We start from the raw sequence: 72,089 nt of genomic DNA, 5'->3' as shown, positions 1-72,089 counted from the left end.
TGGGATTCAGCTCCACACAAAACCTTTAAAACTTGCAGATCTCGCCACATCTCTTGTGTTATCAGCAAATCACCTGAAATGCAACAAACAATGCAAAGTCGTGTCTGAAGGTCATATGAAGTTACAATGTAAAATAAAGTAATATCCGTACCATTATATGCTCTGTCAGGGTACAGGAGTTCTCCTTCTGATAGTTGTGCATTCAAACGGTACTTCCTTCGCGGAGGCCATATCACAGAAGAGTACCAGGGACCATTGTAAGTGTCCCTATGAAATATCATTCGTGAATTGTTCTCCTCTATTCGGAACCCTCTGATGGGCCTTGATTGAAAAGGGCACTTCTTCAGGCAGAATGATTCTATGTACATAGTCCAGTCTCGGACTATCGAATAGTCAAATTCATTAACTCGAAATGGTGTTGGTTTTGATCGTGTACTCCTGGTTACGTTGCTCAAGTCTTCAGCTATTTCAATTCGTGATTTTGAATTTATTAGTCCCATGTTTTTGTTAATTCAAGGTAGGAATGACACCGAATCGGGAATGTGACACGAACAGATCTGAACCTCATTTCATACACCATGTGATGGAGATAACTTTTCAAGGTGTAATTCTTGTTTTGGCCATTGCACGAGTCAGTTCAAGATGATTAATATAAGCAGATAATTCGACCTCAAAATAGTGGTCCAAAAGGGATACTACTTATTTAGCACCTTTTCTAGCTGTAACTTCTGTGTACGTGTAGAAAACTGATTTAGAATCCGAGAACCGGTGAATATTGAATGAGTAGAATGCCACCTGGCGCTTGTAGTAAACTGTGTTAGACGAGATGTTCGGCAAAGGAAGATTCTTCCGGTAGTCCATCGCTATGCTCTCGTCCTCTTCCGACTTCCGACTTCCTGCTTCGGATTTTGGATTTGCATTTTCGATGATAAAAAATATGTGCTTTTAAAAGGTGTACTTTCTTCTTGACTTCTAAACATTTCACTTTCCTTTCAATTTCGGCTTTCCTGTCCACCTGTGCCACTGACAGGTTGTTGAATTTTGCACTTAATGTTTTTAATTTTACTTCGTACTCGTGGCAGGTACTGCATGTGTCCGATCTAGGGTAGTCAAACGATGTATTAAATTCAGTAGAAAATATAGTTCTATAGGTTCCGTAACTCACCCGATTCGCACTGAACATCTCGCAATCCTTTTCATACATTTGCCTTATAATTGTACCTAAGGTATCCTAGACAATATAACTCCGTTGAAGTCTAGAGCCATTAGGTGCATAGGCTTAAGGTATAGTGTGGAACTACCTTGTTGCAGTAGTTCTATTAGTCTGTCATATTGCCGAATACTTTTCAAAATGCCATCTATCAACGTAACTCCAACATACAGTTTACATTATTGTTTCTAACCATCTGTTTTATATTAATAATCATCGAGTGTACCAGCTATTAACACAATTCTCAATACTTATCTCAAGTTACTCCTTCTAATTTTGTATATACTACTGCATGTATCACAAATTGAAACGGTTACAATAAATTATACTCTCTCCCTAATCTATGGTTTTCGAGATTAAGGGAGACGGGTATCTTTGACTTTGACATTTTCTTTATGTTAAGATCATCAGGAAGGTAAACCTTAGACGTTTTCTCTGCTGAGTAGTGGCTTTGCCGGCTCTTGAAGGACTTGTTATGCTCGCAAATTCTATCATGAATGTCCGCTCGAAGCTTATGTGGTCGATTTCTGTGTTTCCCTCTGCCATCCTTATGTGTTAACAAATACATTTTCAAAGAGCGTTGAACAGTTTGCAATCTTTTTCTTATTCCGTGAGTGGATAAGAAGGGTTTCTGACATACCAAAACATCAGCAACGTTTGCATCTTCGTCAGTTCTCCTTATTCTGTAGCATCGTAGCTTTGTGCTTCATCCTCATTCTTCCTAATCCTTCGTCGTGTTATCCACTGGACTGTAATCAGGCCCGCCAGGTGTATTCCAGTCGCCCAACGCATTAAAAATCACCAATAATACTCTGTATGTCACAAGTTTGTAACTTACTGAAACACTTCTTTTTGCAGCTGCATTCCTCACCAGTTTCATAACTCTGAGCTCTTAATTTCTTTGAAGCATCACTGACACGTCCATACTTCTTTCTCTTCCTGGGTTTATCACACACTCAGTTACTTTGTCACACACCATTTCGATTCAACAGTCAACCAATAAATGACGCATTGCTACCGTAAGAGATTGTTGAAGACAATGCTCTATTAACAATCGGCAAAGGATTTATAATGAAAACTTGTTTCCCTCCAAACTAAGCACAAGGAACAAAGTATGAGTGTAATCCGTGGCCCCCTTCTTTCATTGTTCACAATGGACTTGCCCCCTTTATTTCCCCCTGTCCAAGGAATCTCCTAGCAATTGCAAGAAAACTATGAGCCTTCTTCCCCTGTGTCATAGCGAGCATGAAACTACTCAGCGTCTAGTATGTTATGGAAGCAAAACGTGACAATCGACAAAAATTGGGCATTCCCCCTTATTCTTCTGGGGTCTTCATATCGATTTTCATTAAATTCTGTTCAGCCATTTTCTCGTGGTTCGACATTGATATGGACTTAGCAAAGAAATAAAACCGACAAAAATCGAAATCCATGAATATCTGTTGTCATAGTGGGTACGGTAAAAATGTATAAGACAAATGATCGGAATTTTAATTCTATATAACGTTGGTTAAGCAGTATTTATCGATAGGACCACTAATAACATTAAACTAAATTTTAGATCTTCCCCTTTATTACTATTTACCCCCACGGTACTTAACGCCCTTGAAAGAGCCTTGGCCTGCCCGCGACCGCTGCTCAGCCCGAAGGCCTGCAGATTACATGGGTCGTGTGGTCAGCACGACGCATCCCCTCGGCCGTTATTCTGGGCTTTCGAGATCCGGGCCGCCATCTCACCGTCAGATAGTTCTTCAATTCTAATCACGTAGGCTGAGTGGGCCTCGAACCAGCCCTCAGGTCGAGAGAAAATCACTGACCTGGCCGGAAATCGAACCCTACAACACGGGGCCGGCATATTACTATTTCACTCGGCGTAAATAAAATTATCTATAGCCTAGATTGTAGTGCCTCCTTCCCTGACTTTACATAGTGATTTTCATTAAATTCCCTTCAGCCGTTTTCTCGTGATGCCCATACATACATACATACATACATACATACATACATACATACATACATACATACATACATACATACATACATACATTACATACATACAGAGCTGACGGAAAATTAAGAAGTGCATATCCTCCTTAGTAGCGTCCGTGACTCAGACGGCAGCGCGCCGGCCTCTTACCGCTGGGTTACGTGATTCAAATCCCGGTCACTCCATGTGAGATTTGTGCTGGAGAAAGCGGAGGCGGGACAGGTATTCCCCCGAGTACTCCGGTTTTCCTCGTCATCTTTCATTCAGGCAACGCTCTCCAATATCATTATTATTATTCAGGTGCATTTTTGGCAGTCTAACAATGTAATCTATGCAGCACGGCTGATTTAGCGTCATTCTTGTAGATTTTGCCTTCGTTTCTTATTGATCTTTTGGAGCTGAAGACAAACATGACAGGGATCACCGTTATTTTTAACCCGGCAATGAAAGCACAAGACTAGGAAGGTGGCCAGTGAGTAAGAAATCCTGCCGGCATTTTATAAGGCAACACAGACGCTAAAAAACCGACATAGGACCAAGCGGAATGCCAGGAGGAAAAAAAATCAAAGGAATTAACGCCACACCCACAGAAAGCAATCTAAATAAACAATATCACTAAGTAGCGAACAGAGCAAAGTTCTGTTATTGACCTGAAGAATTCCAGCAGCATTCCAAGCTGGCGCCGGTTGTCTCGTGCTATGCGCGATGCTCATTGGAAACAGTTCACAGTGAATGAAAACCTGACGAAAAGCGAATCACCTTGTTTTTATCTACTTATATCACCAAGACGTGATCAGAATAAGTCGATGAGAACATGGGCTTGAGCTGATCTACTACGACAGCATGGTCAATGGCTGCATGTTCCAAACTGAGCTCCCATCTGGTCCTTGTTCAAAATAACGAATATTCTTCCTTCAAGAAGTATATTTTCCAGTTTCTCTTTATAGCCGCGGAAGCGTATAGTTCCAGCGTGACCTGATAACAGTCTGTCATCGTAAATTCATGGTTCATAATAATAATAATAATAATAATAATAACAATAATAATAATAATAATAATAATAATAATAATAATAATAATAATAATAATCACATTAAAGCTATTTCGTTTGGATATTGCTAGCCTGGTCGGCATAAAACTCCAAGAATAAGAGCCGAGAGTATTCGTCGCACTGACCTTGCTTCGCCTCGTAATCTGCAGGGCTTCTGCTGTCTGAGGAGCGGTTGCTTGGTAGGCCAGGACCTATCAGAGCTGTAAGGCCATGGTTTTTCTTTATTGCTAGCCTGGAGCAGTCCTTTTATGGCAGTCCCTCTGACAAAGGTGGCCGGCGTTTGCCTTGTATACATGTTTGTGTGGTGGAGGATAGAGCTCTGTGTGGTGCATGAGTTTTAGTGATGTGCCGATTCGAATATTTCAACTCGTTTAACTTGAGTCAAACATGTATTCGAGTCAACTCGAGTGACTTTCTGTTGTAACTCGAGTAAAGAAATCGCCGCATGTCCAGATGAATCATGGCCGACTGCGATAAGACCTCACTTGCTAACGCGCTCCCGAGTTAGAGACACGAACTCGCCCGAATCCTCCCGGGTGAGATCGAATGCTTTCTGTTCAATGACTCACGGATTTTTAATAAATGCTAGGAAGGGAACTGAAATTCAACTATACAGTATTAATTCAATTATAAAAATAATAGTTGTTTACTTTTGCATCCCATCTCATTCACAAGACCTAGCGATGGTTGCCAGCTCGAGTTGGCAGAGTTTCCGAACACGATTTACGTGAGTTGACGAAGTATTCAACTCGTCATTTGCTACATGAGGGCAAAGATACGAAATGTCCCGAATAGTCCCGAGTTCGGCGGAGTGTTTTCTGTTCTTTGATCGGTTCCTATCCTAAGCAAGAAACCAGTAACAGTCTTAACTTTATTTTTACAAATTATTAACTTTTTTCCCTTTACCTTTAGTGAAATGTGTTACAGAATTAGTTTCTTTACAGAGAGTAGAGACTATTATTTGGTTTACGTTTGAGAAGAACTCACTATTTCTGTTCTCTTGTTTATTAATGTTCTCTTCAGCTGCAAACCAGTGATAAATTAACAAGTATGTGATTTCTGGTAGAAAATACATTACTTTGCTAGTATAAATACAATTGTCTTAGTTTTCATGCCTCAAATGTGCAACTCCCACAGTCATAACATAGATTCGAGTAACCTCTGCGCACACAGAAAGCACTCGGATTCCTCTTCTACGAGACATAACGATGGTCTCGGCGTCTCGGTCTCGCTCCCCTTGCCCGACTCGTCATTTCGAGTTTCCTTACTCGCTTCTTTCATGAGATATTGCGATTGTCTTGCTCTCCCTGCCCTAGCCGGTCGACTCATCAACTCGAATCCAAACTCGTGTTGGTAATGTTTCCGAATAAGAGTGACTCGAGTTGACGAAGTATTCGACTCGACACATCGCTAAACTTGGGAACGGTGCAAATATCGTGTCACCAAGCTTAAGAAGTTAGCTCCCTAAGATTAAAATTCCGAAGCTGCCAGGAATCGAAGCGAGGACCTCGTCAACCGAAGACCAAGACGTTGACCACTTAGCCATGAAGCCGGATATGATGATGATGGATTACTTACTGAATAGTACCAGAACATGTTGCTTTTGTCATTGTTTGGGTCATCGGTCCAAAGACTGGTTTGATGGAGCTCTCCATGCCACCTGCTTCTGTAGTGATCTTTTCATTTCTGTGTAACTACTGCCTCCTACACCTACTCTGATCTGTTCGTCATATTCATACCTTGGTCTACTATTACCGTTCTTACCACCTACACTTCCTTAACAAGCTAACTGAACAAGTTCTGGGTGTCTTAGGATGTGCGCTATTTTTCTTATTATTATTTTCCTTCTTCTGGTCTAATTTAGCCAAATCCTTCTCCTCTCAGCAATCATATTCACCATTTCTTCTCTCGTGATCCGACATTGCTTTTTACATCGAGTTCTTAGCTGTAATTCTTATATTTTTACAGTTCTGATTATTATTACTCGTATTTCGTTTCTGATTAATAATGCTTTCTTAAATTCAAAGTAATAGGCTAACGAAACTTCATTCAGAGTTCACTGGTTTTCCCACTACCCATTTGCTTATTAAAATTATATTAGTTTATACATACATACATACATACATGCATTATCATTATAGACTGTTATGCATTTCAGCGTTCAGTCTGCAAGCCTCTGTGAATTTACTAAACGTTGCCACAATCCACGATTTGCAACTAGTGTTGTGGCCTCATTTAGTTCTATACATCTTATCTTTAAATCGTTAGAAACTGAGTCTAACCATCGTCGTCTTGGTCTACCTCTACTTTTCTTACCCTCCATAGCAGAGTCCTTATTCTCCTAGGTAACCTATCCTCTTCCATTCGCCTCACATGACCCCACCACCGAAGCCGGTTTATGCGTACAGCTTCATCCATCGAGTTCATTCCTAAATTAGCCTTTAACTCCTCATCCTGAGTACCCTCCTGCCATTGTTCCCACCTGTTTGTACCTGCAGTCATTCTTGCTACTTTCATGTCTGTTACTTCTAATTTATGAATAAGATATCCTGAGTCCACCCAGCTTTCGCTCCCGTAAAGCAAAGTTGGTCTGAAAACAAACCGATGTAAAGATAGTTTCGTCTGGGAGCTGACTTCCTTCTTACAGAATACTGTTGATCGCAACTGCGAGCTCACTGCATTAGCTTTACGACACCTTGATTCAATCTCACTTACTATATTACCATCTTGGGAGAACACACAACCTAAATACTTGAAATTATCGACCTGTTCTAGCTTTGTATCACCAATCTGACATTCAATTCTGTTGAATTTCATACCTACTGACATCAATTTAGTCTTCGAGAGGCTAATTTTCATACCATACTCATTGCACCTATTTTCAAGTTCCAAGATATTAGACTGCAGGCTTTCGGCACAATCTGCCATTAAGACCAAGTCGTCAGCATAGGCCAGACTGCTTACTACATTTCCACCTAACCGAATCCCTCCCTGCCATTTTATACATTTCAGCAGATGATCCATGTAAACTACGAACAGCAAAGGTGAAAGATTACAGCCATGTCTAACCCCTGTAAGTACCCTGAACCAAGAACTCATTCTACCATCAATTCTCACTGAAGCCCAATTGTCAACATAAATGCCTTTGATTGATTTTAATAATCTACCTTTAATTCCATAGTCCCCCAGTATGGTGAACAACTTTTCCCTCGGTACCCTGTCATATGCTTTCTCTAGATCTACGAAACATAAACGCAACTGCCTATTCCTCTCGTAGCATTTTTCAATTACCTGGCGCATACTGAAAATCTGATCCTGATAGCCTCTCTGTGGTCTGAAACCACACTGGTTTTCATCCAACTTCCTCTCAACGCCTGATCGCACCCTCCCTGCCAAGATGCCAGTGAATACTTTGCCTGATATACTAATCAATGAGATACCTCGATAGTTGTTGCAATCCTTCCTGTTCCCTTGCTTATAGATAGGTACAATTACTGCTTTTGTCCAATCTGAAGGTACCTTACCAACACTCCATGCTAATTTTACTACTCTATGAAGCCATTTCATCCCTGCCTTCCCACTATACTTCACCATTTCAGGTCTAATTTCATCTATTCCTGCTGCCTTATGACAATGGAGTTTATTTACCATCCTTTCCACTTCCTCTAGCATATATTAGTTGATAAAAGGATTAAATTGTATTTTTTATTCAGCGATCGCATTATCACATTTAATACAAATTTCAGTTCAGAGTTCATAAAATGTACAATTTGATTAATGCTTTGGAATTCGTTACGGCGCTGAATGGACCTCTCTTAAAGGAATCCAACACAGCATTCCGTGGCTGAAATCCGAGAGGCGACGGATGTTTCATATACTTACGTCGATATATCGAGTTCAGAATTTTTTATTTCTTCAAAATTTGGCTTTTGTCCTCATTTCATAATTATAACACTACATCCTACATATAATACTTGAAATGGTAGCCCCAGAGTACAAGGGATTGGGGGAAAACATAAAGCCAATAATTACAGGCCAGTCAGCATCACATTTGTTTTTCATAAGCTGTGGCAAATTATTAATTCTGATTATTATTTAGATACGTTTGCGAAATGACTGGTTTGACAGAATGAATTGCGGATTTAGGAAACGTTATTCCAGTGAGACTCAACTTGTAGCATTTCAGGAAGATGACTTTCTTTTTTGCTATTTGCTTTACGACGCACCGACACAGAAAGGTCTTATGGGGACGATGGGACAGGAACGGCCTAGGAGTGCGAAGGAAGCGGCCGTGGCTTTAATTAAGATACAACCCCAGCATTTGCCTGGTCTGAAAATGTAAACCACGGAAACCCATCTTCAGGGCTGTCGGCAGTGGGATTCGAACGCACTATCTCCCTGATGCGAGCTCACAGCTGCGCGCTCCTAACCGAACGCCAAATCGTCCGGTATTCCTAGGAAGATAGAGCAGATATTTTATATTCAGGAGGTCGTATAGATTATCAGTATTGACCTATCCAAGGCTTTTGATTGGGTAGCTACTCACGAAAATGATGGCTATTGAACTGGGCAAAAGAGTAGTTGCGCGGGTGGCTAAATTTCTAGAAGACAGAACTGAGAGAATTAGGTTAGGTGAAGTGTTATCTGATCCCGTAGTTATTAAGAGAGGGGTCTCGCAGGACGGTATTATTCGACCTTTATGTCTTCTTTTATAATTAATAAGGCTATTTCCGAATTATGTAATACTGTACAGAGTAGTAAATGAGTTGAAGGATTTTGATTGACTGTAGGGCAGCCTAGACAATGTTGTGAGGTGGATCACGGATAATGGTATGATGGTAAATGGGATAAAACTCAAGTTGTAACTTTTACCAAGATAAAAAGTTCTCTCAGTTTTAATTATTGTATTGAAGGGGGTGATCGTACCTCATGGAGAACAGCGTAAGTACCCAGGTGTTATTATACAGAATGAGGACGAAGCACGGAATGGTTCCATGGCTCAAGCCCAATGGGACGGACCTTTTGATTGACGAGTATCAAGCGTGATTCAGGAAATGTCGATCGTGTGCTGAACAGATATGGAATCTGAAAACCACATTAAAGACCCGCAGATTCAACAAAACGATCGTCACCTTCGTCGACTTTAAAAATGCATACGAGTATGTGTTCGACACGCTAGAGGAGTTCAGAGTGGACTGGAAGAGGAGAGAAATGATCTGTGCGACCGTCACGAACACGATGTATTCAGTACGATTATTTTGGTCAGTCTCCGAGCACCGAGCGAGTTGGCCGTGTGGTTAGTGTCGCGCAGCTGTGAGCCTGCATGCGAGAGATAGTGGATTCGAACCCTACTGTCGGCAGCCCTGAAGATGGTTTCCCGTGGTTTCCCATGTTGACACCAGACAAATGCTGGGGCGGCAACTTAATTATGGCCACGGCCACTTCCTTCCCAATCCTCGCCCTTTCATATCGCATCGTCGCCATAGACCCTAAAAAGCTCTTGAGCCTTTGGAAGTACGTAGCGGGCTTGCGACAAGGAGATTGCCTCTTCCCTCTTCTGTTTAACTTTGTATGTCATCAGAGAATGGGCGTTAACGCAGCCGATACACGCACTAGTTCCCCTTTGTGCGAACTATTTCAGAAAGGTCAGAGACTAAAAGAGGCGGAGAAACTTCCTCGAGAGTAGAATTTGGTTCACATCCCGATGTCCGTCCCACATTCATGTCCTGGGAAGCTGAACAAAATACATCGTCGCTGCACCAGCAAAACCTCGCATCGTACAATGCTCTTCCTATCCGTTATTCTCCTTGAGAGTGGTACCTCTAGCCACGTATGGATATGCAGTCCATCAGAACAATTTTCGCTGTGTTCATTTTCGTATGCCAAAGTATGAAGGAAATTGAACTTTACTGTACCGCGCTGTAGACATGCATTTAAGGTTCATTTTCGTTTACGCGTCAGCATAGGAAAACGAACTCAACGAAACTTGTTCTAATGGACTGAATATCCAGCTGTGACTGCGAGGCCTGATCAGTCCTGAGGAGAATAATGAATAGGAAGGGCATTGTGGGATACGAGGTTTCTCCGGTGCAGCCACGATATTAACAAAGGACTTGGAATTGTTGATCACCACGTCCCAACCCCTTGTAAGGAAACTGGGCCGATAATGATGTTTACGTTAATCTCGGGAACAAAAAACTCCTCAGCTATTCTCACAATGTCTAGCGAGCCAGTGATAAAGAATTACTTCTTACTACTTCTTATAATTATTTCGATCCTTAAACATTTTATTTAGCTAATGTGAAATAAATGATCACTTGATGAGAGATGAACTTCGCCACAGAAGGACTTACAAAATGTTTGCCTCGCATATCGTGACACATACATTGTAGACAGCACGATAATAACGCAAGAAAAACATATTTTACTACTTAACGCGACTCGTAAAGTGTGTCATGAATCACGGAATACACTAAAATGGTTTACATAAAAATAACAGTTAAGGGTGAACATCATGCTCTGTTAATTTCTTTGAAAGTGACTTTAACAATTACCATGGCACCACTGAGTCATCGTAAAATATGAGGTACTTTTTCGGAGGACAGCTGCTCGGTAATGAAGTTTACGAGATTGATTTTGAAATATTAAACGTAAACTCAGATAATGCGTGGACCATTTGTAAGCAATGTATATAATGGGTGAGTTGGCCTTGCGGTTAGGGCCGCGCGGCTGTGAGCTTGTATCCGGGAGATAGTGGGTTCAAACCTCACTGTCCGCAGCCCTGAATATGGTTTTCCGCGGTTACCCATTTTCATACCAGAAAAATGTTGCGGCTGTACATTAATTAAGGTCACGGCCGCTTCCTTCCCACTCCTAGGGCTTTCCTGTCCCATCGTCGCCGTTAAACCTACCTGTGCCGGAGCGACGTAAAGCAAATTTAAAAAAAGGAAAAAGAAAGCAATTATGTTTTATTCCCATTCCTGAAACAGAAGATATTTGTTTTCCATCAGCCTAAAGCTCTGTCACCGGCAAGGACTTAATTGTTCGAACAGCGACTAGGATGTCAGCAGTCGGGGACTAGGGAATATAAGAAATTTTCAGTTATGTTTATGAAACAACGGTGGATATCCTGACTTTCTCTTATTCAAACAGTTATTCTTGGCCACATTTAACAGTCATCATTCGCACAGAAATAGATTATAACTAAAATATTAGTTGTGTAACTGTGATCAACTATGATCATGATTATCGTATGATTTATTTTTATGCATCACGGACTGAAGTATTTCGGCAAATCATACACACGCGGTTATACAAGAAATGTGAATATCATATGGAGCAGAGGCAATCAATCAATCAATCAATCAATCAATCAATCAATCAATCAATCAATCAATCAATCAATCAATCAATCAATCAAATCATTTTTTAACAATTTTCTTTACGTCGCACCGACACATGTAGGTCTTATGGCGACGGTAGGACAGGAAAGGCCTAGGAGTGGCCTTATTTAAAATACAGCCCCAGCATTTTCTTGGTGTGAAATTGGGAAACCACAGAAAACCATCTTCAGGGCTGCCGACAGTGGGGTTCGAACCCGCTATATCGCCGATGCAAGCTCACAGTTGTGCGACCTTAACCGCGGGGCACAATCAATTGATGGATCGATCAATCGATCAATCAATCAATCAATCAATCAATCAATCAATCGATCAATCAATCAATCAATCATACTGAGCGAGTTGACGTTTTCCCCTGTATTTCTATTCATTCATTTTCGATATTTCAGCAATTTTAATTTCTGTTAGCGCGTAAGTGGGGAAAGAACAGTAACGTAGTTTTACCTCAAATTCTATTGTATCAGTTAACCTGTAATAATTAGAATACAACTAAGTGTTGTTGATGATTGTTCTTTATTTATTTTACTACATAGAGTACAGTAGTATCTTGCCTGCTATATTCGTGAATATCCATATAAACCTACACAATTTTGATAGAAGTTAACGTAAACTTGAGTTATTTTTAAGGATCTCAATTGCTCTGGGACATCTCAAACTTCTGATATCAACGCGGCATTAACAGTCTCTAGTTACCATACAGATACCTGTAATCTGCAGGTTTACAAACCGTACTAGAGCTAAATTTTGAACTGTCACTACTTTGTAATGGGGATACACAGAATTGGCTTACATTCAACCCTGATAAGATCCAGATCATCACAATAGGCCAGGAGAAAGATTTACGTTGTATTAAACGTGGAAATCTACTTGACGTTGCGTTACCTGACACAAAAGTTGCACAGGGAAGAATAGTAGAAAATATCCGCGTTATGATCGACGAAGGTATCTCGTGAGCAGCGTATGTAAACTGTACCTGTTCGAGAGTGTATCAATTCTTCCATCCGTTGTAAAACGCCAGGAAATTTCTGCCTCTATCAACAAAATAATACAGCCAATACTCGATTAATTCTCTTATTTGACCATCTTATTTGACCACTGTGATATTGTGTACAGCGACCTTAACCCATAGTTAGCCAGTAGACAACAAAAAACCACATAATTCCTACATTCATCTCATTGTCAGTGTGAAACCGTATCGACATAAGTCGACATATTTTAACAAAATGTAAATACAAAACCTGAAAATGAAAAAGAAATCACGTAGCAGTGGAATATCGAAATAATACATAATCCCACCTTCTGTGCCGTGCAATTCAACATTTAAAACTGCATAACCATAGATTTGAATACTTCTGTCCGCCTCTGTATGTCTTCCGCTCATGGCCATCTATCAACGGCTCTCCCATCAATAAATTGAACTATCTGGCTGCGCTTGCTCCATCAGATATCAGAAGGGAAGTGGCTGCGAACAATGAAAGCAGAAAGTCATCTAATATGACCTCTCACACACTCTACGGATATCATCCTGCTGAAAGGAGAATAAAATTGAGAACGGGCTTCCTAACAACTACTCAACCACTGCGAGGAACAGTTACAAAAGCATTAGTTTCTATGGGGAACGAGAGACCTAGTAATTTGTCTGAATGGACGGAACCGAAAGAATCTCTACCTCCCGGCCACACAGAGAACTGGCCAATCTGGAAGTCCCTGAACAGACAGGGATGAAGTTGCAAGAACAAGGCAGAACTTATGTAAGTGGCATTTTCGAACCAAGACAGTTCTGTGTGATTGTGGCGAATTTGTAACAACGCTACATCTCTTATGTTGTCCACCCAGCTGTACAATGAGTGATTTGACTCAAGCTAATTCAAGTGCTCTCGAAGTGGCTAAGTTTTGGCGGGGAACTGTTTGAAGTTACTTGATGAACACATATTTGTATACTTGTGTCCATTTCATGCTTATATTTTTTTATGTTTTATTGTTTCATGTTTTGTACCCTACTTCTGACACGAATAAATAAATAAATAAATAAATAAATAAATAAATAAATAAATAAATAAATAAATAAATAAATAAATAAATAAATAAATAAATAAATAAATAAATAAATAAATAAATAAATAAATAAATAAAATAGTAAAGAAAAATGGAGCTTGCATTCCACCTTACAAAAAACACGTACAGCAAGAAAGCGATCCCTGTTAGGACAAAACTACGCCACTATCAGGCAGTAATTCAACCAGAGTGCTTGTATGCTTCAGAATGCCTGGGATTAACAAACAGGAAAGATATTGAAGAAACTGAGAAGAAGGAAAGAAAGATTTTAAGAAAAATCCTCGGTCCAAAGAAATGTACTGACACATATCGATTACGCAGTAACAAAGAAATATATAAAACATGCAGCAGGATTTCAGATGCCATTAGAAAGCGAAGAGTTAAATTTTTTGGACATATTTCAAGAATGCCTGATGACAGACTTGCCAAGAAAATCTTTAACCACTTCATTAGCCTAATAGGAAAGGCAGCTCTTATGAAAAATGGTTTGTTAACACGAAGAAGGATTTGCAAGAAATGAACATCACACATCAAAACATCCACAATAGAAACACATTCAGAAAAAAGTTACACACATTTAAGGGTTTCCTAGAGCCAGAAACAGCGACCAAGGCGAAACAACAATGGACGGCTGAAAGGAAAGAAGCAACAAGCGGGAGGATGAAGGAGTATTGGCGCCAATGAAAATTTAAATCATGAGGAGTTATTTACGTGGTCGACAGCTGGCCAAAATCGATGAAAGAAGAGGAAGAAGAAATAAATAAATAAATAAATAAATAAATAAATAAATAAATAAATAAATAAATAAATAAATAAATAAATAAATAAATTCCTGTAACTTTATTATAGCATGTCCGTCCTTTCCACGCACAACCCCCCCCCCCCCCCAACACATCTTTTTACTTCCTTTCCGTTTTTACTCACTTTCGTTCTTATTTTGATCTTTTTTTTATTTGTCCTAGTCATTACTTGGCTGTCTTTTTTTGCGTATTTATTCTATAATATTCCTCCTGAACGCCTTTGTTCATTCTCATTTCGCAACACACAGACAAACTGCACTGGAAACATCTCACTTTGAGCTAAGGCGGCATCGTCATTTCCCAAGGGTAAGGTTGGCGCGCAACGGTAAAGTATTTTTAAGTTCAAATCGCCATTGTTAGAAAATTATGATTCCTCTTCTGAAGAAGAGGAACAAAGTATCAATCGAACGTACAGAATTTCCCTTTTGTTTTCTCTGACACGGCAAGAATCCCAGAAGATTAACATGTCTATCAATATGGGCGGTGCAGACATCAAGCTATTTGTACCTTCTTGTTTTGGTCTAGTCGCACCTAATATCTCGTTTTCATGTAATGATTTTCTTGTATTTTATTATTATGTATTTTGGGTTTAAACTTAATTCATTTTGTGTGCTACGGTTCGCATTAAATATCTCCGAAATGTAATGTATGCGTTGTTAATAATAATCAGATTCCATCCCAGGTATGACCCTCCTCACAGCCGAATCGAACAACATTCCAGACCATTCCGGTCCTATACCAATAAAAATTGAGGACTGCCTGTTCATAACGCGCTATTTTCACCCTAAGAAAGTAGTGAAAAATCACAAGGAAACGTATAATAAAAGGCACATGATAGGGTATGTTACTACTTGTAAGGAATTACAAATTTCCTGGTCTGGATTACTCATGGTATTCGATTATATTCAGCTACTGCAATGTGTGTGGACGAAATACTTTTTTAAGAAATGAAATGGAAATAGCACGTTTTGAATAGACACTCCTCATCTGTGCTTTTCATTAAAAATCCCTTTAATGAAAGACACTCTGACACCATTTCAATGGGACACAAAATAAGGACTGTCGGGACAGAAATGAACACTGTTGGTGGTGTTGGTTCTTAGAGAAGCAAGTTTAGTAACTTATGTACAGAAGCTTAAAACAATACCAGTGAAAGGGTTAACACGACGTGATTATCATTTATTTGTCTCCGAATAAATGTTGCGAGGAGTGACTAGAAGAATGACAAAAATTTCGTTCAGTGAATATTAGGACCAAGAATGTTAATACACTCACTTGAAGATACGATAAAATTGCCTCAGTCCGAATAATAACAACTGAAATAATTTCATGACTATCTTTACTGCACTCGGTTTTACGTCGAAATCGGGTACTCAAAGACATAAACCAAAAGTTTTAAAACTCGATAGATATCGGTAACGACTGAACCGTGCAGCACGCTTTCTCCGAGGTGTTGATGTGCTCTCCACGACCACAGTAATAAAGGTAGTAAAGCACTTTATTGGAGCTGTCTTACAGTATATAAAGCGTAGGTTTCTGTCAAATATCACCAGATCCACCATGAAGTCCTTACTACTTCTGCTACTTCCAGCTGTACTGGGTAAGTAAGACAACGAAACAAGTAGATTCTATTTTCAAGATTTTTTCAGTATTCACTCTCATTCGCGAATTCATCGTAGAGATCAGAGACGAATCAGTAACTCATGTTTATAGATCAGATACTAAAAGATTCATTCAGATCAAAAGCTGGTAGAAAAGTTACGAAGAAATGCCGAACATTGATTACTTCATCGAAATAGTAGTATAATCTTAAGTCATACTACTGAGAAAACATCAAGAGTAATCGATTTCATGCATTTTCATGTAAGAAACTACCTATACCCAAATAATAGCAGCAGGTGAGAACATCACCTGTATGAGTATATAATAATAATAATAATAATAATAATAATAATAATAATAATAATAATAATAATAATAATAATAATAATAATAACTGTCTCAATTCCATGCACCTGATTATACATCATCTAAATGAATCAAATTTCAGAATATAAACCGCATTTTCCCACGGGCTGTGTTGTAAATACATACGTTTTCATTATAGAACAAAGATGCTCAGCTGGGCGCCTGTTGAGGCTAGCCCAGTGCGGCCGGGCTGGCGTGACGTAAATGCGGCAGCTTACGTAGCAAGCATACGTTACAGTCAAGTGGGAGACCGAAACACACTTTGCACGAAATCGAGGGAGCATTGACGTTCGATTGTAATTTCGACGCTCTCCTCCATTACTCACCAAGGTGCTGATTGGGATACATTCTTTAAAATAAAATTCTATAATAGCAACAAAAACGGAATTTTTCAAAATATTCCGGTTTGATTTGTACTGCGCTCGATATAAACAGTCTCTTTTATTTTCTTATATTTATTCATTCAAAGAAAGCTGACACATTATAACATTTATGTTACCATCCACAAAGGTACAATGTTCAAGCGTACAAGCTACGATTTACAATTCCTTGCATGGGAATGACTGTATTTTCATTTTAAAAATTCCTGTTGTTCATTGAGCAAAAATTAATATACAACCTGCGACAAAGTTGGGCGAAACTTTGCAGAAGGGTTCCTTTCGGATGGTGTTCAAAAGCCTCCTCACTTTTCGTTGGATGTCAGGAATATCGTCAAATCTCTTTTCTTTTTATTATTATTATTATTAAAGCGTCTTTATTGTGGCGAAGTTAGGGCTCCCGGCCCTTTCTTACACTTAACCACTTCATGTATATACAATGTATATTTTACATAAAATTTAAACATATGAAATCTTTACAACCTAAAGTATAACTAAAGCAACTTAAGTATCACTAACTAAACTAAGGTGAGTAAAGTATAACTAAATTATATACAGGAACACATTGCAATAAACAACCATATTCACTCTCATTCATGCATCCCATTCACACTCAAGAAAGACTGGAAGTGCTTAAAAGATGACGCTGGCAAAGGATTTTAAATTTTGTCTTAGATTTAGCTTCCCTGATGTCATTGGGGAGTTCATTCCACCAGCTCGTGGCGGTGATAGTGAACGATCTATTGTAGGTTGCGGTTCGATGCACAGGAATTTCTAGCGTACAGCCTGACCGGGTATTGAACAGGGAATTTGAGTCATGGGAATAAAAGAAGCCTGGAGGATTGAGATCTGGCAAGCATAGGGGATGTTTCGTTTCATGGTCGTACCTGAGACACCAGGTTTCATCCTCAGTGACGATACAGTTCAAGAAATTTGGTGTCGCATCCACCGTTCCGACAAAATCCTGTGAAGACTCTAAACGTGCCTGCTTCTAATCGTCAGTCAAGTGATGTGGCACAAGACGAGAACACATTTTCCTCTTCCCTAACTCCGGGTAACGATTTGTCACACGGATTCATGGTTAATCTGCAGTTCATCCGCTATCATGCGCACAGTTAATCACCGATCGTTCGTGATTAATGTCCTCACCTTCTCAATGTATTCGTCACTGACGGTGGTCGCCGGTCTTCCGCTACGGGGTTTGTCAGAAACACTTTCCCGGTCTCCTCAAAAACGGGCGAACCACTCGTACACACACTTCAAGGACAGTACTTGATCTTCATAAAGACGTACCAGCATCGCATGCGTTTCTTTCGGTGTCTTGCGAAGCCTAAAACAAAACTTTACATTGATCTTTTGGTCGTTCATATTCCTGTTCGCAGTTTAGAACCACCGCACTAAACACGCACTGTATCAAACAGGTCTTACACGATACACACACGATGCTCAACTGAACAACGTTGGGAGCAGGTGGTCAAAACCGGTAAGCATGAATGGATTGCTAGTGAGTTTATCAGATAATTTAAACCCAAACAACCACAAGCAACCACCGTAACTCCGTATTGTATTAAAACTGTTTCTAAAGCACCTGTTGAAATATAATAGTGAATATTGCAACAATTACTTTGCACAGTGTTGTAGTGTTGTATGACTTTCCCTGTTCACTGAATTTCTTAAAATAGTAGGTATTTAAAATTTAACAGGCGTCCGGTGATAATAGCTAGCCTCCAAATGGCGAGAGTTAATTTCATCACGAGTGAGGACAAAGATATTTACTATCTAAGATTAAAGTACAACAACAACAACAACAACAACAATAACAACGTAAATATATCTATTAGGTTGATGTGCAATATGCCTTCAAATAAATAACCTCATAGACGTTATTCCCAGTAAGCATGACTGGATTGTTAGTGAGTTTATCAGATAATTTAAACCCAAACAACCACAAGCAATCACCGTAACTCCGTATTGTATTCAAACTGTTTCTAAAGCACCTGTTGAAATATAATAGTGAAAACTGTAATTCATTAAGTACATTAAAAAATATTTGAGGTTGGAGGCCTAACTCATTATTGTATCAGGTAAAAAAAATTAAATTGCAATTAATATGATTGTTTTCTTATAACGTAAATTGGAAATGACATGGATTTCTTCCCTCTATCTTTCATTATTTTCTGACTCCATTCCAAAGTCGGGTATCGCAGCAATGATCGGGAGTAGTCACAACGTCACTGTGGTTGAATACTGTACGCTGCGCTCATCGCCTACCAGTCCGCCCACTTACAGTGCTGGTTGCTCGCAGGACGAAATACCCACTGTGTGCACCTCTGTTTTAGAATGCTATGCCTTTCAGAGTTTAGGGGAAGGCGCAAAATTTAACTCTCAAATATTTATATTATTAGTGGTCCTATCGATAAATATTACATAACTAAAGTGATATATAATTAAATTTCCTATCATTTATGTCTTATCAATTTTTACCGTACCGGCTGTGATAACAGAGATATTCATGAAGTCCACATCAACGCCGAGCCACGAGCAAATGGGTAAACAGAATTTAATGAAAATCGATGTACTGGGTTGACGAATAAGAAACTACAGTCTAGGCTGTAAATAATTTTATTCACCGTGGATGAAATGGTAGTTTAGGGGAATGCGCCTAAAATTTAATTTTTAAATACCTGTTGGTCCTATCGATAAGTACTGCATAACAAACAGTTATGGAGAGTACAATTTCAGATCATTAATGTTCTATTCAGTTTTAACGTACCGACTATGGTAAGAGTTGCATTTCAGAGTCGGAAGAAAACTAAATGTGAAAGCATACAATATAGAAAGCTCATAAAACGTATCAACAATAACATTACATTGACCATTGTTTGCTGTGATGTTATTTGTCTCTTATGATGCCACTCATCTCCTATAGACAGGATTACTGCTGCACATCGAATATAACAGCCTGCCTGAATATTGGCGGGAAATTGCCGGGGAATTAGATAAATTTCTTCTTTAGTATGCCTTTCCTGAATGAATGAATAAAAACCTACAACCTGTTTTCCAGTCAGTGACCGGGTTAGGGATGGAATTAATGAAGCCCCCATTTTGCGTCTAGGATAAGAATTGTGCCGGCTACTGAAGCCTGTCGCACTCCTCTGGGGCAATGATTAATGACTAACAGATGAAAGGGTAATGGAGAGTGTTGCTGGAATGAAAGATAACGGGGATAACCGGAGTACACGCAGACAAACCTGATTGCTGGTACAAACAGGTAGGAACAATGACAGGAGAGTACTCGGAATGAGGACATAAAGGCTAAGTTAGGAATGAACTCGATGGATGAAGCTGTACGCATAAACCGGCTTCGGTGGTGGGGTCATGTGAGGCGAATGGAGGAGGATAGGTTACCTAGGAGAATAATGGACTCTGTTATGGAGGGTAAGAGAAGCAGAGCGAGACCAAAACGACGACGGTTAGACTCAGTTTCTAACGATTTAAAGATAAGAGGTATGGAACTAAATGAGACGCAGCACTGGTTGCAAATAGAGGAGTGTGGCGACGTTTAGTAAATTCACAGAGGCTTGCAGACTGAACGCTGATAGGCATAACAGTTTTTAATGATAATGCAGGTATGTATGTATGTTGAAAAATCGATTCGTCACTGCTAATCCCACACTAGCGCGGAAGTCCAGTAAACGCTTCCCATTCACATTACCTCCCATACCCTCCTACATTTACCTATCGCCTTCTCATATCCTTCAGCTATATTTCCAACTTGCACATTAAAATCGCCAATTAGCACAACCTTGTCCTTTCAGTTGACCCTGAGTACGATATCTCGCTGTGTTTCATAAATCTTTGGCAATTTCATCCTCTTTTCCACCCTCATATGGTAAATAGACTCAGATTGTTCTCGTGCTAATTCCTCCAAAAACCAAATCTATCCACATCGTTCGCTCATTTACGTGTCGAACAGAAATTATGTTGCGTGCAATAGTATTCCTCTCCCTACTCCACACTTTGCCCTTCCCTTCTTAACACCCGTCAAGTACACTTTATAATCTCTTCCTCGTTATCCCAACTTACCCAAATAACTTATTATTAATTACAAACACATTGTTACACGTTGTAACTATCCACCTATTTCTATTCGCAGGTAATAATCTAAAACCTTTTTGTCAAGTCAATAATCGCATCCTTGGAGGGGTGAAGGCTGAAAAAAGTGAATTTCCAGGACTGGTAAGTTTTAGATCCTTGGATTATTATCTCCAATCCGTAGTGGTTTCAATGGTGGATGCCAAACAGTTGCATATATTTTTCTATTTCAAATGTGGAGGTTATCCGCAGATGGTCACTGATTACTTAAGAAAATAACAGGAAATTTTACTTTTATGAAAGCCTATAGATTCTTTTAGTTGCGCTGAAGCACGGAATGTGTAAAATTATATTCTTTTTTTTTTTTTTTACACTCCGATATTCCGGAAATAACTGTGATCATCTTTAGTTATTTGTTACTAACAAGACATCTCAGGATGTAGCACTGTATTCTTCTTCTTCTTATCCTTTAGTCTGATAGAAATCTAAACCCAACATTCGTAGATCTTCAGAATTATACTGCTAAAAAGAACGGTGGGTTAGAGCAAATTTCTACTTGTGTGGCACCCAGTGGAGATTCCCTGATAACTTCATTAATGATGTTATCAATTTTCCTCGTATTGTTTTATGTAACGGTCATAGGCAGACATTGTCCGTGGTGTAAACAGAGCAAAATACAATCCGATAACTTTCTTCGTGTAGACAAATGGGGAGTAATCAGAATTGGAATAAGGCGAATCATCACAGAAAAATGGGAAGAAATCCAGAAGAAAACTGAAAATAATAACAAGGATGGCAGCTAAACCATTTCGTTATTAGAAGGATCCTAGAAAAGGAAAATAATATTGGTCTTCATAAACTAGAAGATTCCTTGTATATCCCAGAGACGAAATGGAAATATATCAAAATCTCCCATGGGAATTAAAATTAAAGCGAAGATTCGCTAGAGCACGAAGAGAATAAACTAGTACTAAACCAATAAACGATGACGAAATAAAAAAATAGGTATCATATACTTGATGGAAAGACGGGGAATGGATTTAGTGAATGCAACAATGTATGATGAGAAATTTGGGTTTCGAAATTTTTCCAAATCATTTAAGAAAAGACTAGGTAAACAACAGCAATAGGAAGCCTGCTACCCGGTCTACGAGCCTTCACATTCCAGTATAAACACTACTGAAAACTCGCTGTTCCTTTATTTGTCAGGGTTGCCGACCATAACGTAAACATGAACGGGAAGAATCTTCAACTAATCAGCTAAACTTATGCTACAATGTAGGCCAAGAATAACTGGATTCCAAAAAAAAAAAGAAAAAAAGAAAGGCCTGAGATAAAGAGAAAGGGATGCTGAAAGCACCCAAGCGATTGCCCTATGTTACATAAGAATAAAACCTAATGGGACATGAAGCCCAGACACAGATGATAACCCCATTCTACCTTGTGACTAGGAAGAGAGAATTTCAACCGCCCAAAATTTGAAAATCTTAGTCACAATAAAATTATGAAAATGGAAACGAAGGTCCACACCCGTGCTTGCTTTTAGGATATTACACCCAGTAGGGTGGTTATGTTCACTGCTAGAAAAAACTAAAAAACCTACATGATGGAGAAAATTATGGATTCGTCATTAATATCTGGGTGCTCGGGTTTTCTTGCCCTCACAGTTGTTTTTCGGTTTCAGATAGTAAGTCGAGCGTGAATCAACTTTAGTTGAGAGCTATGCTGGAACATATATACTTTCATCCGTAATCCGTAATCTCGATTATTTCGGACATATTTTTTTCCGCCCCTTCTCACCGCCGTGCCAATGGGGCTGACCTTGGACTTAAATTATATCTGGAGTGTGACTATTCCCCTCCCGGTTACGGCAGTTCATTTCTTTATCCGTTTCCTAGAGCAGGGGGAGTGTGGTGCCAATATCTCCATAACGGTTCTTTTTAGTTCCTTAAAACATGGTTTTTGGGCCCGTAGGGCTTACCGAGTTTCGTTCTTTGCGTCAAGGGGCTTAAAATGAGCTTTGTATCGTCCTAGTACGACAAAATCAACATTTTGCCTATGCTAGCCTAGTATTTTTATATCTCCCCCGTCGCCACCAATCGAATTGTTTTGAAAATAAAATACAGCCAATGCCCCTCAGGAATAATGTATATTTACATTAGTAAAATAATTTTTAGGATCGGTCCAATAGTTTCTGAGATTACACTCCAGATATACACAAACTCACAAAATTCGCACTCTCTATTATATTAGTATAGATCATTATTACTTCGGAGTATACAAAAATATTCATTTACAGGACGAAGAGTGAACACGTCATTAAGGGTAAGGTTCGATAATATTCCAAGTTATTTGAAAACTTTTAAGGATATGTTAGGTAAGTAGTTGATAGGGAATTTGCCACCTGGTCGGAAGCCCTAAATGCAGTTCGGAGGGTCCAGAAAAGTATAGATATTATTTGATAGTTAATATCTTTGGAACAAAATGACATATAGTTGCAATTCTTGCACGGTAGCGTTGTTCATTGTTTTCGCAACAGATGATGGAGGTCACGTGAATGGCACGCAATCTTGGCGCACGTTTTTCAGCAATGACAATGAAGTAAGATTGTCGTTTGAGCAACGCAAGGCCGTACTGAAGTGGTCCTGTAAGTACGAACACATGATGGAGGTACAACGGCACTGGCGTAATGTGTACGGAACTCAGCCACCAACACGTACAATCTGTGGTATTCGGGATAAATTTGAAGCCGACGGCACTGTTCAAGAAGTGCACCACGGGGCCAGCTTCCAACCCTGCTGTGTTACAAAATTTTACTAGGTCACCTTAAAAATCTTTGAATCAGGGTGCACGAGAAAGTGGGGTAAACCGATCAACCGTACGACGAATAATGAAGGCTGCAAAGTGGAAAGTGTACATACTAAGATCGCCGCACGCTGTGAACGAAGACGACCCGGATCGAAGGATGGAATACTGCGAGTGGTTTGAAGACACGGTTCGCGAGGACGAACGGTTTGCAGGGATGGTTATCAGGTCTGACGAGGTGCAAACCAAACTGAATGGTACTGTAAACTGCCACAATTGCGTGTACTGGGCCCTGAATGTCCTCACATTTACGTGGACAAACCTGTCAACCTAACCGGTGTTAATGTATGGTGTGATCTATCATCACGCTGTTTGATTGGCCCATTCTTCTTAGAAGGTACCACAACTGGTAATGAAATGGCGTATGGCTATTAATGCCGGGAGATCCCAGGACGGGTTCGGCTCGCCAGGTGCAGGTCTTTTATTTGACACCCGTAGGCGACCTGCTCGTCGTGATGAGGTTGAAATGATGATGAAGACAACACATACACCCAGCCCCCGTGCCAGGGAAATCAACCAATGGTGGTTAAAATTCCCAACCCTGGCGGGAATCGAACTCGGGACCCTTGTGACCAAAGGCCAGCACGCTAACCATTTAGCCATGGAGCCGGACACCATAACTGATGAGGTGTACCTTCATGTGCTATATCGATATTACCTGCCATCCGAGAGGTGTTTGGAAATGAAAGATGGCGCTCCGCCTCATTACAACAGAGATGTCAGAGTCTACTTGGATGAAAACCTACCTGGACGAGGGTTAGGTCGAAGAGGAGCTGTTCACTACCCATCACGGTCTCCAGACGTTACGCCTCTTGACTTCTACCTATGGGGACCTTGAAAAATGAAGTTTATCAACAGAAGTCAGCCACACTGAACGAGCTACGAGATCCAAGCGTCCTATGCGGCTATCACACCGGCAACACTGACAGCCGTAGTTCGGTCAGCAGCTCAGCGGCATCGACGCTGTTTGGCTGCTGATTGGGGTCACTTGAAACACATAAAATATCCCCTCCCCCCCCGCCACGACCGCAGTGCAAGAATTGTAACGGTATGAAATTTTGTTCCATTAATATTCACTATCAGAGTGCGAGTACATTTTTCTGCCCCCCCCCCCCCCCTGTATTGATGATTCGAAAACTTTATGGAAACCCCAATTAGCAGAATGTCGCAAAACTAATGTGAGTTTGGAGATATAATATGTTTTATACACCTTCAGGGCCTAAGTTTTTGTACCCTTGGGTGAAGAGCTCGGAGTATATAGCTACACGTTCTTCAATGAGGTTACGTAGTACGACCCGAACGTTGAATTTTGGGTGCTTTGGTCATGGCGCGAGCTACATGTAAACAAAATGTAACCGGATTGCAGTGGTTACACGATACACCGTTAAGAAAAGAGGAAAATAAATCAAATTACACGGCACTTTAAAACCTTAACACACAATAAACATCAGACGAACTGCGCCAATACCCACAAATAAATATTAGGTTGGGCAACTTGACGACTATAATAAAGGAACGTGAAGCGGGTCTGGGAAACCTACCAGGGCCATAGAGATACGAAAGTTTCGGGTTTCCAGAAAAATCAACGGTGATCCCTTGATTCAAGATATTACAAATAATACTGTATAACAATACTTCCATTCTTGACGAGACGAATGCAATTTCTCGAATTTCAAAACATTACGAATTGTGTTTCCGATTTTATGTATGGAATTTCTGGTAAAAGGAGTTCGTTTGGATTCCAGTAATGTTTATCTTGTTTCATGACTTTGCCTACGGCGGCATGTGTTCGTCTCCTCTACCGTATTGATGGCAATGCGCATTGTTTCTTCATTTCAGGTATACCTCGAGAAACATTATTGGAATGGTACTAATAAGGGAAGGTCTCAATGTGCAGGATCCATGATCAGCGAACACTGGGTGCTAACAGCAGCACACTGCCTCGTTTCTAAGTATGTTTATTCATTCATTTAATGAATACAACTTGAAGTAACTGGTGTCTATTGAGAGTTCGTATTGTAACATTAATTCTGATTACATTTCTCACTATTTTAGTGATCCTTCTAAGAAATTCCTTTTTGTGCGGGTTTTTCCTACCGAGGGACATCCTTACTTCCTTGATTCTACAGATGTTATTACACACGAGGAATACCAGGACTTCCATAATGACATCGCACTAATTAGGGTGAGTACAAAATATTAGCAATCTAACCACTTGTAAATCCAGTATCTTGTGAATAATCATCCTGGGAGGTAAGGGAGATGCTTACCTAAAATTCGCCTTTTCTAAGGCAAATTCAGAGAGGATTGGTGTGTTGTGATTTTTATTTTCCGTTTTCTGGTTTCTTTGTTCATCAGTGTATAGAATGTTTTGATACCCCTGTTTGTCTCTACGTAAATGATGCTCTATCATCCACTTCCTTGTGCAGAAGTATGCATCACCGTTTCTAGCCTTTGTCATTTCATCGAACTGCATTTCCTCTACGGAACTACTTAACTCCCCGTTGCATATTTCCGCCCTGTACCTTTTGAGCTTGTGGTTCTCAATCTTCCTGCTTTCTTCCCATCATCCTGATAATCCCAAAGATTCTCGGCTAATGCATGCACATTTCTGCAATCAGAATTTAAATGTACAGCGTACCATACCCAAGTGAATTTACCGATCATCATTCGAAGAGAGTTAAAGAATTTATATTTTCATTAAGCATTTTACATATAAAATACATTGCCAAGAAACATATATTATAGATTCTTCATAATACATACTATCATCGTCATCATCATTGTTTACTAAAGCCTCTGATTTGACACTGCAGCCAACTTTCTATACACATTGACAGCATCTCCTCATACGAGCTGAATTCGTGATTATATTAAGGTTATTGATGTATGAAAGTCTTGCTCTCCCTTTTCCCATTTTACCAAAAACCTTCCCTTCCATGATGTTCCATATGATGGTGATGATGATGCTTGTTCTTTAAAGGGGCCTAACATCGAAGGTCATCGGCCCCTAATGTTCCATATGAAAATGTTTAGTCTCATTAAGTGGTCAAACAATTTCACATAATCCAAAGGCAGGCATTTATACAAGTGAAGGATCTGATTAAAATTAATTTTTATTCACCTCCCTTGGCACTGAAGTGTTCGTTTTCTTTCAGTTCAGCTTGTTCGGTTAAATCACATCTCAGTTGCTTCTAGCCCGCCCTTTCCTCGTTTATCCCAGGGTGTATGTTTCGCTCCCTTTGGTTAGTACTGTACACTCACACTATCAATATAAAAGTTTACTGGTTGTTTTGGCAGGAGCTGCAAGGAAGTATGTAAGTGTGCTCCCAAGAAGTCCTACTTCTATGCAGAGACGTGAATATAAGTACCGAATGTACTACAGATGGGTGTAGCTGGCACAGATGTAAACTTTATGGCACCCAAAATGATGATGGACGCCATATTGTACCCTCCCCTACCCAAAGGCACCGACAAAATGTCTACAGGGCGTTGGCGGGTCGAAAGAATAATAAAATAGGCTCTTAACTAAGGAAACCATACAGGCATACAGGGTAGGAGAAACGGGTCATACTTAACTAAAATGAGAACACATTCAAATTAAAACTTTAACTAACAAAACCGGTTTATTCAACCTTAATGATGATGGGGATGACGCATTTATATTCACAGATAAATTACATTAATTGTTTATGATCGTCGTTGTGGATTATTCAATGGATTTTTGTCCTTCGTGATAGAAATGAGTAAGTTTATCGCAGAGCGATATATCGCGACATGAAGCGGACGGAAATATTTACCATAAACACTGAGGCTATAACACATTATTAACAAATAAAACAAACATGCATGCAACAAGTCTGAGCGATCCCTATTCTAATGCACACACAAAAACTAATTCCCGATGAAATACGATAAAAAATATACAAATGTGGAACGAACATCCGGGTTCGAACCAACCCTCGCTGGGATAATTATAGTCACAGCATGACACATAAAACAACATTTTAAAAAATCACACATTGTATGCAATAAATACGTGAGGCACTCCAATCTTCCTTTCAGCATTGTAAACTTCCAGTGCCTGGTTGAGCATCGAACTGACAACCCCTTGGGACGAGTACATGGTACTGAAATCCCTGGCTATATTATATTCAAATAATTAACAATGATTCTCTAGCAAACATTAGCATAACCCACCGTGTCATTTGTCAACGCATACATCATTCTGGCGTGTTGAATATTTCACTTTCTTAGCCGTTCAGACAGGCCTACTTCGCTTTACTTTTAAAGCCCCTCTTCTCACAGAGATGGGACACTCACACAAAAAACACCTCTTGTAGCAGGGTCAGACGGATCCCCCCTTCCCACAGGCGGTCAACAGCCCCTCTATTAGTGAGCGTAACATTTCCTTTCATAAGAAAACAAGACCACTTCGCTCTGAAGAACGTCCACAATAACCTGAGGTCTATTCCTCACAAATCGCGCCAGCTTCCGATAAATCTCCTCGAATTCAACACATATATTTCATGGCCAAACCATGACTCCAACATCACATCAATCTTACAACACGACACCGGTTTTACGATGCTAATATTTATATGACCACCATTATTATTATTATTATTATTATTATTATTATTATTATTATTATTATTATTATTATTATTATTATTATTATTATTATTTTCATATTTAGACTGTCATTCCACATGACTTACCTGGTGCTTAGGTCATACCGGTCTTTCGTGAGGAATCTACTTCGCAATTACAATATAATTACGTACTCAAACGGCAATTCACACCTAATTAATAACTTCTAATTAATTGATGGTTAGCTCTTGGTTACTTTATCTTCACACGGCAATACAATAATCAATTCGATATTCACACTATATTTATCTCACAATCGAATTGTAATTCAATCCTGATAAATTAAATCAAATAATCCGATTTAAATTATAACAATCCCTAGCTAAGTATTTCAGGGGAGGCCTTGGGGTATCAGTTCTGTCGACAATTCTCGTAGCTTTGTGCCCTCACGTAACATAATACTTACCCTTTTACCAGTCATGCACTTATCAATATTAGACTAACTATAATCTAGCTTGAATTACCCTAGACTCATTACTACTGGTCTTCTGACGCAATAATCGACCAAAGGTTCCCCAAGATAAAATTAATAAATCTCTACCACATGCAAGACTAACAAATTATAGTTATTAAATTATTTACAATTAATCACTCAGACCCGCTATTGACTACATGAAATAGGAATTAACAACTACGTGCCCATTATGGCACTTCATATTAAAATGAAATTACATCCCTAACCTTTATAGCGTCAGCTTATGATAAACCTTTCCCATCACCTCTAATCAGGCCAGATAATATGATTCATACTCATCTCTATCACTTGATGACACCTTTGTCAACTGAGGAGATCCATCCTGGGTTTACTGTTGATCCATGGACACCGCGGTGATCAGTTGCAGTTCTATTCCACCTTTAGGCTGGGAGTCCATAGTTTCTTGCTGGTGGAGCCGCTGGCAGTAATCCTGTGTACATACACGTCACTGTTTAATTTCACACTCTGGTTAATAGCGTTCAGCGTGAACGTTCGGTCACGATTTCGGATACTACTACGTAGTCCGCGGTTCAGTACCGAATTCCGTCTATCTCTCAGCCACTATACCTTTTGTCGCTACCTAATACTATCGTGCTATAGTAATAATAATAGTAATAATAATAATAATATTACTTTCCGCACTGAATGTTCGCGACACATCAAGGTTTTATAAAAAGTTAACACTGGTGTCACGGAGACCAAATCTATACACTATTTATGCGAATTCTACTATTTCACTTGAAATTGAAGTTAAATTCACTTGAACAAAGAGTTAATGGCAGCTTAGCAAAACAGAGCTCCACCGTCGACAAGCTGAGAGTCCCGAGTGAGAGACTGCGCCCTCGGCAGTGGTTTTTACAAGGAGGCACTTTCCCTCTCCCCAAATCTGTATATGGCCTATTCACGGCACATTAGAGGTTTAATAGTACGACTATCAGGTGACCAATATTCGCCTGATGTGATTGAGACATATCCGTACGATTATCCTTCGTTGGATCTCCTTTAACTAATTAATGTTTGTCCTGCCTCCCCCTCTCTACTAGGGTGAAGTCCCGTCTCGGGGATGTGTGGTGACGATATCTAGATGGCCCTCGGTAATTTTCCACGCAGAAATGACCTCCCTCCCTCCAAAAGTTAACAAGTAAGAGGACATTAGAGACTCTAAATAAATAACCCAGTTATATTTATCTGTTTTAAATCGGGAAACGGCTCCAGAATTCAAATTTAATTAATTGTTACATCGTAGATAATTAAGTTGGCTAGTCCGAATTAAAGATGGCTCCCATATTTCGTTTCGAAAAAGTTGGTTTCCCCTCATTCTCTGAGTCTTGAGGAAGGGATGTCTTCTCTTGAATTACGTCATAGGGAATTCCCGATTGCAGCCCCGCCCGAGTCTAGCTAGGCTTGGCTTCTGCCGCGAGTTCCAGCTACACAAAGAAATATATTGCGCAATAGGTCGCAAACAAAGAAATCCTGTCAAAATAACTTTAAAAGACTCAATTTATCTGTCTCTATGATGCGGATATTAATTAATATCGGTCTCCCTTTCTTTAAATAGCTTTGCGTCCATAATTTCAAGGATCAGTATTGACCAAAGGTCCTTGGATCACGTCCCTGTCAGGTGCAATATCCTAGACTTAGATGAGGCAAATGACATAGTCACCATCAAATTCTTTCTTCACGACGCATATTTCTCACTTAATCACTAATACTAGTGTCAACGATGTCAGTCAGGTCGACTTCGCCCTGGTACGATGCCGTGTCTTTCCTGTAGACGTGGGCCGATAACCTTCGATGTTAGGCCCCTTTAAACAACAAGCATCATCATCCTGTAGTCGTTATGTGAAGGTCAGACCATGTCACTCTTTAGCATTAACTGATCACCTTAAACACTGGAAAATTAACTGCAAGTTGCTCCAAGTGAACATTAAGTGCTGGAGTGTACATAAACAGAAGGACATTTTGCTTAACAACGTCACTACTTTCCCTGTCAACCCAGACTGTACTGACGCCACTTGGATACCTATTTGATGACGATGACTGTGATGATGATGGTGATTGGCGTAGGGTTGTGGCAACCCTATCGCCCAGTGGGCAACCACTGCAATCAGCCTCCCGAGTATTGGCGGGTAAACCATAGACTTAACTGACATGAGGAAATGCGTGTCAGGCACTGACCATCTAGTGCATAACAAAGTATCGACGCGAAGATCCATGGTAAGCCTAGCAAGCCAGTGGTAGCGTCTTCGAATTGCTTTCAACAATCAAACGAGCCTTGAGTGGAGATAAAAAATAATACCAAAATTGACAAAGTCTTCTACCAGACCTGGCTGGTATGACGGCCAACATGGCTCCGACGAAAGACAGATATTTCTAACGAACAATGTAAGAATTGGGACTATGAATATTTTGATCCTGACTGGAGAAACTGAAGAACTTATCGATATGATGAAGAGGAAAACTCTATCCATATTCGGAATGAGTGAAACAAAATGGAGAAAGGCAGGTAGTAATATTCTCAGAAATGACTACAAATTATTATGGAGTGGACGCGAGGAAGAGGCCAGAAATGGTGTATCTTTCCTGAAAACAAAAAGACATGGACGCCATTACTTAAGTATCTAATAATAATGATAGAATATAGAATCGTTAAATTATCTATGCAGCTCGAGTGCACAAATTACACGGCAGTGCAGGTATATGCAACACAGGTTGGATGCAGTGCTCAAGAGAAGGAGCAGTTCCGTCAAGATCTAGAAGTTATAATTGATGAAGAATATGTCATCATCATTGGGGACTTAAATGGACAAGATGGGACAGGCAGACTTGGTTATGAGGAAATCACTGGACCACATGAGTTTGGGAACAGAAATGCGTAAGGCGAACAATTGCTTGATTTGTGCAGAAGAAATGGATTGATCATCAAAAATACCTTCTTCCAAAAACAAGACAGCCACATGATAACAAGATATAGCTGGGATGGAAAACATAAGTCTCTCATCGACTATATCATCACTAACAAAGGAGGAAGGAAATATGTAAGCGATGTCCAAGTTATCTCCAGTGAGAGTATGGACAGTGATTGTAGACCTAAATCATGTGGCTAATACAACCCCGCAGAAAGTAAAAAAGAAAACGTACAGTGAAGTATTCGAAATTTGAAGAAGCCAAGCTGAGGGAAGAATATACCATAAGGATACAGAGACGCTAACCAAAAGGGGAAATGAATACAGTAGAGGAAGAATGGAAATTTGTTAAGGATAGTTTGGTTGGTGAAGCTAAAGACCTATGTGAAGCAACAGGATCGATCATGAAAGAAAAAGAGACACCTTAGTGGAATGACAGATTCAGATTGGCTATAAAAGTGAGAAATTGTGCAAAAAAAGATCCTAGACAAAGAAAAGCAAAGAGATGTACAAGATCCAGGTGGCCAAGAAATGAGTAAACTACAGGAACTCTACAGGGCAAAAAACCTTACAGCTAAGAGGATAGTAAGAGAAGAGAAAGAGGAAAAATGGAATGAGTTTGTGGAAAAGTTGGAAGATGACAGCAGAGGAAACAAGAAACTTTTTACAGAGTTATTAAATACAAGCGAAATAATCTAGAAGACATCGAGGTAATAGAGCAGGACAATGGATCAGTAGCACGAGAGAAAGATGGAATCAGGAGAGAATTCAATACCTTCTTTGACAAGCTCCTGAATGAGAGGCATCAAATGTAATTCTAAACAGAGAAATATCTGGAAAAATTGAAGAGCCCAGCAAAATTATGGAGCCATCCAATCACATGGCTTGAGATAGAGAAGAGCCTTAAGAGTATGCAGAAAGGGAATGCTGCAGGAATAGATGAGTTAAGTGTGGACATGTTGAGAGCAGGATGAACCCCAGCAATCCATTGGCTATATAGACTCCTAAATGTAGTATGGAAGCAAAATATCATCCCAGAAGACTGGAAGAAAGGTATATTTGTACCTATATTCAAGAAAGGCAGCAGACGGAAATGTACCATCTACCGTGGCATCACTCTACTCTCTGATGGACTAAAAATTCTGGATAAAATTATAGAGGATAGATTACGAGAAATTGTAGAACCACTTTTAGAAGAGGAACAATATGGCTGTAGGCCTGGAAGATCAACAATAGGTCTTATATTTGCTGTCAGGATGCTAATGGAAAAACATTGGGAAAAGAGAAGCCTTTATATCTACTGTTCCTTGACATCGAAAAGGCCTATGACAGCATGCCAAGGGAGCTTATTTGGGAGTGCCTACGAAAGCTCAAATTTTGAGACAGTATAACTTCCAAAGTTAAGGTGCTTTACGAGGAAAGTAGAAGCTGTGTACAAGTGGGTTCTGGACTGTCAGACTGGTTTGAGACAAAAAGGGGAATACAACAATGTAGTGCTTTGTCGCCCCTATTATTTATATTGTAATGGATACAATATTAAAGGCGCTAAAAGAAAAGGAGGAACAAGACTTAATAGCATTTGCATTTGCAGATGATGTAGTAATATGTGGTAACTCAGAGAAAGATGTGGAAGAGAGACTGCAGGGGTGGAGTCAGGAGTTTGAGAGATATGGATTAAACATCAACAAGGCTAAAACGGTGCTGTTGAAGGTACGGAAGGGTGACAATCAGTCATAAATCATGCTAAATGGCACTAAGCTGGACAGTGTCATAGAATTTAAGTACTTGGATACTATAATGCCCAAAGATAACTTAAGTATATATGAAGTAAACAGTCGAATCAGCAAAGCAATACATTTATACCTCGAAGTAAGAATGCTACTATATGGGATAAACAAGTACTACTCAAAACCAAGATGACACTGTATAAATCATACTACACCCCTATCCTCACATACAGCCTGGAAACCGCTACATTAACAAGAAAGGACCACTAGAAACTCCAAGCAGCAGAAATGTTCCTACGCACAATGATCCAGAAAATTAGGAAGGATAAAATCAGGAATGAAAAAGTCAGAAGACGTAGGACTAGAAGGCTCATTACTCCAGAAGATCCAAAAGGCAAGACTGAAGTGGTACGGTCATGTGAAAAGAACGAGTGCCAATAGGTCTGCAAGAAAGGAGTATGAAAGAGAAATAAGGGGAAGGAGACCAGTGGGAAGACCTAGAGAAAAATGGACAGACTTAGTGAAGAAGGTTGTAGAGAAGAAAGGACAGGATTGGGAGCGGATTGTGAACGAAGAATGGTTCATGGACCGAACAAAATGGAAACGGCTCGTATACCACACCTGGGAAACTGGAGTTGGCCGACGATGATTATGATTATGCTTTTTGTTTGAAGGGGAATAACATCTAGGTCATCGGCCCGTAATCATACTATATGAGACGAAATGTAATGACAGTTTTAAGGTCCAAATCGCATCCACTGACAAGAATTAAAAATGTGATGAAGAATGGATGGATGAATATGAATTTAAAATAATCAACAGATTCAGCTCACAGTACTGAAAGTTCAAAATAATTCAAAAATCGATCCACTGACTAGAATTAAAAGAAGATACGATGATAAATGATTATGAACTTAAAACAGTCGGTGTATTATACACGGAATACCCCACCCTTCCAGAAACTATCTTAAAACAATATTATATACTGTCCAAGGGACTGCTTCCAAAGTATAATCCTGAATCTATGATGATTTTTAATTCAGGCTAACGGACCCTCATAACGGTATTTATCGCTAGGAAAGTGAAAAGGATGGTATTTCTCATGCAGCGTTAAATCATGAGTAACGTAGACTTACGGTGTTCAACACATTGTGGTACTACTCACAGGTAATGCAATACGCACGGGAAACGCAGACCTATTGGTGTTTCTCACATAATGGTGCCACTTATAGGCATTACATACCTATGGTGTTCCTCACGTAGGTGTACTAATCAACGGCACTCGTACTATCCCGTGGTGTTCCTCACATAGTGGTTACGAATCACAGGCAACGCAGACCCACGGTGTCGCTCATATAGTGGTACTAACGACAGGTAACGCCCAGAACCGTGGTGCTTCCCACAGTGGTACTAATCACTAGCAACGTAAGCCCGTGGTGTTCCGCATATAGTGGTACTAATCAGGGGTACTGTAAAATCCATCCTGATTCACCATCTGTTGCTACTAATCATAAACCTATTGTGTACCTAGCATAATGGTACTGCTCGAAAGTAAAAACGATCCATAGTGTTCCTCGCGTGATGGCACTAATTAAAAGTAATATAATGGTTCTAATTTAATCATTCCTTGGTCGCGCGTCTTATGACAGGTAAGCGGATACCGTGGGTATATTCTTCGCCTGAGTCCCCCACCCAGAGAGGGGTGGACCACTCTTTGTGCATCCATTACAGCACCGCTAAAACATTTCTGTATACTACAGAACCCGGCCACCGTACTGATAAGCAGGCATGGTAGCCTCAGGTGGAAGAAAAGTTCTTTGACAACAGAAACTCATTCCAAAGCTCGCTAACGCAGAAGACTAATAGGTCTTATCCCGGTCAAAAGAGTGCCAGTACCTTCAATCTCGTGAAGAACCAATGTCCTGCCCACTGACTTCCGGAATTTACGGAAATTACAAAACAAAGCAATTGATTGGTTGATCACTTTCTCTTCTCTGTAGTGATATCTGGCTGTGGCACGTCGATTGAGCATCGAGTATCGCAGTGCCAATATTCTAAAACAAATATAACCCGGCATACTGCTCTATCACCAAACACAACTCCTGTCACGCACTATGGAGATTGTTGAGGGAGTACTCGACTGGCGCCTCACCAAACATTGTGGCTTCGTTGAGGATAATGGAAAAATAGACATGTTCTTGCAACTCGAATGCTGATGGAGAAATGTCGAGAGAAACGACTGCAATTTCATATTACTTTCCTCGATCCTCAGGAGATTTCCGACGTATTTCGCAAGAATGCATCCCGTATGCTATTACCACTATGGCGTGTTAGAGCAGCTGTCGGCTGTGTACGAATGTTGTTCATGAGCCCGAACAGTCTATGCTATGCCTTCGGGACCTCAGAGAGCTTCCCTGTGAATATCGATGTCCTCGAAGGGCTCAGCACTGATATGGTTATTGGATTTGTAACGGCGTGTTCATTTGATCCTGATACTCGCTAACGATGTGCACTCTAACAGAACAAATTTCCTCTCCCGGCAAGATGTACGCATAAAAACCAGAAAACGGAATACCAGGAAGCAAATCCAAGTGACGACGAAAAAGAGTAGTTTTGGCAGGAACTGCAAGGAAAGCATCTGCGTGTGCTCCCAGGAAAACCTACTATTTCTATGTAGAGACATGCTTGATGTATTAAGGATAGGTGTAGCTGTCATAGATGCAAAGGCTATGGTACCCGAAATGATGATGGGTGCCATGTCCTGTCAGGAGAAAAGTAGTTTACCAAATATGATAGTTTCAGATAACTCGGGAATCGTCTGTAGAGCGACTGTGACATTAGCAGTGAAGTTCGAGATAAGGTAAATGTGGCATGGATGCAATGGAGGGAAGTAACTGACGTACTTTGAGAAAAGTGAGTTCCTTATCAGAAGTTTGAAGATGTACCAAACATGAGTTGAATACCAGCCGCTAAAAAGAGCACTGAACGCCCATGTCAAACCTAGAAGATGCGAAAAATCACTGGTCGATGGGCGCATCCTTGTTCCAGCCTATCGGCAGCAAGTATTGAGAAACTTCAGAAAAGAACCATTGGTGTCATTGCCATATTCTAAGTTACACAGTGACCAATCTCAACTTCCATTCTGTAATTAAAATAAATATCTAATGAAGTAGTATGAGTAACTAAAGCCAGTTTCTGATAACCCGTACGAAGAACGGGTAGTTCTGCTAGTCATACATAAACGGAGTTCTTAGGGAATTTTACAGACCTCTTTCAATCAATCAATCAATCAATCAATCAATCAATCAATCAATCAATCAATCAATCAATCAATCAATCAATCAATCAATCAAGTCACCAAAGATCTGCATTTACGGCCGTCGCAGGTGACAGATTCTCTTGGTAAATTATTCAGTCCCTAACTCCTCTTCCAATAAAAAAATATTTTCCCCAATTTACCCTCTTGGATTCCAAATTTATCTTCATATTGTGACCTTTCCTACTTTTAAAGCACTACTCAAACTAATTCGTCTACAAATGTCATCCCAGGCCATCTCTCCGCTGACAGATCTGAACATACCACTTAGACAAGCAGTTCGTCTCCTCTCATCCAAGTGTTCCCAGCCCAAACTTTGCAAAATTTTTGTAACGCTAGTCTTTTCTCGGAAATCACCCAGAACAAATCGAGATGCTTTTCTTTGGATTTTTTCCAGTTCTGGAATCAAGTAATCCTGGTGAGAGTCCCATACATTGGAACCATACTTTTTTTTTTTGCTAGGGGCTTTACGTCGCACCGACACAGATAGGTCTTATGGCGACGATGGGATAGGAAAGGCCTAGGAGTTGGAAGGAAGCGGCCGTGGCCTTAATTAAGGTTCAGCCCCAGCATTTGCCTGCTGTGAAAATGGGAAACTACGGAAAACCATCTTCAGGGCTGCCGATAGTGGGATTCGAACCTACTATCCCCCGGATGCAAGGCTCACAGCCGCGTGCCTCTACGCGCACGGCCAACTCGCCCGGTGAACCATACTCTAGTAGGGGTCTTACCAAAGACTTATAAGCCCTTTACTTTCATTCTTACTACAACCCCTAAACACCCTCATAACAATGTGCAGAGACCTGTACCCTTTATTTATTTACAATCCCGTTTATGTGATAACCCCAATGAAGGTCTTTTCTTATGTTAACACCTAGGTACTTTCAGTGATCCCCATAAGGAACTTTCACCCCATTAACGCAGTAATTAAAACTGAGGGTACTTTTCCTATTAGGGAAACTCCCAACCCGGCATTTAAATCCCCTCACCAACATACCATTGCCTGCTGTCCATCTCACAACATTATCGAGGTCTTTTTGCAGTTGCTCACAATCTTGTAACTTATTTATTACCCTAGAGAGTATAACACCATCACCAAAACGCCTTAACTCTGATTACAATTTTTACTCATATCTTTAAATACATATAAGAAAACATAAAGGTCCAGTAAAATTACCTTGAGAAATTCTCCTCTTAATAATTACAGAATCAGATAATGCTTCACCTACTTTATTCCTCTGGGTTTTATTTTCTAGAAATATAGCCACCAATTCAGTTAAATTTTTGTCTAGTCCACTTGCACACATTTTTGCCAGTATTCTCCCATGATCTATCCTATTAAATGCCTTAGATAGTTCAATCGCGATACATTCCATTTGACCTCCTGAATCTAAGGTATCTGTAATATCTTGCTGGACCGAGCTCGATAGCTGCAGTCGCTTAAGTGCGGCCAGTGTCCGGTATTCGGGAGATAGTAGGTTCGAACCCCACTGTCGGCAGCCCTGAAAATGGTTTTCCGTGGTTTCCCATTTTCACACCAGGCAAATGCTGGGGCTGTACCTTAATTAAGGCCACGGCCGCTTCCTTCCAACTCCTAGCCCTTCCCTGTCCCATCGTCGCCATAACACCCAGCGCCCCCAAACAACATCAAACAATCACTATCACCAACACTACCCGTTACCATCGTGACGTAAACACGCCAAGAGAACATGGCAACCAAGAAACATGAACCAAAACAACACTGGTCCAACAAGAAAAGTATGAAGGTAAAAAGGAAAAACTACAAATACAGGTCAAAATTAAATAAGCAGAAATGCAAGAAAACAAGAGAAAAATAAATCAAGAGACTGGCACCCAAGTGAAATCTCGCGTAGTTTTAAAATTATACACAGAGTAGTTTCATAGAATTACTTAATAGTATTACTAAATAAATTGTTTTTAATTAATCACACACCTTCTTTTCACCAAACGGTTTGGATGTATAACTAGGTACAATTTGGAAACCCAACCTAAAGAAATCTAAGTTAACTAAAAAACTGAACTTAATAAATTCGAGACCCACGACGATACTCAAGATGAAAGAATTTCACCCCAAATATTTTCACGCAGCAGGAAGCAGATCCAACACATAAATGAAGAAGGGACTTACATTGTCGGAGTTTGCAGAAGTACGCTTGTATCCATTAGTCACATAAATGAAATATACTTGAAGTTACTAAATTCATAATAAAAGGAAGACGCTCTCCGAGTCTGATATGGCAGCACTAAGGACTAAATTCTTATGCAGAAACATTGTTATCCAGTATCCATGTGGTAGATCGGAAAGCGATCCAGAAGTGAGGACGAAACACGTCTTACCTCCATCGTACCCCAGCGATTACTCAAGCATGGCGTCTCACGCCAACAGGCAGCATGGCCCTCAACCAACGAAGGGGAGAGTGAGAGACTCGCTCTCAAGGTGACACTACAACTTAGGGCAGGAGTTCGTACCATACAATTTTAAGGATTCCAAGAGAAAACATTAAAGCAATAAAATGTGAGCAAAGCCACGTAGAAAGTACTAGTGGAATGCAAGGCGGAAATAATTTACGAATGACACCCATTTCTATAGCACGAATGCAGTTTCGAAATATGGTTGGGGAGAGCTAAAACCTCATCACGAACGTGACAACATATATGTCTCAATCCTTTATCACAAGAAAACATTTTTTAACTATATTTCCATGTAAACTGTCTTTTAAGTACGTGTTACTCAAATATCTATCATCCGCTCCCTGGCTCGTGACAGTCCAAGCCTCATTTCCTAACTCCGGTGTCCAGGTTGGTTGTTCTCTTTCTCGTGTATAGCTCATTCCATGTTAAGGAAACAGTAGTGCTCTTGTTGCCATATCGAACGGCCCTGCTCAACAGCATTATGGATAAACCGCGGCTTATATATTGGTGAAACTAAGTACTTAATATCAAAATAAACGAAGGAAGACGGTAAGCTGTAAATTAGTTTTTTGAAATCTAGGGTGCAGGTCTGTAGGGCGGGGGATAGCTTATTTAAGGTTTTACAGCAACATGGACAAACTATTGCACATACGAAACCTCAGTATTAAAATCAAGGCAGTGTGGGAGAAAATAGACAATAGACATATTTATATGCTCGGGGTGGGCAGTGCAGTTAAGTGCTTTTAATAAATTTGCCCAGGCAACACCGGGTACCACTGTGCCGTCGGATCTACCCACGAAAAGAATGTGAACAATTAAATGCGCTTTCGAAAAAGTGGTAAAAATGTGGCAAAAATAAAATGCGCTTAAAGAACAAAAGCTAAATAACAGAACCAAGCACAGATAAACATCATAGCGAATTTCTATATCAGTACAAGTCATGCCGTGATGTATCGCTGTACAGCACAGCATCAGAATTTTCAGTCCCAACTGCTGTACAAGAATATTAGAACGAACGATCGAACCCGGCCCATCCAAACAGCACAGCACACACAGAAGCACAACTCAAATCCACTTACACACCCATTCGCGGCTACAAGCATTAACCTTTCACTCAATACACACACATACAACATTCACTCACGACTTACGCTCCGATGTTCGCAGCCCAGAAGCCTTGGGTTCGAAAGGAACCTCCCAGTAATTGCTCAAGAGAGCGACAAATAATTAGTGAGAATCTAACGCTGGATGCAACCAGCCACCAAGACTACGTTTGAGAAGGGAAGGGGAAGGGACAGGAGGGGGAACGACCAATGTAGAAACTCACTCACAGCGCAGGCGCACTTCAAGTATCTGTTAGAGTCTTGTGAGAGAGCGTAATAGAAGTTTCTCGTAACACAATTTCTTAAATATAAAATGAAAATATTTCTTAAATGAAAATATCTGTGATAACATACATAAATAAATATATGACTTTTCTTCAACCGTGTTAAGCTGCCGGCTATTCACAGCGTAACGGATTAAGTGTAACATAGACCAGAGCAACTCAGAAGGAAAATGAAGGAAGGCAACAAAGTGATGGCTGTTCCTGCCATTGTGCTTCCTCCCTGCGGATGTATTTCTTAAACAGTAATTATTTTGATAACTTGCGGCCAAAAACATACCTTATACATTATATTTCTTTCATAACACAATATATAAAATACATTAAGATATTCATTATTCACGAGGTATTATGAGCGTCTAAGAGGGGGTGAGTTCACTCCTTGTAAGACCATACGAGCAATATTGTTTTCTTAACATGGAATGAGCTATAGATTTGTGTATCATCACAAGATGGCATATGTACAGTATATGTATGTTATGTTTGTATGTACCGGTATGTAAACTTCGCCTTTGTTATATGAAGTAATAAGACGTCACTTTTTTCAGAGAAATTAATATGTACCGTAACTTACAGCTACCTGTGCCGATGACCTTCATTGACGCTCACAGCAAGATCACACCAATACCTGCACAAGATCAGAGGCTGACGAACACTGAAGTCACTCTGGTCGGATGGGGAATAACGTCTGTAAGTATCGCCCGCACGGTAATAATGGATTTCAGCAGGCTGGGTCCTTAAACTAAATTGTCTGGTTTCTTGGTGACTGCGTGTAATTCTTAGCACAAACAGCTTTAAAGGAGGCCACAAAGATATCTAAGTATTAAAAAGTTTTCCTCATACCAAATTATTTCAGTGTGCTTATATTAACAGTCTAGTGATCTTCTTTTTAGTAACTTTAATGTTTTTGAAGATATGTAATAGCTTTGGCTGGGTACCTCGGCGGACGGCAAATTGAAAACCTCAGGAAGCTTACAATAGTTCGCACACCGAAGACGAATGTTTTATTGTATCTCAGACAATGAGGTCTTTTCTGGTTATTGCACGAAGCCAATGAACTGATGATGCGCATGCAAGTAGCTTACAAGCTGAATATATTATACTCCTTATCCCTCCTCACTTCGTCTTCCTGCTTCTGCTGCTGTAGTCCCTCCAGGATTAGCGAAACGTAGTCGTATTTTGTTGTCAACATCATTGAACCCGACAAGTTCCTGTTATCGCCTCGTATCTTGGGCCCTTTTGCTCTTCGTAGCTCGGGTAGTAAGTAGAAGCTCAACGGGTCTTTAGGTGTCATGGATTTCATTCTTTTCTTTCACACTCGTGCACAATCTTACCTGCTCACGCTGAAAATTGTTCCACTTCGACCAACCTTACACTGGTCGTGTAATTTACATCCTCATCACACCCACCTTATCTTTCCAGCATGCAGCCAAGGTATTCTAAACTGCCGGAGTTTAGCAGTGGTTGGGAGTTCAGAAAAATGTATGTCGTTGGAACCATTGGACTTTCGAAAGTGCATGAAGATGTTCGTTCTTTGATTCCTTTGTGTTCGAAAAATGTTCACAAGTTTTTTAAATAGCACGTAGTCACTAATAACTGCACCACTACCAATTATCAGGAATGCCTTATAAAGATCTTTTGTGATTTTCGATGTCAGGAAAATCATGACAATGATTGAAAGGAGTGGAGTAAGAACATTACGCTGGTGGACTCCAACTTAGCCAGCAGGGCATCTCACATGTAGTTAAAATCCTTGTAAGATACGTATCCTGAAAAAAAAATCAGATATGATTCTGGAACAGCGTGAGCTCGTAATACATACAACCTGTCTTGGATCGCACTTTTAGTTTTCTTCTGGTTAATTTTTAGTGCTGAAACGCCCGGCTCCATAGCTAAATAGTTAACGTGCTCGCCTTTGATCACAGGGGTTCCGGGTTCGATTCCCGGCAGTGTCGGGAATTTTAACTATCATTGGCTAATGTCGCTGGCACGGGGATTGAGGGAATATGTTGTTTTCATCATAATTTCATCCTCATAACGATTCTCATTTCGCGTACGGGTGTCAACTTGAAAGACCTGCATCTGGCGAACCGAACTTGTCCTCGGACACTCCCGGCACTAAAAGCCATAGGCCATTTCATTTTTATTTTATTTTTTGTGCTAAAAATTCGTATGAAATTTTTAATTCTTACATGATTGTTTCATGTTCACTAGCATCACTGCTGAAGACAGGGAAGGCTTTCTTATCCCAAAGTAAACTCCTGCGCAACTACCAGCACCAACATGAAAAGTTGTGATGAAATAGTACCACTCCGTTCTACGCCACCCTTCCTAGCAACTTTACGCACGACGCAGTCCTCGTCGAATTCGATGAACATGGTTCCTTGCTCATAAATGTACATGATCATTCTCTTGTATCTGCGCTGGATGCTAGGATTACCTATAACCTTAAAGTCGTAGATTTAAGACTTTTTCGCGATTCAAGCTTCCCGTGAAAGTGCACACAAGCACTGCTGAACACTTTCCTGAAACCAGCTTCTTCAACGAGGTTCTAACTCTCTTGTTATTGGTTGTTCAGCAGTTTGAAAAATGGATAATTGAGTGATGGGCCGATAGAAGACTTGCTCGGCAGATCCTTTTTGTAAATCCGTGAATGAGGGGTAAATGAGACGGCCAAAATTTCTATAGGTTGATGGATGAAATTTTTGCTACACAAGTTATAAACACTGAACCGAGAGAAAAGGGAGACTACGCGTTAAGTGTTATCACTTCATCGTCACAATAATACAACAACAGTTTACAATACCCACTCCGTGACCCATGCCCTTTACAAAAGTAAAAATTTATGCCGTCCTGTCGAAGTCGTTCTACATTTATGGGTCGAGCGGGAGATGAAACAGAACTACGACAATTACTACCCTTTATAAACTATAAGCCAACGGCCGTAGCCGTGTTGAAACACCGGATCCCGTGAGATCTCCGAAGTTAAGCAACATTGGGCGTGGTCAGGTGTTGGATGGGCTGCCACGCGCTGTTGGTGGGGGGTAAGGGAATGGAGGAGCGGAAAAAGAACTGGCCACCCTACCGCACGTAAACTCCGGCTCAGGAACACCTCTGCGGAGGTTCGGACCTGCCTTCGGGCAGAATAACCCTTACCTATAAACTATAATATACTGCGATGATAAACGGAAGTGCTTGAAGCATGCTGCCAGATATTTCTCTACAGGGTAGTTATGAACAGCCAGGCACGTTCCATCTTTAACACGCCTTTGTCAACACCGAAACATCTCTCGCCGGTAGCATGTTGTTGTTTACATCCGTACACATGAGGTAACAGCAGGCAGACCTATTGTACACTGGTGTTCATTAAAAAGTGTCGTGACCCTCATTTCAGGCAAGAAATCAGTACAGCCTTCATAACCGCCCACTACCTGCTTACACTCTCTCTGTCACTGGTCACATGCATTAGACGTGTAACACATCCACACATCTGAAGGGTGAGAGAAGGATGGATACATCTAGCATGAACGAAACACGCGCGGAGGGGAAGTTACTTGCTCCCCCACCATCCCGCACGCTCCCCTGTTTAGATTGTTAAGATGTGCTAGAGAGGGGAATGAGGGGAGGAACCACACGACTCCATGAAAGTAAGGGACGTACAGCGTACGTCTACTCATTGAGGGTCAAATTCTTCGCTTTCTTTGTAATACTTATGTGCGAAAGCTGGCTGAAATGTTAGCGGTCTCGACCTTGACTTCATTATGAAATCGCATCGCGCTCAACCACTGTAAGAAAGATGATGATGATGCTTGTTGTTTGAAAGGGCCTAACATCTAGGTCATCGACCCCTAATGGTAAGAAATGTAATGACAAATTAAAAGTTCAAAATCAAACACTGACTAAAATAAAAATGCCATGAAGAATGAAGGGTGGGAGGGATATGAATGTAAAACAATCAGGGGATCCGACCCAAAAACTAACATAAAATAGTATTACTGACCAAGGGACCACTTCTGATGCACAATCCTGAATCGACTAGACGTGTTGGCTAAGGGGTCCAAAAGCCAGGTCAACGGCCCCTCAAAATAGTACTTATCGCTATTACAGTAGAACCATGGTATATGTCATGTTGGGGTACTAATCAAAAGTAGCGCAGATTCATGGTATTCCACACATGATGGTACAACTCACAGGTATTGTAGTTCGCACAGGTAACACAGACCTATGGTGTTTCTCACATAATGGCGCCACTCATAGGCAACACAAACCGATGGTGTTCTTCACCTACGTGAACTAATAACGGACGCCGGTATTCCCGTGGTGTTCCTCATATAGTGGGTACTAACCACAGGCAACGCAGACCCACGTTGTCGTTCATATAGTGGTTCTAACCACAGGCAACGCCTAAACCCGTGGTGTTTCTCACAATGATACTAATCACGGGTACTGGAAACCCACAGTGAACCACTCTCTGCTACTACTAAACACAAACCTTTGGTGTAATAGTGGTACAACCCGCAAATAAAGGCGACCCTTGGTGTTCCCCGCGAGATGGTAATAATCAAAAGTATTTTCATGGTTCTAATACAATCATCCCTTGGTCGCCCCTTTTTAGTCGCTTCTCACGACAGACAGGGGATACCGTGCGTGTATTTTTCTCTTGCATCCCCCACCCACAGGGGGTAGAGAGAGAGAGAGAGAGAGAGAGAGAGAGAGAGAGAGAAAAGAAGCGGAAGAAGAAGAAGAAGAAGAAGGAGAAGAAGGGATCCGTAACTTCGAAAAATGAAGTAACGGACGAAGAAAGGCAAGGGCCACGAGGGGCGTGAAAATGAAAGGCTCCCTAGGCCTCGAATGCTCTAATACCGCCGGGGTAAAAAAGAACAAGAGTTCATCAACAGAGGCCGGACAGGATAGACGAAAGTGAGGAACCTGGCGCATGTAAGTGGAAGCAATGCCAGGACTCAGCTAAGGGCCTCGTGGTCGCCAACCCACACTCCCAAGTTGAGAGCCCCTTGGGCCCTTTTTAGTCTCCTCTTAAGGCAGGCAGGGGATACCATGGGTGGATTCTTCATCTGCGTACCCCACCCACAAGGGTCTGTAAGAAAGAATGCCCTTATTTTAGTGAATATGGGCCCTGTTAAATTAAACTACTTGAATGCTCTTACAAGCAATGCCAGAAGAATAATGAATATAGTTTCCACTAAAATATGCACGGATATCATTTTTTAACGAAAGAAATGAAGATGAATGTAGGTAACCGTTTCATTTAAAAACCTACGACCTACTCTTTTACTGGAATATTATACTAAGTTTCCTTTCTTAATAAAATTGTGGAAAATGGGAGATAAATTAAATTGAATAAAATTACGTATAAAAATAAAAGGCAGAGATAATTCATCCATTTAAAAAGACCTGTAAAAGAAGAATTTTGTTTACAATCTAAAAAATATAGAATAATGAGAGGTGAGTTGTAAGAAAGAAAAATAAGATATTCTCATAATATTATAATAAACTATCTTAAAAGAACCAAAAAAGCGCATTTTCTAAGAAAATAAATAAGTAAAATGACCACTTCCTGTGCTCGAAAGTAATTGCATTTCAATTAAATGGAAAGTAGAGTATAAGCGAAAACAATGCACTAGTTTTCCACAAAACAATTTTATAGCCATAAAGTAATTGTAGGAAACTAATCGTGGGAAACGGAAACTGAATGGTTCTTCCTTACTCGATTAACAGGACGACCATCAATAGTCATTGTACAAAATTTCATTGAGTCTTCGAGGAATGGAGGAGACCAGAGAACTACACATGCAAGGTTCAGGTGTGCGTTCTTGTCACGACTTCCACTCTCCACTCATCAACGACCATAATGTATTCCAGGGCCTCTCAAACGCCCAAACTCTCACGCGTGCAGAGCGAGGTGCATAGGCTCTGTGCACTGTGCATCGGTACGCTTCGCCTCAACTCGGCTTGACTCGGATGGTGTAGTGTGCTGAGAGCGACGAAGCGTTTGGTGGTAGACGACGTCTTTATCAGTGAAATAGATAAGCGCACGACAACTACATAATAATGGAGCAACCTGTCGAAGAAAGCAAAGACTTCCGAAAGTCCATTTCAATCGAACTGGGATCTTTCGTATTTTTTTTGTCTGTCGTGACGATAACGCCAAATGCTTAATCTGTGGGACGATAATTACGTGCGTAAAAAAATCGTCTACTGAAAGACACTACAACAGACTACATTCGGAAAATTATTGTGAAATCATAGGACACGTCAGAGAGAAAGAATTAAGGAAGTTGAGACATCTTGAAGAAGAACATTCTATATCCACAAATGAGGTTTGTTCCAGTATTGTAGCATTTTCATTTTGGTTACGGGTTCTGCATTTTTTAAAATTATGTTTACATTCCTCTGAAACATGTATGTGTATTTCTAATTCACTTTTTTTAATTTTTTAATAACACTGGTAACCTTGTCCCATACAACTGTGCGTCTCCGCTCACCGCACATAAACATTTCGCAGTGGGGGAGAAACAGCAGTGAAGGTGAGGAACGCGGAGACAGGCCGAACGGGTGAGACAGGTGTAGGGAGAGAGGAGTGGAGGGGTCTGCACTCTGGTCAACCAAGCGAAGTCGTCTTTTGCACCGTGCACAGTGCATGCACCACGCGCATGCACCCCGAGAGGCCCTGATGTATTCTATGGGATTGAGATTAAGTGACTTAGCGGGACAGTCCAATGTTGACACTTTCGGTTGTTCCAACAACCACGTTCTGGTGGTGTGTGATGTATGCACGCTGCTGTTTTCGTGGTAGGGTTATCCTCCGTGTGGTAGAGAACTCGAACAATAGGAAGCTTCTAGAATCTGACTATATTCTTCGGAGTCCATCCTATGTAAGGCTTTCACCAACTCTCCTAATCCATTGGATGTCATCCACACCCAAAAGCCCACGCTAATTCGTCTACTCCGTAACAAAATGTTGAAGAGAATTGCACGTTTTGTCGGGTCACCACATCGATAGGTAGCTATCGGCGTCTGGTGAGAAAACCTTGTCTCACCACTCAACAGACTCCCAGAAGTCTTGCTGCGATGGAAGATACTGACGGCAGAAAACCACGCGTGATTCTTGGTGCTCAGATGTAAGGACACCTTTCTGGCAGGCCTTCGGTGATAGATGCCAGCAGGATGAAAACGCCGGTGGACTTTCAACGCATTCACCGGCAGGCCTAGGATTCTGATGTGCATTGTAGTTAGAACAAAAGTATTTTCATTTCTGGCTTCTAAAATAGCTTTGACTTGCTCCCTAGCTGTCTTACATGGTTGCTCCGATCGTCTAAGAGTTTTAAGGCCTTCCGTGCCCTCTTCCTGGTATCTTCTTATCCAACACCGAACTGTGTCTTCTGAGGGAATGACCTCTTCAACAGTACCTGATATCGGATGACCACATTCCTACTTACCTACAATGCGGCCCCTCCTCACCTCTGATGTGTAAGGCATGACGGATGATGTGTAGTCAGTGTAATGCATGGATACTCCATTCACTTGAAGGAGGAGGGAGTGTTTTTTCAAACTTCAAATCATTGTGGAGTTATGAGTTATTCAAGCACTTTTCATACGGTCGAACGTGTCCTTTATTCCCACACCCCTTTCCCCTGCGCACAGTCAGTGAAGAGAGAGACGGAAGTAAGACGGTAGAGTAAAAACACTGAAATCTTATAACAAGCGTCGATTACTGAAGCATTTTATCGTCTGCATGCAACTCCGTTGTTTTAGCAGTTTGGAAACACTGAATTACATGAGATAACCATGTTCATGCGAGACTGATCATGATGAGTATTCGAATGGATCGAGGTGCCGTGTGCTATTCTATATAGCCGAAAGTATACTACAGGTCCACAAGTTATTCACAGGGGAAAACGTGCTAAGTAGGTCATTATTTTCTTTTCTTTTCACGAACTGTCATGTTGTATAAATATATTCCTTTTTATTTTGACCATTTTTTCAACCTTTATAAAGCCATTAAATTTGAAATAACTGCTGAAAATATTTCCCATAGGGTGTATTATTACTATTACTCCTACTTCTACTACTAATAATAATAATAACATCGCGTTTTATCCTCAAAAACTAAAGCGAAAATAACCTGGTATTAAATAATAACGATTATCACATTGCAGCTGCGTTTGAAAATCCATTCCTATGGAGTTATTTCCAGCGCTGATCAAACACTTAAATGCAATACGTATTGGGGCGGGCTTACATCGTGTACATTCCTTCAAATTAAATCACAGTTACTGGTTTTCCTTTATCAGGAAACGCCAGTACATCCAGAATGTTTGACCGTAGAAACATCTTAATCATTTCCAGAGAAAATGGAATTGGGAGTGACCTCTGAGTGCGTAACGTTACAAGCCACACTTGCTGGAAGACGAACACCTGTGATGTTGCCTCGCTGCTTCCCCTTCATCCTCAGGGTTGGCCAAAATCTACGCCCAAATCTTACCCGTTTTCCTCTACACCTGGAATTCTTCTGATCACGGGTGTACACGTCACATGAAGGCGTACTGAAATGAAATGGCGTATGGCTTTTAGTGCCGGGAGTGTCCGAGGACATGTTTGGCTCGCCAGCTGAAGATCATTCGATTTGACTCCCCTAGGCGAACTGCGCGTCGTGATGAAGATGAAATGATGATGAAGACGACACATACACGTTCATCTTCGACATTTTATCATTACATTTTGAACTTACGAGGTTATAATATTGTGTGCCAAGAGTGAACACATCTTTCACATGCTGGACGAACAAACCGCATTTCAATTACAGTACATCCCATGCCGAACATCCCAGTCTTAACAACAACCAGCATTGCGGTTTCCTTTCGCTCGACACCCAGTATTGAAAGCAAAGAGTAACCAGCGCATATTTGTATCTCCATTCACGAGTCTACTTCTGTCTTGGTAACGTTACCTCCGCCACTTGTCTCACATGACAGCGATTATACCCAAAGAAAGCTGATAAGTGAGGATTTTTGATAAATGATTACAGTTAAGCAGACCACACCATCACCAAATAACAGATAAAGATATTGTAATTGACAAATTAACTTAATTGATGTTAACTCTCTTTATGAACTGGGAACTGTCAGCACGTCCAACTTCTTGTTCTGTTATTTTGTTTTCAGACGGAAGAACCACTTCTTCCAACATATCTTCAAAAACTGGAGCACGTTCCAGTCAACCAAACACTATGTGAACGAACACAATACAATCCAAGTAAAGTTCTGTGCCACTATCCCACTCGAGCTACAGGAACTGCGTGCCCGGTAAGTAGCCTTTCAGAAACTGAGCACTCTTTGGGTAGTTTACTGTTGTTTGTTGTAATCCGACTGGTCTTCATTAATAGATCAGTACTCTGACACTTTGTTCCAAGATGTAACATTACAAACTTAGTTACACTCCATCCATAAGTCTAAGTCATCGGCGCAATCTAAGCTGCTCACTGTATTTTTACCAAATTTAGTGAAAGCGTACAAACTTCAGTAACCAGATCAGGGGAATGATCAATATAGATAAAGAATTTTGCCTTGTCCCTTACATCCGACTTCCTTAAAGTATTTAAAATTGTGTTAGACTCCGTGAAACAACAATATAGATTCAATTCCTTCGATAAATTTGGCATTGCCATAAATAACTCTGATCACTAATACCACAGTGAACTATCAGAACCTGGGATGCGTTTCCGTTCAGAAAGAACACGCATCGCTAACTTCTACTTCCGAACGTCACTAAAATACTTACATTTAATTAGAAAATGTTTAATACCGAACACATACTTTGCATGTTCACAATATAGTTTTGGATAATTCACACAGATCATTAGCTGTTTGTTGGTTCCTCAACATGAGGGCCTTATGTGGATCCAGGGCTTGTTGTTACTGCCAAAAGCCCTACTGCCTTTTCTGCGCTTGGCTGTAACCTCCAGTCACGAAACTATTGCCCCATATTAGATAGATCTCTGGTTAGAATAACCTCGGTAACTTCGAGTCTATGTGGCTAACAGCAAGGGCCCAGTCATCTGCGTACCCAAACTTCCTAGATGTTCTCTCTGGCATATATTAACAGGACAAAAAGGAAGCCAGAACAGAACCTTGTGGGAGACCATTATTAAGATTCCTCAGTGAGCTCATACGAACTATTACCGATTTGAGTCCGGAAGTTTCTGTTACTGAGCATGTTGTTAATAAGGTTTCCAAAGTGCAGACATAGAATGATTCGTAGAAGTTTGAGAATCAATCCTAGTCTCCACGCAGTATCATATGCTGTTAATAGATCAACGAAGGCAATTGAATTTTTCTGATATTTCTGAAAATTAGCCTGAATGGATGTTGGATAGAAAGGACCTGATCTGTACAGCTTCGGTGCGGGAGGAGACCAGCTTGTACAACAGGTAATTTTTTTTAAATGATTGGCAAATACGGTTATAAACCATTCTTTCCAGAAGTTTATAGGTCATGCTAAGCAGGGAATGGGTCTATAGCTTTGAGGTTCGTTGTTAGGTTTGCCAGGTTTAAGAATAGCAATAATTTTTGTCCTCTTCAATTTATGTGATGTATAGCCTGATAGAAGCGTGTCTGTGAAATATTTAGCAAGCCATATTCTTACATTTTTCCCAGAGTTGGGAAGAAACTCTGGATGAATACCATCGAAACCTGGAGCCTTCCCTACTTTCATATCCGTATGTGCTACAGTAACTTCTTCTGGAGTGAATGGAGTGGAATATTTAGAATTCGAGGTGCATATTGCCTTGAGCTCTCCTAATTCCTTCTTACCTCTGATCGTGTTGACTCTTGAAGTGTTGACTATGTTGGACGGAATTTGATTAGCTGTAACTGCTCCCTTGGTACGGTGTGGCGGTTTGCCTTCACCAAGCTTCCTAAGGAGAGACCAGGCACTTCTACTTGATTTTTGGAAGTACATGGATTCAGCGGTCTCTGTCCACTTAGCACGTCTTGCAGCTTGCTTGGCATAGCAGTTCATCAGCTATTTCTCGGTCGTTACTTACACAGAATTCCTCATAAAATTGCTCACATTTCTCAGTCCAGCCAGGGACATATTCCCTACGATAGCCTCTTGAGACACATTTCTTTGCTGTACTTATGATAGCACCAACAAATCACTTGTAATTGGACCTTATGGTAGGAATCCAACAGACGCATTTATCAAGGTTTTCCCAGAACTGTGTCCAGTTAGCTTTCTTGAAGTTATATCTAGGTTGTGGAAAGGACCTTATTATTGGGCTACTGTGGCCCATTTCCAGAAGAACTGGTCGATTTTGGCTGTGTGGAAAGTCTGCCATAACGTATCTCGACATTGGCAAGGGTTGGAGATTATTATCGAATGAGACAAAACACAGGTCGGGATTATGGTCTGTCTTCCAGGCTGCGGACCAAAATGTACATAGATCTTTGGCATCAAAAAAAAAAAAATGATTGAGGTTGTGTTGTTCAGTCCAATCAACCAAAACTATTCCATTATCATCAATGCGAGAATATTTCCACAATTCATGGCGGCTATTAAAATCTCCCACATATATCGTAGGATGACTATGAGTATGGGGTACATGCGCATGTCACGTTATCCCCTGAGGTTTATAAATATTAACCACTGTAACTTCTCCTATCTTGGAAACAATCTCATTGATACCAAAATCAGACTAATGGAAATAACATATGCATTTTCTATATTGGTTCGTACATATGTTTCAATGCCGTAGACCTTGTCATAGGTGAAACCTAGTAATTCAAAGCCAGGTATGGAGCCTCTTGAAAGAAGTTTGGTTACCTCTCCTGCATGTGTTTCCTGAATCAGGGCTGTGTCAAAGCTGTTATCGACCAAGATCTCGTGTAATACTTGGCATTTAGATCGACTTAAACCTTCTATATTTAACTGACAAATCGTCAGGCAATGACCTAACTTTCTAGACAGTGGGACCACAGAAGAACTTCTCAAAGACTTGCATTCCATTGTATGATGTGATTTATGCCAGGAGATCCAAAGGATTATCTGGCAACCAGTGTTGTTGCTTAGTTAGCACCACCCGAAGGACACGTGAAGGTAAATTTCAGGTAAAACCAACAAACGTTGAGTAACGTTGGCCCCGCAATCAAAAGTGTAGACTCAGTGTCTTAGGAACATCGGGGAGGCCATACATAGCGTCTATCTTCTCCATGACTACCATGGTATTGGTGGCAATTCAAACAAAATAGCTGACACTTAAGGCAAAGGATGTAAACCTATATATCAAGTGTCTCTCTTCGTAGACTTATCTACGGATCGAATGCACGCAAAAACAATATGGCTGATAGCCTACTTAGGGCACGGCAGCAAGAAATATGTATCCCTAAAATAAGGTGATAGACGATCACAAACTCTCTAGATAACACTAACGCACACTAAACACTTAATGCAGTTTTAAAAATACTGCCTAGAAACCACAAACGGAGCGTAGTTCTAACATATAGATGGAGATCAGACGCACAGAAACTACACTTGATCTTAAGTCATATTTCGTCCACATGCATTGCAGTAGTTGAATAATATCGACTGCATTTCAGACCAGAAAGATGTGACTCCTTAAAAGGAGTACCATATGAGGTCATGGGTACGTTCCATGTGCCTTTTTTATATGTTTCCTTACGTTTTTCCACAAATTTTCTAGGGTGGCAATAGTGCCTTTTGACAGACACATCTCACTTATTCTTTATCATGCATTTCACAACAGGTATACTGGGCATCACAGGAGCCTCCTGTGTGGACGCAGATACACTATCGCGTCCAGGGAATGCTCTACAACTCAGTGGACGTTTCCACTTAAGCAAAATCACAGGAGAGCGATACTGAACTCTATTATTTTATAAATGATGACTCCTCCTTACAAATATTACAAATCGGAACTGGTATCACCTTGTTCAGTAATAGCTGAAACAGACCGAACATATAAACTCACTATGGTTTACCATAACCGGAGGCTCAATTGTAATAGTTAGAGCCCGAAACTTAGGCAAAATACCTTTTATATTTGGGTGTTTATATCGAAGTGTCAAATAGATAAACATTTTTCCGTATGTTTGGGAACCGTAGGGCCAGCTTTTATTTGATCATTTTTCTCTATTTTAGCTTACGGTGCCTATTTGATAGTTGATGTGCATTAAGTGACTTAAGCCATATTTATTATTTTAGGACCCATTTTTTTCATTGTAAATGCCTATTTTAATTATTTTACCGACTATTTCTTTAAGTTTAAGTGATTATTTACCTGCCATTTTTAGCCAAAATAAATGCCTGAACTTCTGGGCTCTAGTAATAGTACATTATGGAGAGAAGGGATCATTTGTACGTATTTGTTACAAATAACTAGTACGGCTATTTCTTTAAATGTCGAAATGAGAAATGTTTAATGTACCTTGCTCCCTTACCATTTCTGTAACATTCTTTTTTTCTTCCTCAGGGCGATTCCGGTGGACCTGTCTTCATGGACGGACTGCAGGTTGGAATTGTGAGCTTTTCAGGATTATTCGGAAGCTATTTCACTCGTAATTTTACTGTAGCGTTCAACACTCGTGTTTCAGGCTACAGAGACTGGATTGATGCGAAGATAAGATCTGATATATCTTAGACACATTTTCACAATACAATCATTATACCTGAATTAGGAATACCATTCAAGTACTGTAATGTGCCTTGGTTGAAAATAATAATATGAGCATCTGTCATTCTCGTTTTTCCTGTTGTAACGGTCTGCTCCTAGTCCCTACAATGCTAAATTCCACAGCTCTACCCATGTCCTATGTTATGAAATTTCGGATTTAGCTATTGCAACTGTTTGTTATTCACTACTGTCAGTAGGGTACCTCGGTATCGGTAGACGGGAAATAAATAACTGTGAGAACTTCTCTCCTTGAACCTTCCTTCCTATCAGTTAAGGAAATAAGCAACAGCAAAAATTACGAAAAAATGACTGCTCTGATGAAATCGTAATTCAGGTAAGGCCGGAAACCGATAATATATGAGTAATTTTGTTTGAAATTGTAAACCATATGTTTCTAAAATACGATATTAAAGCATCAAATTAAAGCCACAAATATGAAAAACACGGGGTAATTTTCGCTAATTAATAGGCGATGTGGAACATTAACGGCACTAAGATTTGTAAATGACATAATGCGCGCGCTCGTACCTCATATGAGAGGCAGTTTATCGGTCAAGAAACCGATGCTACTGAGGGTATCGTCAAGATGACCACGTGGTACTTCGGTACTTACAGGCAATCTAATTGCGCAACAGTCGCCTTGGCAGGCTAAGGCTAGAATGGTAGGACGGCCTTAAATTTTAATGTAGTAATATTTATTTATTTATTTATTTATTTATTTATTTATTTATTTTATTATTTATTTATTTATTTATTTATTTATTTATTTATTTATTTATTTATTTATTTATTTATTTATTTATTTATTTATTTATTTAGTTATTTATGCAAGCTTGCGGACGAAGTCTGCGCGGGCCTATTTAAGCCCCGGGCCCGTCTGCATTGCAGACTTTGCAGGCCCTAATATTAAGCATCTGAAACCACTAAGTATTCAGGTGACGTTTCGTCGATATGACATTACTGTACTTTTAATAATTTAATTGACTTTGTTGTAATAACATTTGGTGATCCTCCATGTACAATGAACACTCACAGCACACATACAAATAAATGAATTGTCACTGCAAAGTACTTATAAAAACTAAATCGTTCACATTCAACAATTAGGCTACATAAAACCACACTGAATCTCTTTTCCGAGAAGAGAGGGGGAGAAGATTTTACTGTACGATGCCTGGAAAGCACGACGCTTTCACAAAGAGCGCTTAACGGGCCCAGTTTCTGATGAATACAGATCCTTCTATGGTATGCATCAATAACGGTTTAATGCCTCATCAGTACGTCGAAATGACGCTGGGAAACCGTATCAATGGAGAGCTATAGAGTCGAGGTTTGTATGAGTTTCAACAAGATGACAGGTATAAAGTCAACATTCCGCCCCCTCTGTTGGAAGTGGACACATTGCATGTGAAATTCTTCTTATATGCAATGTTGTCTCCTAGTGGATGATGGATGTGTAGACCTGTTAGATTAACAGGGACACACTGATTGATTAAATAAATTACATACCTTCAAGATCCTAGATAAACATTTTCTAATAATTTACGAGTTGTTGAACGTGAAGTACATGCAGAGAGCATAGTGGTTATCAAAGTCAAGGTAGTGATTGAGTGGAGATGGAATTCTGTGGGGGCGGAGCTGAATAAAAAAGTTATATAGATAAATGAACAAGGACAGGTGGAGTTCGTTTCTCGAAAAAGCGCGGGTTAGTGGGTAGCAGTCAAGCCTCAATGGGCAACAGAACCGAACGGAACCGAAGTTCAATTCCTGATAGGAGGGATTTTAGAGCTGTCTGTTGTCGCTGATGATTTACGTAAGGAATGATATACTGCAAGCCTAGGTCGCATCTCTCCTGTTGTACTCATATATGAAAATGAAAACCTACAACCTGTTTTCCAGTCTTTGACCAGGTCAGGGGTGAAATGAATGAATCAGCTATAGGCTGTGTTTACGATGGGGTCGTTACTCCCAAAGTGATTTAAATTGTTGAGTGATAGATGCTATGAAATGAGAATGGAAAGTGTTGCTGGAATGAAAGATGACAGGGAAAACCGGAGTACCCGGAGAAAAACCTGTCCCACCTACGCTTTGCCAAGCACAAATCTCACATGGAGTGACCGGAATTTGAACCACGGTATCCAGCGGTGAGAGGCCGACGCGCTGCCGTCTGAGCCACGTAGGCTCTGTACTCATGTCAATGGCCCGAATTTATATGTAGTATCAAAGTGCCCAATATGAAAATAAAAATGTAGTATATATAAGTGGAATATGGAATTAAATGTGTAACATCCACAAAATCTATATATTAAAAGAGTTTATTAAAAACAGATTTGGCAAATCCGGACGTCCGTTCTACTGGACCGATTTGGTACATTTTTGTGTTATTCTCTCCGAAATTACCTGCCGGTGAATTATGAGACATTGAGAGGTCTCTAAGTTCAGCCGGCTTTGAGTAATCATAAAATAAAATCATTAAATGATCACTCCAATAATTTCAGGTGAAAGCTTACCCTAACCCGCAAATCATTGTACTCAGCAGGTTGCTAAGCGACTAACACTTTCATTAATATTCTGATATATGATTTTCAGCCTTAGTAATGTCATTGCATGCAGCCATGTTTGATTATTACCTGTCAAGCCAGAGAGAATACACTTCCTCTGATCACGGAATAATACTATTCCCTGCTAGAAACTCTTTGATTCCCCAACCTTTCCCAGCTTCCTAATATATTCAACAGATGGAAGAGCTTTCCTAATAACTTACATACTGCTAAGAGAAAAAAGTCTACGTACAAAGAGACCCTAGACATTAGCCATTATCTGGGAACACCTATCGGAAGATAACGTAGCTGCACTAGAAAGAGTGAAGGCTACGTATCTTGAAGTTCTCTGCGTGGCAGAAGATGCTCCTTCGTGACTAACCTATGAGCTCACAAGACAACCGTTCTATAAAGAAAAACTGCGATTTAAAATGTCATTGCCTTCTACGACACAATACGAAGCTTTGCATCAAGAACTGCAGGATAAAAAAGCGAATATATGGATAGATTTTTACCAAACAGACGGCATGATGGCGTCAGAATGGATGAATTCTGACTACGAACTGCGGCATATCATAACACTCTTATTAAATGTTCATAAAACCATTGAGAAGGGCAGGCCAAACAATATGACTACGACAGGAACATCAAGACGAGTTATCTGACCTATTTACAACAAATCCTGTGGAGGAGCGCGGGTTCTCTAGTATGTAATTAAATACGTAATATTCATAAAATGTATAACAGCATTAGCCTCCTGCATTAAATTCACAAGAAATATTCATACATTCCTTTTGATTTATCGTAATGACATGAAAAAAAAATCTTAAACACCACCAGATTGTTGTTGCTTGAATAATTTACAGTCTACTCTTTTATAATGTTGACAGTACTAAATAATGAAATCAAAATACTTTAAATATTTAAAGAATGTTATGCATTATAAATCCCAGAGTATACTACACAATATATTGCTGTGCCGAGATTCCTGTTGCCCTCATGCCTCAAAAATGAAAGAAAAAAAATTAATGTAGAATTTGTCTTTAAACACCAATGATCTTGCAAACATATAAAGAGTTTGAATAAGATTTCGTTTCAAAACTGCATGGAGTTTGTTAGAAACTCTGACCATTATTATTATTATTATTATTATTATTATTATTATTATTATTATGTTCATAAAACCATTGAGAAGGGCAGGCCAAACAATATGACTACGACAGGAACATCAATAATAATAATAATAATAATAATAATAATAATAATAATAATGGCGTGTGGCCTCCGAAGAGGCCTAGTTCAGGTCTTTCGAGTTGACGCCGTACACAGACATCTGTATCTTCGTCCTTCCCATAGCTGATGACAGCACAGTTTTCCTCACCTGACTTACTTTTGTCGCCGCTACTTTGGCTGCCCATCAGACCTTCGTCAGCGTTCTAACAGACGGCTTCTTTCATTCCAGCTCGTTCTTGTCATTTTGCGCTATAACCACATTTATCTTGTTTCAAGCTGGCCAGTGTCCTGTTTTACTAATGCACAGTGTTCACTTCCATAAAGCAATGTACTTCACAAAAATTGATGGTCTGGTGCAGAGTACGTGTCGGCCTTCAATGGCCACGTCTGCTCCGTAAATCTGTGAGGATGGTGCCCTACTTATAATGAATGCCAATGCTGCACGGTGAACACACCCAACCCCCGAGCCATCGGATTTAACCAATGAAGGTTAAAATCCCCGACCCGGCCGGGAATCTAACGCGGGAGCGCGTGGTCCAAAGGCCAGCACGCTAACCATTTAGCCATGGGGTCGGACAACTTGACCAATAAGAAAAAGGCACCTACCATCCCAGATTCTGAGAAAGAATTAGTGCTGTTTTATGCAGTTGAGACAACCGGATCTACTGCATTTCACAGACAGAAGGTTAGAAATCCCAATTTTAAAGGAATTTTAAAGCCAGCTTTAGGAATTGAAACATGCTTTATACAAGGGTGCCCATACACGGGGGCAAGGTGGGGCCACGACCCCCTGCTAGCTCTCAGAGAAAGGCAAACATCTAATGTAGTTAGGTGTTTTCCTTTCAAGAAAATGATTTAAAAGTCAGCATTACGTAGAAGTGGTAGTACCATCTTCCACCAACAGGCAAGGTATACCGTGGGTTATTCTACTGCAGAATACAAGTCGCCATTTATCTTCCAAAATATTAAAAATACTACGTACCCCTAGGTCTAGGCCCCTTTCAATCTGTAATATGGACGTCCATGGCTCTATATGAGAAACAATTCGCAAATTATTTTACTATAGACTGAAAATTTAAACGAGTTGACAGAATGTTTTTTTTTTGTAATAATTGCCTAGATGTGTACAAAAATGTTACATTATTCATATAATATGTATAACTATGTAAAAATATGTGAAATAAAACACAGATATAACCATATCAGAACCAGAATTTGCTGACGTTTTTCATATTCAGTTGTCTGCAATGAGGAATGGAATATGTAACTGTACAAGAATCCGGGCCGTACTCTCATTCGGCTTTCCTTGAACTTCTCTGTGAGAGAAGTTAATGTAGAAGAGCCTCCTAAACTCATTACGGATCTTATTAAGCCGATTACCACCACTTACCCACCTTAACAGTTTCATTTCATTTACATGAAATTTACAGTCAGCTTGACTAACTGACTGATGACTTCGTTATCGTGCTGGCCCCGTGGTCTAGCCGTAGCGAATCTGCCTCTTACTGAAAGGTGGTGGGTTCAATTCTCGCGTTGGATCTGAGGAGCTAGTTGAGGTCCACTCTGCCGAGATCAGAAAAATTGAGGAGCCGTCTGATGCTCAGTAGGCCGAGGCCCCTCAGGGATGTTGTGCCATGCCTTCATTCTTCTCCTTATTATTATTCTTCAGGGGATATTCGTATAGAATGTGCAAAGTTATATAACTCCCCAGTTAATTTCTGCCAATATTCAGCCATGCTCTTTGGACTTAGGACGCAGCACTAATCCCATCTATCGGAGATGAGTGACAGCAGAAGACAAAATTCATATCACAGCAGTGGCAAATATCATGTTATTGTTTATCAGTTGTATGATCTTTCGATATTGTACGCCTCCACATTTAGTTTTCATCCGACTCTGGGATATTAGAACACCTAAGGTAAAGGCAATCCTTCCTTCTTTCATGATTCTCTCTTGTCTAGCTCTTCAAGCGATCGTTCCCTTATGGTTTTTATCAATTTTTATTAACATCTCCATGATTTTCCTTGCCAATTCGGACCGATGACCAAACGGTTTTACACCTCAGTCCAATCACGACAAAAGCCATCGCCAGTTAACTCGATTGATCAGTACTTCCCTGTTATAATGCTCGTCTTTTATATGGACTATGTAACACAAGTCTAAATTCTTGAATTCTATTATAATAATCGGTATGGTTAAACTGTATAAGGCATAAATGATTGGAATTGCATTCTCTATAATTTTTGTTACGTAATACTTTCCGATAGGACCAGTAACCTAGCTAGACTATTCAAAAAATTAATTTTAGGCACCTTCACCTAAACGACCATTTCATCCACCGTGAATAGAAGTTATTTATAGCCTAGACTGTAGTACCATATTCCTAGACTTATTCATGAAGAGCCCAGGGGAAAAGGGGGAATGTCCATTTTGGATCATTTATCAGGAAATGGTTTTAAAAGTTTAAAATATAATTCAGAAGCTATTTAAGAACAGTACCTCATATTTATTCTGTGTATGAACTATAAAATACTGAACTATGGTGAAAAGTTGCAAGGACAATACTTTCTTGTTAGAAGAACAATACCGAGCTCGATAGCTGCAGTCGCTTAAGTGCGGCCAGTATCCAGTATTCGGGAGATAGTGGGTTCGAACCCCACTGTCGGCAGCCCTGAAGACGGTTTTCCGTGGTTTCCCATTTTCACACCAGGCAAATGCTGGGGCTGTACCTTAATTAAGGCCACGGACGCTTCCTTCATATTCCTAGGCCTTTCCTCTCCCATCATCGCCATAAGACCTTTCTGTGTCGGTGCGACGTAGAACAAATAGCAAAAAAAAGAAGAAGAACAATAGTTGGAAAACTCACTTAACATTTCACTCTAAAGGGTAAACGGGAGGGGTCTTTGACCAGACCAACAATGAATAAACGGGGATCACTGTACTTGAAAATATAAAACTCACAAAGTGCCAACTATAAAACATGACCTATTATTACATAAAAATTATTGCAAAACAAATCACATCTCAACATTACTTCAGAAATCACAAAATTATCTACTTTATACAACAGTTTTCACAGAAATAAACAATGGTTCTCTTTTCGAATGCCTCATTTCATAAAGATTCACTTTCTTGGCAATTCTGCGTAGAACTCCTGGGATTCAGCTCCACACAAAACCTTTAAAACTTGCAGATCTCGCCACTTCTCTTGTGTCATCGGCAAATCACCTAAAATGTAACAAACAATGCAAATACGTGTCTGAAGGTCATATCAACTTACAGGGTAAAGTAAAGTAATATCCGAACCATTGTATGTTCTGTCAGGTTACAGGAATTCTCCCTCTGATAGTTGTGCATTCATAAGGTGCTTATTTCGAGGGGGCCCTATCACAGAAGAGTACCAGGGACCATTGTAAGTGTCCCTATGAAATATCATTCGTGGATGGTTCTCCTCTATTCGCAACTCCCTGATGGGCCTTGATTGAAAAGGGCACTTCTTCAGGCAAAATGATTCTGTGTACATGGCTCAATCTCGGACCATCGAATAGTCAACTTCATTAACTCAAAATGGTGTTGGTTTTGATCGTGCACTCCTGGTTATGTTGTTCCAGTCTTCAGGCATTTCAGTTCGTGATTTTCAATTTATTAGTCCCATGTTTTTGTTAATTCCAGGTAGGAATAACCCCGAATCGGAAATGTGACACGAACAGATCTGAACCTCTTTTCAAACATCATGTGATGGCGATACCTGATCAAGATGTAATTCTTGTTTTGGCCATTGCTCGAGTCAGAAAACAAATCAAGGTGAAAATAGTGGTCCAAAAGGGATACTACTTCGTTAGCACCTTTTCTAGCTGTAACTTCTGTGTACGTGTAGAAAACTGACTTAGAACCCGAGAACCGGTGAATTTTGAATAAGTAGAATGAAAACTGGCGCTTGTAGTACAATGTGTTAGATGAGATGTTCGGCAGAGGAAGATTCCTCCGGTAGTCCATCTCTAAGCTCTCGACTACTTCCGACTTCCTGCTTCGGATTTTGGATTTGCGTTTTCAAATGTCAGTGCTTTTAAAAAGGTGTACTTTCTTCTCGACTTCTAAACATTTCACTTTCCTTTCAATTTGGGCCTACCTGTCCACCTGTTCCACTGACAGGTTGTTGAATTTTGCACTTAATGCTTTTAATTTTACTTCATACTCGTCGCATTTACTACATGTGTCCGATCTAGGGCAGCCAAACGATGTATTAAACTCAGCAGAAAATATAGTTCTATAGGTTCCGTAACTTACCCGATTCTCACTGAACATCTCACAATTATTTCATTTTATGGTAAGATTATCAGGAAGGTAAACTATAAATGTTTTCTCAGCTGAGTAGTGGCTTTGTGGGCCCTTGAAGGACTTGATATGCTCGCAAATTCTATCACGAATGTCCGCTCGAAGCTTATGTAGTCGATTTCTGTGTTTCCCCCTGCCATCCTTAGGTGTTAACCCATAAATTTTCAAAGAGCGTTGAACAGTTTGCAATCTTTTTCTTATTCCGTGAGTGGATAAAAAGGGTTTCTGACATACCAAAACATCAGCAACGTTTGCATCATCGTCAGTTCTCCTTATTCTGCAGCATCGTAGCTTTGTGCTTCATCCTCATTCTTCCTGCTCTTTCGTCGTGTTATCCACTGGACTGTAATCAGGCCCGCCAGGTGTATTCCAGTCACCCAACGCATTAAAAATCACCAATAATACTCTGTATGTCACAAGTTTGTAACTTACTGAAACACTTCTTTTTGCAGCTGCATTCCTCACCAGTTTCATAACTCTGAGCTCTTAATTTCTTTGAAGCATCATTGACACGTCCATACTTCTTTCTCTTCCTGGGTTTATCACACACTCAGTTACTTTGTCACACACCATTTCGATTCAACAGTCAGCCAATAACTGAGTATTGCTACCGTAAGAGATTGTTGAAGACAATGCTCTATTAACAATCGGCAGAGGATTTACAATGAAAACTTGTTTCCCTCCAAACTAAGCACAAGGAACAAAGTGAGTGTAATCCGTGACCCCCTTCTTTCATTGTTCACAATGGACTTGCCCACTTTATTTCCCCCTGTCCAAGGAATCTCCTTCTAGCAATTGCAAGAAAACTATGAGCCTTCTTCCCCTGTGTCATAGCGAGCACGAAACTACTCAGCGTCTAGTATGTTATGGAATCAAAATGTGACAATCGACAAAAATTGGACATTCCCCCTTATTCTCCTGGGGTCTTCATATCGATTTTGATTAAATTCTGTTCAGCCATGTTCTCGTAGTTCGACATTGATATGGACTTAGCAAAGAAAAAAAAAACCTGACAAAAATCGAAATCCATGAATATCTGTTATCATAGTCGGTACGGTAAAAATGTATAAGACAAATGATCGGAATTTTAATTCTATATAACGTTGGTTATGCAGTATTTATCGATAGGACCACTAATAACATTGAACTAAATTTTAGATCTTCCCCTTTATTACTATTTACCCCCACGGTACTTAACGCCCTTGAAAGAGCCTTGGCCTGCCCAGCGACCGCTGCTCAGCCCGAAGGCCTGCAGATTACGTGGGTCGTGTGGTCAGCACGATGCAACCCCTGGGCCGTTATTCTGGGCTTTCGAGACCGGGGCCGCCATCTCACCGTCAGATAGCTCCTCAATTCTAATCACGTAGGCTGAGTGGACCTCGAACCAGCCCTCAGGTCGAGAGAAAATTACTGACCTGGCCGGAAATCAAACCCTACAACACGGGGCCGCCATATTACTATTTCACTCAGCGTAAATAAAATTATCTATAGTCTAGATTGTAGTGCCTCCTTCCCTGACTTTACATAGTGATTTTCATTAAATTCCCTCCAGCCGTTTTCTCGTGATGCCCATACATACATACATACATACATACATACAGAGCTGACGGAAAATTAAGAAGTGCATATCCTTGTTAGTAGCGTCCGTGATTAAGACGGCAGCGCGCCGGCCTCTTACCGCTGGGTTACGTGGTTCAAATCCCGGTCACTCCATGTGAGATTTGTGCTGGACAAAGCGGAGGCGGGACAGGTTTTCCTCCGAGTACTCCGGTTTCCCTGTCATCTTTCATTCAGGCAACGCTCACCAATATCATTTCATTTCATCTGTCAGCCATTAATCATTGCCCCAGAGGAGAGCGACAGGCTTCGACAGCCAGCAAAATTCCTCTTCTCGCCGCTAGATGGGGGCTTCATTCATTCCGGTCAAATGACTGGAAACAGGCTGTGGATTTTCATTTTCATTTTTTTCATATCCTTATTACTGCCGACACGACTAATACAGAAATAACATTTCTTTAAAATTCTGAGCAATGTACAGACAAAATTATTAGTATTATTATTATTATTATTATTATTATTATTATTATTATTATTCAGGTGCATTTTTGGCAGTCTAACAATGTAATCTATGCAGCACGGCAGATTTAGCGTCATTCTTGTAGATTTTGCCTTCGTTTCTTATTGATCTTTTGGAGCTGAAGACAAACATGACAGGGATCACCGTTATTTTTAACCCGGCAATGAAAGCACAAGACTAGGAAGGTGGCCAGTGAGTAAGAAATCCTTCCGGCATTTTATAAGGCAACACAGACGCTAAAAAACCGACATAGGACCAAGCGGAATGCCAGGAGGAAAAAAAATCAAAGGAATTAACGCCACACTCACAGAAAGCAATCTAAATAAACAATATCACTAAGTAGCGAACAGAGCAAAGTTCTGTTGAAGAATCTGAAACATTGACCTGAAGAATTCCAGCAGCATTCCAAGCTGGCGCCAGTTGTCTCGTGCTATGCGCGATGCTCATTGGAAACAGTTCACAGTGAATGACAACCTGACGAAAAGCGAATCACCTTGTTTTTATCTACTTATATCACCAAGACGTGATCAGAATAAGTCGATGAGAACATGGGCTTGAGCTGATCTACTCCGACATCATGTTCCAAATCTGAGCTCTCATCTGGTCCTTGTTCAAAATAACGAATATTCTTCCTTCAAGAAGTATATTTTCCAGTTTCTCTTTATAGCCGCGGAAGCGTATAGTTCCAGCGTGACCTGATAACAGCCTGTCATCGTAAATTCATGGTTCATAATAATAATAACAATAATAATAATAATCGCATTAAAGCTATTTCGTTTGGATATTGCTAGCCTGGTCGGCATAAAACTACAAGAATAAGAGCCGAGAGTATTCGTCGCACTGACCTTGCTTCACCTCGTAATCTGCAGGGCTTCTGCTGGCTGAGCAGCGGTTGCTTGGTAGGCCAAGACCTATCGGAGCTGTAAGGCCATGGTTTTTCTTTATTGCTAGCCTGGAGCAGTCCTTTTATGGCAGTCCCTCTGACAAAGGTTGTCGGCGTTTGCCTTGTATAAATGTTTGTGTGGTGCATGAGTTTTAGTGATGTGACGAGTCGAATATTTCAACTCGTTTAACTTGAGTCAAACATGTATTCGAGTCAACTCGAGTGACTTTCTGTTGTTCAACTCGAGTGACTTTCTGTTGTAACTCGAGTAAAGAAATCGCCGCATGTCCAGATGAATCATGGCCTACTGGGATAAGACCTGACTTGCTAACGCGCTCCCGAGTTAGAGACACGAACTCGCCCGAATCCTCCCGGGTGAGATCGAATGCTTTCTGTTCAATGACTTATCGATTTTTAATAAATGTCAGGACGGGAACTGAAGTTCATCTATAGAGTATTCATTCAATTATAAAAATAATAGTTGTTTACTTTTGCATCCTATCTCATTCACAAGACATAGCGATGGTTGCCAGTACGAGTTGGCAGAGTTTCCGAACACGATTTACTTGACTTGAAGTATTCAACTCGTCATTTGCTACATGAGGGCAAAGTTAAGAAATGTCCCGAATAGCCCCGAGTTCGGCCGAGTGCTTTCTGTTCTTTGATCGGTTCCTAACCCAAGCAAGAAACCAGTAACAGCATTAACTTTATTTTTAAAAATTATTAATATTTTCCTTAGCCTTAGTGAAATGTGTTACAGAATTAGTTTCTTTACAGAGGGTTGAGACTATTATTATTTGGTTTATGTTTGAGAAGAACTCACTATTTGTGGTTTCTTATTTATTAATGCTTTCTTCAGCTGCCAGCCAGTGTTAAGTTAACAAGTATGTGATTTTTGGCAGAGAATACATTACTTTACTATTACTAATACAATTGTCTTCGTTTTCATGCCTCAAATGTGCAACTCGCACAGTCATAACATAGATTAGAATAACTTCTGCGCACACAGAAAGCACTCGGTTTCCCTCACTCGCCTCTTTTACGAGACATAACGATGGTCTCGGCGTCTCGTCTCGCTCCCGCTGCCCGACTCGTCATTTCGAGTTTCCTTACTCGCTTCTTTCACGAGATATTCCGATTGTCTTGCTCTCCCTGCCCTACCCGGTCAACTTGTCAACTCGAGTCCAAACTCTAGTTGGTATTGTTTCCGAATGCGAGTGACTAGAGTTGAAGTATTCGACTCGTCACATCGCTAAACTTTGGAACAGCGCAAATATTGCGTCACCAATCCTAAGAATTTAGCTCTCTAAAATTAAAATCCAGACGCTGCCAGGAATCAAAGCGGAGACCGCATAAACCGAAGACCAAGACGTGACCACTTAGCCATGAATTCCGACGTGATGATGATGATGATGATGATGGATTACTTACTGAATAGTACCAGAACATGTTGCTTTTGTCGTTGTTTGGGTCATCGGTCCACAGACTGATCTAATGCAGCTCGCCATGCCACCTGCCACTATACTGATCTTTTCATTTCTGTGTAACTACTGCCTCCTACACCTACTCTGATCTGCTCGTCATATTCATGCCTTGGTCTACTATTACCGTTCTTACCTTCTACACTTCCCTAAAAAACTAACTGAACAAGTTTCTTCTTCTTATTTTCCTTCTTCTGGTCTAATTTAGCCAAATCATTCTCCTCTCAGCAATCATATTCACTACTTCTTCATTCGTGATCCGACATTGCTTTTTACATCGAGTTCTTAGCTGTAATTCTTATATTTTACAGTTTTGATTATTATTACTCGTATTTCGTTTCTGATTAATAATGCTTTCTTAAATTCAAAGGAATAGCCTATCGGAACTTCATTCAGAGTTCACTGGTTTTCCCACTACCCATTTGCTTATTAAAAATATATTAGTTGATGAAAGGATTAAATTGTATTTTTTTTGTTCAGCGATCACATGATCACATTTAATACAAATTTCACTTCATAAAGTGTAAAATTTGATTAATGCTTTGGAATTTGTTACGGCGCTGAATGGACCTCTCTTAAGGTAATAAAACACAGTTCCTTCATGGCTGAAATCCCAGAGGCGACGGATGTTTTATGTATTTCTTCAGAATTTAGCTATTGTACTCATTTCATAATTATAACACTACATCCTATTTACAATACGAGTACAAGGGAATGAGGAAAAACAAAGCCAATAATTACAAGCCAGTCAGCTTCACGTTTGTTGTTTGTAAGCTGTGGCAAAGCATTCATTCTGATTAGTATTTAGACACGTTTGCGAAATTACTAACTGGTTTGACAGAATGAATTTCGGGTGTAGGAAACGTTATTCCAGTAAGACTCAACTTTTAGCATTCAAGGAAGATATTTTTTTTTTTTTTTTTGCTTTACATCGCACCGACACAGATAGGTCTTATGGAGACGATGTGACAGGAACGGCCTAGGAATGGGTAGGAAGCGGCCGTGGCTTTGCCTGGTCTGAAAATGGGAAATCACGGAAACCCATCGTCAGGGCTGCCGGCAGTGGGATTCGAACGCACTATCTCACGTACAGCTCACAGCTGCGCACACCTAACCGCACGGCCAAATCGTCCGGTATTCCAGGAAGATAGAGCAGATATTTTATATTCAGGAGGTCGCATAGACAATCAGTATTGACCTATCCAATGCTTTTTATAGAGTAGCTACTCACGAAAATGATGGCTATTGAACTGGACAAAAGAGTAGTTGCGCGGGTGGCTAAATTTCTAGAAGACAGAACTGAGAGAATTAGGTTAGGTGAAGTGTTATCTGATCCCGTAGTTATTAAGAGAGGGGTCTCGCAGGACGGTATTATTCGCCCTTTATGTCTTCTTATATAATTAATAAGGCTATTTCCGAATTATGTTATACTGTACAGAGTAGTAAATGAGTTGAAGGATTTTGATTGACTGTAGGGGAGCCTAGACAATGTTGTGAGGTGGATCACGGATAATGCTATGATGGTAAATGGGATAAAACTCAAGTTGTAACTTTTACCAAGATAAAAAGTTCTCTCAGTTTTAATTATTGTATTGAAGGGGGTGATAGTACTTCATGGAGAACACCGTAAGTACCCAGGTGTTATCACACAGAATGAGGACGAAGCACGGAATGGTTCCATGGCTCAAGCCCAATGGGACGGACCTTTTGATTGACGAGTACCAAGCGTGTTTCAGGAAATGTCGATCGTGTGCTGAACAGATATGGAATCTGAAAACCATATTAAAGACCCGCAGATTCAACAAAACGATCGTCACCATCGTCGACTTTAAAAATTCATACGAGTATGTGTTCGACAGGCCGGCCCCGTGGTGTAGGGGTAGCGTGCCTGCCTCTTACCCGGAGGCCCCGGGTTCGATTCCCGGCCAGGTCAGGAATTTTTACCTGGACCTGAGGGCTGGTTCGAGGTCCACTTAGCCTACGTGATTAGAATTGAGGAGCTATCTGACGGTGAGATGGCGGCTCCGGTCTAGAAAGCCAAGAATAACGGCCGAGAGGTTTCGTCGTGCTGACCACACGACACCTCGTAATCTGCAGGCCTTCGGGCTGAGCAGCGGTCGCTTGGTAGGCCAAGGCCCTTCAAGGGCTGTAGTGCCATGGGGTTTGGTTTGGTTTGGTTTTTTATGTGTTCGACACGCTAGAGGAGTTCAGAGTGGACTGGAAGAGAAGAGAAATGATCTGTGCGACCGTCACGAATACGATGTATTCAGTAGGATTATTTTGGTCAGTCTCCGAGCACCGAGTGAGTTGGCCGTGTGGTTACTGTCGCGCAGCTGTGAGCCTGCATGCGAGAGATAGTGGATTCGAACCCTACTGTCGGCAGCCCTGAAGATGATTTCCCGTGGTTTCCCATGTTGACACCAGGCAAATGCTGGGGCCGCAACTTAATTATGGCCACGGCCACTTCCTTCCCAATCCTCGCCCTTTCATATCGCATCGTCGCCATAGGACCTAAAAAGCTCTTGAGCCTTTGGAAGTAGGTAGCGGGCTTGCGACAAGGAGATTGCCTCTTCCCTCTTCTGTTTAACTTTGTATGTCATCAGAGAATGGGCGTTAACGCAGCCGATACACGCACTAGATCCCCTTTGTGCGAACTATTTCAGAAAGGTCAGAGACTAAAAGAGGCAGAGAAACTTCCTCGAGAGTAGAATTTGGTTCACATCCCGATGTCCGTCCCACATTCATGTCCTGGGAAGCTGAACAAAACATATCGTCGCTGCACCAGCAAAACCTCGTATCGTACAATGCTCTTGACTTACTTGACTTAATTCCTGTCGTTCCTTGTGGAACATAGGGCATCAACAAAGCATCTCCATCTGATCCTGTTGTCAGCCAACCTCTTCACCTCTCTCCAGGTCTTGCCTTCTTCCATTGCCTCCATGTGTACAGATCTTCGCCACGTTTGTTTGGGCCTTCCTCTCCTCCTTTTACCCTGCGGGTTCCAATCCAGTGCCTCTCTCTCGATGGCTTCATTCCCTTTCCTCAACGTATGCCCTATCCATTTCCATTTCCGCCGCTTTATCTGTATGGCCATCTCGGTTTCACCCGTCCTTCTCCATAGTTCATGATTGGAGATTACTTCCGGCCAGTAGATGTTTAAAATCTTCCTTAAACAGCGGTTGACAAAGGTCTGCAACTTGGAGGTAATCACTTTAGTCACCTTCCAGGTCTCGGACCCATACAGTAGAACAGCCTTGACATTACTTCGGAAAATGCGAAGTTTGGTCCTGATAGATATTTTGTTGTTCTTCCATACCGGATAGAGCCGAACAAAGGCACCGTTCGCTTTTTGTATACGTTGAGAGACATCCTGTACTGCTCCTCCATCTTTGGAAACTACACTGCCCAAGTAGGTACAATGCTCTTCCTATCCGTTATTCTCCTTGAGAGTGGTCACCTCTAGCCACGTATGGATATGCAGTCCATCAGAACAATTTTCGTTGTGTTCATTTTCGTATGCCAAAGTATAAAGGAAATTGAACTTTACTGTACCGCGCTGTAGGCATGCATTTAAGGTTCATTTTCGTTTACGCGTCAGCACAGGAAAACGAACTCAACGAAACTTGTTCTAATGGACTGAATATCCAGCTGTGACTGCGAGGCGTGATCAGTCCTAAGGAGAATAATGAACAGGAAGGGCATTGTGGGATACGAGGTTTCTCCGGTGCAGCCACGATATTAACAAAGGACTTGGAATTGTTGACCACCACGTCCCAACCCCTTGTAAGGAAACTGGGCCGACAATGATGTTTACGTTAATCTCGGGAACAAAAAACTCCTCAGCTATTCTCACAATGTCTAGCGAGCCAATGATAAAGAATTACTTCTTACTACTTCTTATAATTATTTCGATCCTTAAACATTTGATTTAGCTAATGTGAAATAAATGATCACTTGATGAGAGATGAACTTCGCCACAGAAGGACTTACAAAATGCTTCCCTCGCATATCGTGACACATACATTGTAGATAGCACGATAATAACGCAAGAAAAACATATTTTACTACTTAACGCGACTCGTAAAGTGTGTCATGAATCACGGAATACACTAAAATAGTTTACATAAAAATAACAGTTAAGGCTGAACATCAAGCTCTGTTAATTTCTTTGAAAGTGACTTTAACAATTACCATAGCTCCACTGAGTCATCATAAAATACGAGGTACTTTTTCGGAGGACAGCTGCTCGGTAGTGAAGTTTACGTGATTGATTCTGAAATATTAAACGTAAACTTAGATAATGCGAGGACCATTTGTAAGCAATGTATATACCGGGTGAGTTGGCCTTGCGGTTAGGGCCGCGCGGCTGTGAACTTGTATCCGGGAGATAGTGGGCTCGAACCCCACTGTCCGCAGCCCTGAATATGGTTTTCCGCGGTTTCCCATTTTCATACCAGAAAAATGCTGCGATTGTACATTAATTAAGGTCACGGCCGCTTCCTTCCCACTCCTAGGCATTTCCTGTCCCATCGTCGCCGTAAGACCTAGCTGTGTCGGAGCGGCGTAAAGCAAATTTAAAAAAAAGGAAAAAGACAGCAATTATGTTTTATTCCCATTCCTTCCACAGAAGATATTTGTTTTCCATCAGCTTAAAGCTCTGTTACCGGCAAGGACTACATTGTTCGAACAGCAATGAGGGTGTTAGCAGTCGGCACTAGGGTATGTAAGAAATTTTCAGTTAGGTTTATGAAACTACGATAGGATATCCTGACTTTCTCGTATTCAAACAGTAATTCATGCCTACATTTAACAGTTATCATTCGCACAGAAATAGATTATAACTAAAATATTAGTTGTGTAGCTGTGATCAACTTTGATCACGATTATCGTATGATTTATTTTTATGCATCACGGACTCAGAAGTATTTCGGCAAATCATACACACGCGGTTATACAAGAAATGTGAATATCATATGGTGCAGACAGTTTACCAATCAATCAATCAATCAATCAATCAATCAATCAATCAATCAATCAATCAATCAATCAATCATGCTGAGCGAGTTGACATTTTCCCCTGTATTTCTATTCATTCATTTTCCATATTTCAGCAATTTTAACTTCTATTAG

General features: G+C 40.5%; 1 protein-coding gene across 1 annotated transcript; it reads left to right on the top strand.

Moving 5' to 3' along the window:
- The first annotated feature begins 15,995 nt into the window (after positions 1 to 15,995).
- On the top strand, positions 15,996 to 54,474 carry LOC137502148 (chymotrypsin-2-like). Its single transcript, XM_068229133.1, has 7 exons — positions 15,996 to 16,103; positions 21,005 to 21,087; positions 25,648 to 25,760; positions 25,864 to 25,993; positions 41,279 to 41,392; positions 49,885 to 50,025; positions 54,210 to 54,474. The coding sequence occupies exons 1-7, from the start codon at positions 16,064 to 16,066 to the stop codon at positions 54,375 to 54,377; spliced, it is 789 nt and encodes a 262-aa protein (XP_068085234.1). The 5' UTR covers positions 15,996 to 16,063; the 3' UTR covers positions 54,378 to 54,474.
- Positions 54,475 to 72,089: the final 17,615 nt, after the last annotated feature.

The sequence above is a fragment of the Anabrus simplex genome, chromosome 9 (assembly GCF_040414725.1).
Source record: "Anabrus simplex isolate iqAnaSimp1 chromosome 9, ASM4041472v1, whole genome shotgun sequence".
Classification (NCBI taxonomy): domain Eukaryota; kingdom Metazoa; phylum Arthropoda; class Insecta; order Orthoptera; family Tettigoniidae; genus Anabrus; species Anabrus simplex.
The sequence above is the reverse complement of the archived record's forward strand: the minus strand, read 5'-3'. Positions and strand labels throughout refer to the sequence as shown.

Coding starts and splice junctions, on each gene's coding strand:
- LOC137502148 (XM_068229133.1), top strand. CDS start 16,064: ATGAAGTCCTTACTACTTCTGCTACTTCCAGCTGTACTGG. Junction 16,104..21,004: donor GCTACTTCCAGCTGTACTGG/GTAAGTAAGACA, acceptor TTCTATTCGCAG/GTAATAATCTAAAACCTTTT. Junction 41,393..49,884: donor TCGGATGGGGAATAACGTCT/GTAAGTATCGCC, acceptor TTTTGTTTTCAG/ACGGAAGAACCACTTCTTCC.